This window comes from Salarias fasciatus, chromosome 22 (assembly GCF_902148845.1).
Source record: "Salarias fasciatus chromosome 22, fSalaFa1.1, whole genome shotgun sequence".
In the NCBI taxonomy this organism is placed as follows: Eukaryota; Metazoa; Chordata; class Actinopteri; order Blenniiformes; family Blenniidae; genus Salarias; species Salarias fasciatus.
In genome coordinates this window covers 8513580-8579563 of record NC_043765.1, presented here as the reverse complement: position 1 = coordinate 8579563, position 65984 = coordinate 8513580, and the positions used below count along the sequence as shown (strand labels likewise).

The 65984-nt window shown below is 41.9% G+C and overlaps 2 protein-coding genes and 1 long non-coding RNA gene across 3 annotated transcripts in view; 2 read left to right on the top strand and 1 right to left on the bottom strand.

Annotated features, from left to right (window-relative positions):
• The first annotated feature begins 8494 nt into the window (after positions 1–8494).
• LOC115409216 (voltage-dependent calcium channel gamma-7 subunit-like) lies at positions 8495–42273 on the top strand. The gene is made up of 6 exons (XM_030120279.1): positions 8495–8737; positions 25642–25837; positions 26850–26936; positions 29487–29627; positions 38484–38629; positions 41704–42273. Exons 2-6 carry the CDS (start codon positions 25642–25644, stop codon positions 42217–42219), a joined length of 1086 nt encoding a protein of 361 aa, XP_029976139.1. The 5' UTR covers positions 8495–8737; the 3' UTR covers positions 42220–42273.
• On the bottom strand, positions 19478–30159 carry LOC115409218 (uncharacterized). Its single transcript, XR_003933916.1, has 3 exons — positions 29667–30159; positions 26202–26203; positions 19478–19488 (listed from the first exon to the last, which is right to left on the bottom strand). It is a non-coding gene; the product is annotated as an uncharacterized LOC115409218 (long non-coding RNA).
• An 18193-nt stretch (positions 42274–60466) lies between the features above and the next one.
• Positions 60467–65984, top strand: part of LOC115409215 (voltage-dependent calcium channel gamma-4 subunit-like) — a 13577-nt gene continuing 8059 nt past the window's right edge. Inside the window, exon 1 of the mRNA XM_030120278.1 lies at positions 60467–61050. Coding sequence (XP_029976138.1) covers positions 61020–61050 — 31 coding nt within the window. The 5' untranslated portion in view covers positions 60467–61019. The remainder of the gene's footprint in view (positions 61051–65984) is intronic.

Genomic DNA, 65984 nt, shown 5'->3' with positions numbered 1-65984 from the left:
CCACATGCATGGACGCATGTAAATACACACAGACACAAACACACACACGCACACAGCCACACTCAAGTCATTTGACATTTACGTAGCCTGTGCAAACACGCTAATTAAATGCTGCTCCTGTCACATCTTTGTTTAGGTTGTACCAAATACAGTAAGTTTCTAAATATGGAGAAATGAAGCAAAAGTGGCCTAAAAATGTCAATGAGTGTGTGTCTGTTTTTAATGCTCACAGTTCCCATTATTTCCAGCAGGAGTGTGACCCTGTTTTGTTTTGTTCTGTTTACACTGCTTGTAACGTTTGCAAATTGCAGATCACATCGCAAGATGCAAAATTCCATAACATGCAAGACAGTGTAAAAATGTCTTTTCAGTCTTTTTCTCACAAATAAATATTTGATTTGTGTTAAAAATCAGAAATGTTGAAGAAATGTTCCATTGGGAGTGGGCTCTCAGGGAGGCAGGAGCATTTTTCCAGCCAGGGTCAGGTTCCACCCAGGTCAATAATCCGTCACAGGGCTAAAATAGAAAAACAATCAATCACACGGACAACTCAGTTTCCTGTGAAGATGGCGGTGTCAAACACCTGGCCCCCAGGCCGAAAGACGGCCGCCAGTGAGTCAATCCAGACTACAAACAAAGAGGTTACCTCCAATTTATGCCAATATATCACAACATAACCAAACACTGACAACTAAATTTAGTCTTTGGATTGTCGGAGAAAAAAACCCCGCAGATCCTTGCAGTAAGACAGCAGTGTAACTACTGCACCACTGCTGGATCAACTCATATATTCATACAAACAGTAGTGGAGCCTCTTTTACAAGATGGAAATCCCTGAAAAACATGCAGCTCCCGCTGCCACAGCGGCAGCATGCAGACGAAGGAGCTCGCTCTCCCTCATTACCACGGCGCTGGTGCCTGCAGTCCATTGATGTAGAAACCCCTCATTTCAATGCTATCACTCACAAGCGGAGATCAATGCACAGCTGGCTATATATAGCTCTGCTGGTGTATTGGATTTCCCTGGCAGGGAGCTAAAAATAGAGTGAGGGGCGAGAGAGAGGGGGCGAGAGGAACCCCAAAGGAATAAGACAAACACTGTAGGATGAAAGGAGGAGAAAGAGGATATGGACTCTGCACACTGTATGCAGCTTGTGTTTTACCTCATTTTGCAAGTTCTAGTGTTGTCAGATTCATGTTCTCATTAAGTTAATTAGGTTAAATAGTTGAGGAATCCTCTATTTTTAATCTCAACATTGCAATCTTTTTTGATGTACGGTCTTAATGGAAAAGAATGACAGTGTTGCTTTCCACTGCTGTTAATTCAGGGAAAGGGGGGCAGAATTGCTTTTGTGGATCAGTGCCCACTTCTTCCTTCAGCATCTCGGTGCCAAGGGAGTTTTACTTCAGTTACTCCACAGTGGAGCTCCTGCAGGAAGCCTCGGGCACAAATAGTAGGTTTCCGTGTCCACTGGGAGTTTTTTTTTATGAGCTGTGTTAAGCAGAAGATTGTGCTCGGTGCTGATCGAGCTGCTGCTGCTGCTGCTGCTGAAGCACCGAGACTCCAAAGCTGGCAGCCAGCACAGATCTGAATATCAGGGATTCCTGGAGTCGATGGAGCATCGCTTCACTCTGATTGTGGGTAGTTTTTTTTCAAAGGCATTCCCGCAGCAAGAGAGGTTTTAATCAGCTTTTAATTCATTTACAAAATGAATAAATTTGACTGTTTAGTAGAAAAGTGGGTGTTGAGGTTTTCATCATGTCAAACAGTGTGAAGAGGGAGAAGAAGAGGAAGGAGGAAATGGAGGGGATGGAAGATGGGTCGTTGCAGCAACCCTGAAGAGGAAAATACCTCAAGATGAAGTGAAGAAAGAAGGAATGCAAAATACTCAATGTGGCATTTTCAGATCATTCTTTTTTCCAAAACAAAATCTTCAACTGTGACATTAATCAGCAAATGTACCAGATTTTTGTATCTAAATAAAACACATGGACTGAGGCCCATTTACTGGAAGATATTTCAAATGAAAACATGTTGTTTCTTGCATTAATGTTTCAGAGATGTTTGGAAAAAGATGTCTGTTTGCATGGAAACTGTAGAAACACTGAATAACGTAGCTTGCATGTTTTTGTAATTTCTATATCAGCTGTTGTCACTAGCCCACTAAACTCTGAAAAAAAAATCTGAAAAGTCACTTTTTATATCCAAATGTGAAAAGGGGGGGAAAAAAATCAAGAAACCAAACATGGCGCAGTAGAACAGCTTGTCTGGGCCCAGGGTGGCTGGTGGGAGGCTGATGAGCAGCGGGCCCAGGTGCTCTCACTTTCAGCAGATTACCACACCTGATAATTACCTGCAAGCTACAAAACAGAAAGAGCAGAGCAAAGCTCGCGGAATCAGGCTGCACAGAAGAAGCATTGTCAGTCAATCCCTCTTCCATATCAGCTCACCAATCTACGGGTTAGCAGAAGGCGAGAGCTGGATATAATCCGGGATGGTCAGCATCCCGTCACTGACGGACAATCACAGTGACTCACATTCACATCTACAGGCAATTTTAGAGACAACTGTTTGCTTCAGAAGCATGTTTAACTGAAAAAGAGGAATAACAATATGGAACATGGTTACATGTTTTTGAAGGTACTGGGAGACTAGAAATCGTGCAATTAATATTTAAGGCTGAATAAACATTTCTTTAATGTGGACATGATGTGAAAACAGAAGGATCTGCCATAGATTTCTCCAGCTGTGGGTCATTTTATTCCCTTCACTTCATCAGGTCCTGACATGTTTTGTTACTTTTACGGTGACATGGCTGATTTTAATGGGATCGGATCAATGACCACATCGATCTGAAACAGCCATTTTTAAGATTTCCTCCGACTCAATTTAGTCGTCCTCTGATTTCTACACTTTGTATAATTGAGTTTCGCCTTTTCTTTAAAAATGAACTGGAGCCTCGCTGAAGTGATATTAGTATTGATTCTGTGATGTTTACTGTAGTTCTCAGCAGAAACCCTTTTTTATTTTACGACAGAGAGCCTGAAGGGTAATTTTACATCCCGTCGACGATCAGGTCGATTTTCTTTTTCAATGATCTGCGCCTGTGTCCCTGCTGTTTCAGCAAACGACACAAAGAGTCGTAGCGTCACTTGGATTGATGCACGATAAATGCATGCTTTCATCAATTTTGCAGCATTTTCTGACCTTCTGCAATGTGCCGGAGACGATAAGCGGAAGGACAATATGCTACCGAATGCACGCTGTGGAAAAGCACAGCTTTATTATATGAATGCGTTTCTTCACATGAATACTGGAAGCAGCTGCAAAAGTCTGAGGACTGCAGTTGCGGTTATTTTGTCCCTGATCTCTCAGCAGCAGAAGGCATTTTGACTCAGGACCAGTTGGCCTGACTCGGGAATAACCAGTTAACTAGGCCATGTGCTCCCTGGCTATTACTATGTTTGTGATTATGAGTCACATAGTAACTCCATAAATGGCACGAGGTTCCTTAACGCTGCTGTTCGGGGGTTTTTGGAAAACTTTCAGTGGCAAGTCGACATTCATTTCAATACCGACCAGGGAAAGTAAGACAGCTTGGATCGTGTCGTTGGTTTACATATGGGATGGATTTGCAGTAAAATGACTGACATGTTACATGTCTGGTTGTACTTGAATGGTTATTTATCGACTCCATATTGTCTTTGTGATTTCAGTTTCTATGCAGCGTTTTGCTGAGAGTCAGCTGGGATTTAAAGCCTGTATAGAATATGAATAATTAATACACCTGATGTTTTGCCACCACCAGAAGGACTGTATCAAAATGAGCAGCTCGTACGGAAATGGTATACTGTAACCTTTATTAGCAATTTATTGCAGTTTTATCTACATTTACAAAAATCTGTAGAATGATTTCCATTTATATGAGTGTGAAGCTCTTTCCAAAACTGACAAGCCCAGGTTTGTTAGGCACCATCATTAAGCTTGGGACTACGAACACCATTCAAAGTCTAAATGTGCCATGAGACTCACACAAGGCTCAAGGCTGTTAAACCCAATCCACTGCTGTCTCTCCACTGCACCACACCTCTCCGCCTTTCTAGGTTAGTGGACACCACTAAACCAGCTCTTTTCCAACCTATTGTCCATCTTTCAGCTGTTCTGTGAAGCTGTAAAGTTTAAATCAGGAATCAAATTGTGAGCAGAAACAGTTCATCGTATCACAAAAAGCAGCAAAGGATGTTCTTGAAAGCAGAAATTTTCAGAATGTAATGATTTTAGGTTTCTCTCAGTGTGAGGACATCCAAAAAACAACGTTGCCAAGTGAATTCAGCAAGGACAGGCTAAGTGCCGGCGTCATTACAATGACCTTTTATTGAAATGCTGCAGCATTGTGCAGAAAAATAGCAATGGCTTGAGAAAAACAATTTCAGTCCATTAAGAGATCCCTTAGAAGACTTTTATAGACTTCATCTATGTACAATAGTTGAAATTATTGGAGTTTATTTCACATTTTCGGGGATATACACATATTTAAACTTTAAGAACTAATTCACATGTAGCACAAGAAATTTCTGATTTGACTATTTCAATGCATTATTACCATTATTAACAACAATAGACCACTTTCACAACATGCAGCACTTTCCTTTTAGCCTGACCTGTGCTGATGATAGAACCATTTTCCCTCCATGTTAGATCCATTTTCATCCCTGGAAAAGAAGTTTACATTTCCCCCCCAGCGGTGGACTTCTGGGAGCAGATTACTCAGTTCTGTAAAATTGACAGATGAGAGTCCACCTGATGTAGGAACGGCCCATTTCGAGCCCGAACTCATCTTTTTCCATCCATTCTGAGGGCAGATCCTGTTGGAACGTGTTGGGAATGTAGGGCAGTGGCTGCAAAGAGCCAACATGTGGTGAAGGATGTGATTACCATTGACTCTGGACCCTATAGAGACCGTACGGCCCTTGTCACGTCTCATTAGTCTCCGGTTGCTCTTGAAAGGATTATGATGTATAGATCTGACCGCGTGGTGTTTCACTCTTCATCTGGGTTTCATCACAGGACTCTCGCTCTGCATTTGCTGGAAATATTCTCCAAGAGCTTTGAATGTCACTTGCAGAGCCAAGCTGGAAGTATTCATATTTAGGTACAGAGAGAAATGTCTGCGTCTTTTTACCTTCCGCAGTGTTTGATGGTCAGTTTTCTCATCTACTCGCATCAATATCTGATTTGCATTCAATGCCAGTCTTCCTCCAAACGTGTACGTTGTTTGTCAGTGAAGTAAAGGGTTGACAGACTGACATCGGGTCATTTTCCCATGATTGATTTCAATCACTGCCTCTCTGTGTGTCAAAATGGCCTTGGGTAAGACACTGAACCCCAAGCTGTGGCCAATGGCCGCCACCATTAGCGATGGTCGACAACATAAAGTGCACCGAAACCGATGAAGATGGGAAATTTACTCTCTAATTCAATTTGTCATTTTCCAAAGGGAGTAAATGAAAACACCCTTTGGTGACAGATCAGATGCTCCCAGTTTACAACAAATCATGTGGTTGAATTAACTGGGATTGTTTTGAGGTGAAAGTTTGGACATCATGGTAACAGCTGAGTCAACCTGGTGGACTTGGGCAGAATTTTGAAACAATACATTGCTGTTGTGACCAATAATGAAGTGAAAGTAAATGCCCTTTTCATCTCAATTTTCTTCTTCTTCTTCTTCTTCTTCTTCTTCTTCTTATTATTATTATTATTATTAATATTATTATTATTATTATTGTGATTATTATTTATTAGTGGTAGTATTATTGCTGTAATTTTCCTGCCATTTTGGGTTTGTCTTGATGATAAACCCTTAAATTCAGAAAAATCGCCAAAGAAGTAAAAAACAGTGGCCAAACAATTCATTTTTATGACTGAAACACCATGAGATTTCTTTTAAGACTTTACAGTTTGACTCAATAGTCTTTACGTTTACACAAAAACGTTTTCAAGCGGAAACCTTCTGTAGTGTCTTGAGTAACTCCCAGTCCATGTTCTCAAGAGACCTGGCAGTTGAGTCACCCCAGATAGCAATCCACAAAAACAAACAGCGCCCACTGGTGGCCTGGCATGCTAAATACATTGTCACTGTTTCTGCTGTTTCCATGTGAATGGACATCATTTTCCAAACGCTGCTTTTCTGAAACAAAAACGCACAAGCAATGTGTTTTCCTAGCATGAAATAAAGCAAAGTAAAGATAAATGTATTTGACGGGAATCCAGTCTCTTCTGAATGACTGTTTTCAGCTTCTTATTGCTGTTGTTATGCGAGAACCCAATCTGAGTCTTAGCCCAGGTTGTTGGTTTATGCTTACGTCTGTGTGTGGTTAGAGTGAGCAGGTGGGATAAACTCCCCTTGCTGCCTACCCTCGCATTCACACGCACACACACGTGCACACGCGCGCACACAGTGAGCCATGAGTCACAGGGCAACGCAGCCTACTGTATCAGTCTGCTGGTCGCCGGGGGCTGATGGGGCCACTCAACCATGAAAGAGGGTATGGAGGCATAAGAAGTGCACACACACACACACATACATGCACACACACACGCACACGCACAAGCACAGGGAGACACATGCACACAATTTCTTTTCTCACAAGCAAATATGTGACATCTTTCCTCCTATTTGCATCTTCTCTCCATAAAAAGGCAGAATTTTCTTTTAATTAACCAGTACTGCCACACTGACGTGTTATTTTCAGCTTTGTCATGAAATGTTAGTGTTATATTAAATTTTATGGCTGTTCAATCAATCCTCTGCACTTTGTTTGGAAGTTGTTTTCTTTCTCTTTGGTCAGCCAGGTTCATGTGGTGTGGCAACGCTCTCTTTCAGCTCCCTTCAACTCGATCAGTTCAATGAGAACGGAGCGATAAATTCTGATAAATGAATACTGATGAGGCTTTAAAGGTCCCCTTAATATTCTTTTTATGCTCTCACTTTGCACATTGTATTGCGAGACAAATTTGCAATTAGCTCGCTGGTAATTAATCCAGCTTGGTACCACTCCCTCCCCGCCTTTTCCTCTCATCGCTCATTTTCTGTTCCTTCCAAAGCTCAGCAGGCACTTTCTGAAACTGTTTTTGTGACACCTCCAACAGAAAAGAAAACTTTTTAACCACTATCAAGCATTTTTACTCTAGTTTGAAGGTTAATGAGTTTCACATGAATCAGTTGTGCCTCCATATAAATCTACTATAATGATGAACGTCTGCAGACTCATCTCACAGTGATACAAAACATCTTAATGATGGATTCTTCTCATTCCGCAGATGTAATTGTATCATAGTTAACATTCTGATAAAGATAATTTATCTAAATTAAGCAAACTTTAAGACAGCAATATCAAATCAGTATTCAGGTCTGGACCACGATGATGGAGGAGGAACAAGGAGACTGGGACATGATCAATGACTGCCACAAAGGGTGATGTGGAAAAATTAGCCCAATCTTTTGGCATATTTAAAAAGAAAAGCATTAAAGAAAAACACAGAGAAGGTCAGACGGATTAAAATGCAGTTGTTCAACATGGTTTGGCCTCACTCTTACTACACATCAAGATGAGCAGATTCCACTTCAAAAATGAAACATGGATGGCTGAAAACACACTACATGGATTCACATGTTATTCTTTCTTTGTGCATGAAGTCTGTACCGGTTGTCTTTGATAGCTGCACTATTCTGTGTGGTATATTGTGTTCTTTTGACCGACTGTTTTTTAAAGGTAAATTGTGGAAAGAAGATGCTGATAAGTGACAAATTGGTCAGATTGCTGGAGCCTTGTCATGTGATCCACTAGCTCCACACTGTTAATTCAAGAACACAACCAATAATTTTCTTCCACTTGTTCAAAATACCTGAGGTATAGTGAGTTAACAAAATCCTCTTAGTGATGAACATTACATTATTACCCACTTTTACATCATGTCGGCCCACTGCTGCAATATGTTGTCCACAATATGAACAAATGCTTCAGCTGGACGGGTCCACTTATCAATCATTTACTTCGTCATCGAGATGGCACGATTTAAAGATCATATTTAAACAAAACGAGCTTCAAATCAAACCGTATGAGTGAATTCCCTCCTCACAGTTGTCATTTCCATGAAGACACGCGCACACCAGCACAAATGCGTCTGGCTGTTTTCCTCATTAATGACTGACGCCACGCTAATTGTTGCTGTATGTTTGGATCAGTCACGCTGTCACTGTGCGTGATGCGTCCTCGATTCCAGCCAGCGCGCGCTCTCGTGCCACGCTGCCTCTCGTGAGTGCGCGAGCGCGCTAGTGAGTCCCCCCCCCCCCCCTCCCCCCCCCCTCCAGCCTTCATCAGTGTAACCCCGGCACCAGCATCAACAACACACACACACCCACCACCTCTCTCCTCCTCCTCTCACACATACACTCTCTCTCTCTCTCTCTCTCTCTCTCACTCACACACACACACACACACACACACACCCCAGTCCCACCTCCCTTTACCCAAAACTACAGTGAAGCAAATTCAAGCGATTCTCCGCAGTGCTGACAGAGAGCGGAGTGAAGTAAAGAAGGAGAGAGAGAGAGAGAGAGAGAGAGAGAGGGAGAGAGAGAGAAAGAGAGAGAGAGAAACTGCAAATTTGGTGGCCAGGCTTCCCAGTGCGCACTGATCTCGGCTGCACCGTCCGACCAGCTCTCCGCTCTGCAGGGTGAGTAGCGTTATTTTTCCTTCAAACTGCGGCTTCGTCTCGACGTTGCGCCTCGTCCTGACCGCTCCCCCCTTCTTTTTGCATCTGTTTCAAAGATGCTCCCACTCTTTCGGGGCTTGCTGGAGGCTGCGCGCCGCGCCGCGTCTTTTGGTTTTGCGCTCGCCTGGACTTCGGCTGCAGGGATGAGGGATGCTGCCGCACGTGCATGTGGCCGTGTGTTGGCATCAGGAGCGTGTGCTCACCTCGGGGTGATGTGGTGGGGAGATGTGGTGTTGACAGCTGCTGGTGAGCCGTGTCTGTTTGTATGTGTGTGTGTGTGTGTGCGCGCGCGGCTGCCCGCCCGCCTTGCTGTCACTGGAGAGACGCGCCGCTGCATCTGGAAGGTGGTCCGGATGGAGGCTGACTCCAGACTGGAGAGCAGCACAGTGAAGCCAGCGGCGTGTGCGCGGAAGGGAGGGAGGGAGGGGAGGAGGGGAGAGAGACCGGGCGTGTGCGTGCACATGTGTGCGTGTGAGCGTGTGTGTGCTCTAAAAAACTCTTGGCTCCTTCTTGGGGAACCCATCCTGTGATGCTGTTCCAGCAGACTGCAGCACTTCTTATTGGGTCTCTCTCTCTCTCTCTCTCTTTCCTTCCCCTCTCTCTCTTTCTCTCTCCCCATCCCCTCTCTCTCTCTTCTCTCTCTCTTCATGTGCATGTGTGTGCATTGTAAGAAAAGAAAACAGTCAACCAAGCTTCTTATTTTTCTGTTTTATTGTCCAGTAATTAAAGTTCTTGAGCGTATAGCTCATGAATAAACACTGGAAATGCACACATTCAGACAACATGCTGTTGTTACGGTTTAGCCTCTTATTATCTTTTTCTCATCTGAATGAAAAGAATTAATTTTCATTCATGTTGTGCAGAATGCAGGGAGGAAAGACCTGCAAAGAGTGAATGAAGATTGACTTTGTACATGAAATAAGTCAACAATTCCATGAGGCACAAGCGGCATTGTTAACGTTTCATAAATAAGATTTCTTGATATTTTAGGGGATCAGGTCTGAAATGGTTTATTCCTTTAGAGGGGAGGCAGCGAGATTAAGTGCAGCTCTGATTTTTTCATCGGGAAACAGTTATGGGTTGAATATGGTTGTAAACAACAGAACATTAGTCGTAATTCAGTGATCGATCTACTGAGGTTCTCAAAGTGGGACGAGAAACCCTCCTCACAGACCGAGGTTAGGGGAATACCAGATTTCCTGATCATCTTCAGCAGCCTTCATGAGGAGATATATTTGTTTCTGATGGCAAAGATGAAGTCTTCTGTTAAAGATTATTTAACAACCAATCATGCTTTGATTTTATCACTTTACTTTCAAGAGCAGTGACGGTTTCTTATTCTGTAAACATCAATCATCTGCTCAAAATATTAAATAGATGTGATTTTTATTTCAGTGTGTTGTAAATTCAACCAGCTGTGTTTTTGAAATGAGACGGCCCATCTATGTTTCCAAAGTTTGATTTTGGATCTTGAGTTTGCTGAACTCCAGTTAGAATCCGAATTGTGGCAGAAAGGTCATCTACTCAGGTCAGTCTACCGTAGTCAAGGCAAACATGCAAACCAAGGTCAGGATAGTGTTTCTTGGAGGTAATGAAATGTGAGCAACTGGTCTCCACCTCTTGAATCTTCCTCGACTTGAGATTTCCACCATGTTAAGAGATACAGAGGCTGCCTGAAATGAAACTCAGCAAAATCAACTCAGACCAGTTTTACTTTTCCAGTGAGGTGATAGTTTAAAGCCAGGAAAGGTGAGACATCGCTGGCAGCAGTTGCGCTCCGGCTCTGTAAAGCGGCTGCGTGTGACACCGGGCGTCGTCATCGTCGACCGGCGGCGGGAAATGAATCACGAGCGAAGCTCGCTTGTTTAAACGACTGATTGATGATGTGAGTCAGTCACGACGGCAGGGTCAGTGCTTCATTTCCCACCGGAGGTTTACTCAAGGTGCTGTAAAGTGTTTTAGGAATTTGTCCAGGCGGGAGAGACAGAGTTATAACGGCACATCATCACAGCGGCTGTCACTGTCCGACCTCCTGACTCCCCATTTCATGTTTTACAGGGACTCCAGCTGCTGAAACTGAGAATAGATCTACATTTTAAAAGAGGGCGAGAGAGTGTCTCATCAAGAGGAAACCAATGGTGTTACTTATTTAAACAAGATTTCCCGTTAAAAAGATGTGCTCTCCACTGATGATTTAATAGTTTGAAGGAACAAGAGTCTAAATGTGTTTTGTTAGTAATAAAACCTGAACTCTGTTAGAAACAATAACATGCATCATTGTCAACTGTGCTTTACTGGAATCTAAAACCGTGCAACAAAGACGACAAACAATGTTATGATATGTTATATAGTCAGAGAGCTGAATAATACAGTATAATCTGATGGAGGAGATCCAGCTCAGAGTTTGTGGTTCTCTTATAGCAACACGAACCATTTCAAGAGGAAATATGTGAAGTTTAGGGGGTTTTTTTTCATTATTATTTTTCATTTATTCCCCCAACAGTGGAACAGGAACAGCCCATCCATACTTCAGGTTTATTTATGTAGCTGGATTCGAGAACAAAGTGCTTTACAAGAACTGAGAAACACATTAAATTACCAACAAATGTGTCCAAAATCCATCACTAAGCCCTTCTTGCGGTTCGATTTTATTCATTTACTATAAATTTCCTATATTTTGATCACTAAAGTATATTCTTCTATCTCATCTCTGGTGCTGCTGCAGGACTCTGTTGTGGGTGTGTCACACAGGCATCAGTCACTGTTTCTTAGTTCAGAGTCGATGCTGATGGCTTTTAGTGTCCCAGACAGGATGCGTGCAGTTATCATGTTCTCCCTGTGCCTGCATGGAGCTTCGACCTTCTCCTTCATTCTTATGGTGTCCTTGTGGTTGTCAGACAAATGTCTTCTCAGAATAAATTAAGTATCATAATTTCCAACTGCATTGAATTTGCTTTGTCAGTTTATTTGAGCGAGCAGTATAAATTATCTTCACTCAAAGTGCATTTCCTACATGAAGAAAAACAACATTTTTTTAACAAATGAAGACGCAGAACAGAAATTTCGTCTAGTAAAGGAATCTAATTGGCTGTCAAAGTTAGTTTTTTTGATTTGTTATTGATGATGTGTTCAAATGTAGATCACAGAGTTTGTATAAAGTTGCATTTTTTTATATAAACACTCCAAATGTTCAAGTGCTCAAAAATAAAATTTTATTCACTGAAATGTGATCGTTTGTAACTCATCAGTTACTACCATAGCTAATCAATAATTTAAAACATCGAAACATACTCGTGCATAGGTCCTTTAGGATAATATAGGGAAAACTTTTGAAGCTTGAACAAAACAAGGTTAGGTCGACATCGCAACACATTCTGACATCAGTTAAGGTGAATAATAAATGAAGGAATCAAAGCTTGAAAGAAAAGTCAGTTTCAGCGAAAAAGCAGAACATGGACCAAACCACCACGCAACACATGAAATGACAACGTGTATTGTGAAATGTGTGTTTATGGGTTCTCTGTTTTGGAAGTTTTTGAAATGCAGCCATATCCCCGTTGAATTTGTACCTATTGTTGGATGGTGACATTCTTGTTATGAGGGGAGAAAATGAGCAGATTCAACCCAGTCATGTGCATCAAATCGTCTAATAACTCAAGGTTTGTTTGCTTGTTTTAAAGGGCAGCGGTGCAAAGCCAGCCTTTTACAGCTGGCATTTTCTGCTAATTCCACAGAAGAGGATAAAAAGACACTTCTGTGCTTCTGTGTTATCTTCCTGTGCAGAAAGTGACAGAAACATGCCTGTACATTGACAACACAGAGAGGAAAGATGAATCACATCCTAATAACTTTTTCTTCTCTCCACATTTGGTCAGCGAACGCTTTGGGATCCTTCGTTTCGGAAAGTCACAGCCGATCCAATGTTACATTTCCACTGCTTCAAATATATGAGACATATTCATGGCATTGGGTTGGATTACCATCAGCGCATTTAACCCTGTTAAAGACAGTGATCACCCAAACCTTCAAAGATCTTTTTGAAAACAACACTGTGGAGTTGCTGAAGTGTTAAACCCGTCAGCAGGGATACATTTTCAGCGTTTGAATCCGGCTCTGTTGAGGTTGATTCCCCTTCAGACCAGCGGGAGCCGAATGTCACCTCAAACACAAAATTACACAACACTGGATGTGAGTGAAGGTGAATGAAGGCGCGTGACTGAATGGTGGAGGCTGTTTCTGTGAATGTGCTGCTGTAGACGTGCAGGATGCGTCACACTTAACGCCGGCTGCCTGCCAGCTGTCATGTGTGTGCATGTGTGTGTGTGTGTGTGTGTCCAGGATTTTTGTCATTTTTTTGGGCCAAGGTCTTTCCCTGTCTCTCTGCTGGTCTGTCTCCTATTTATCTCCCTCCCCTCAGCAGCACGTTAACAGAACCACCCCTTATTTTCTCCGGTGTGTGTGTGTGTGTGTGTGTGTGTGTGTGTGTGTGTGTGTGTGTGTGTGTGTGTGTGTGTGTGTGTGTGTGTGTGTGTGTGTGTGTGTGTGTGTGTTTGTGTTTTTACCCACCGCATAAGCTAATTATCTTCCTGTCCAGCAGTGGTTCTTCAGTCTGCAGGACGAAGGTTTGTTTCCCAAAGCTTTCATGATGCTAAGTGCTGCTTTGAGGAAGGAGAGTCTTATTGTGTCTCGGGGAAACTGAACGTTCCTCGGCTCTGGTCAAGTCCGAGAAAACTATTCGAAAATGTTGTGACGCTTTTTTTTTTTTTTTTGGTACCATAACAGCAAGTCATGGCTGGTATCATTATGATTGTACCCAACATACAGGGGACACAATGGCCTGCTGTACTGGTGTGTTACTGTTTGGAGATTGCGTGTTTTCACCATGCATGTGTACATTTTTTCCAAATTGGTGTTTGAAAATGAGCGTGTGGAACCATCTCCTGTCAACAGGCGTTGAGTCCAATGACACCTAGAAGCAGTGTAGAAATTGAATAGATTTGATTAATTGTATATTTGCATGCTGCAACCTAACTGTGCAAGCTTTATCAATATTAGGTGAGACTGGGGACAGTTTGGGGCGTTTTGCTTGGACTTCTTTCAGGTGAAGCTTGCAAAATTTAATTAAAAATGTAGTTAAATGTGTCAGCAGTGCAAAACAAAATAAATGGTTTAATGTCACACAAGGACAGACATAGTGTGTGGCTCCAAGAGGGGCTGAATGCGACATTCTCAAATAGGAATTTTTACTAAGTTTTGATTCTCGAGCTCACATTTATAGACGTGGTCGTACAAGTCATCGTCAGTTCATTTGAATATGAGATTACTTTAACAATCAACAAAAATTCTGTGTGTTATTTGTGTGTGTATGTGTGTGCTTGTTTTTTTAGTTTTCCAAAAGCGTATAAGCACATAAAAATGTGTAAAACAGAAATATGTTGTTTTCAGCTGTAAAACCAGGTCTGTCCTTGGAAAACTGATGTTTTATTCGGACGACACTGAGCATGCTCAGGTGAATTTGACCCTTTTTCTCATTCTTGAATCAGTCAAGAATCCACCAAACAGAACTTTCCTGGAGTTTCAGAAAAATTAAGAGTCAGTCGTAATGCGGCAGAGCAGACAGCAGTGAAAGCCATCCAGTCTGTTTACTTTGTGTGAAACTGTGAGTGAAAGCTGAGGTCAAACTACACAATAATCACCCGCAGTGAAAGCAGAGAAAACTTTCTCTTATTAAAGTGTCACATTTCTTTCCTCAAACTGTGCGATAAGACTCCCTTTGAAAGAGTGTCGGCCGTGCAGCGCAGATAAATGAAATATAATTCTTTATTTACATGTCATTTGATGAAAGCTTCAGAGAGCTGTGGGCTGCAGACCTTTGATATACAGGAAAAGTCAACAGTAGATTATCATTTCACCTTTCCAAGATCACCTGAGTTTCTCTTTATTTATTTTTTTCACACACCTGGAAGACATCCCAGCATGCCTCTCTTCTCTCGTTCTCTGATATAAACGAGTTTCTTTTTCTCCCCTCAGTAATCCTTTCCGACCCGCTCTCACAGTCTCTCTCTGCCTTTATTCTCCTTTTCACATTAATTTGGAGTTCTTTCTTACAACACATGTTCTCATGTATTTTCTAATCCTTTTTTTTTTTTTTTTTAACTCCCCTTTCCCTCACCCCCCGTTGGGTCCTGCCTGACTCCTCCCCCCCCCCCCCCCCCATTCCCTTCCCCTCTTTCTTTATCTTGTCCTCCATTTTTTTTTCCCATCTTTAAATATCCATCTCTTCTGCTGCCAGTTGGCACGCGCCTCTCGCTGCTGACAGAGGCGACATATTGCCTTCTCAACAGAAAACACCCCGCCCGCCCACCCACCTAACCCCACCGCTAACAGACTAACCAGGGAGCGCCATCTGCGGAGCCCCGCCCGGCACCGTGGGACATGTAGTTTCGCGGTGCTCAGCAGTTGTTTCGCCCTCCTCTCCGCGCTGACCCCGTAGCCACTGCAGAGTCTTTCATCTTCCTTTAATCTGATTCCCTTTTTATTTCTCTGCCACGTCTTAACGCCGAGAGCCAACGTTGCAATCCTCTCTGGGAGTTTCTCAGAAGTCACTAGAAGTGACATTGACTCCGTGGTTTGTATCAACGCTCATTTGTTTCTTTGTACGCATTTAGCAAGTTGAGAATTTAAGAAAACAAAAAAAAAAAAAAATCATCATATTTAAATAATACTTTCAGCTATGAGCTATTTATAGTTTTTTTCCCCTCTGTCTCCTTCTGGTGTAAATAAATTCCAAACTTGTTTTAATTCCTTCAGCTTTTTAGCTCTTTTACTTTTGTTCTACTTAATGCGTGGTTTCTCTCATCGAGCGTCCTTGTGGATTAGCCTGTGTGAATAAGACATCACTCATTAAAACAGACAGAAGTGAAGCAAGAGAGTGACAAAAAAAAAAGAAATTATCCGTTAAGGACACATTGAAAGGACCTCCCAAAATTAAACCAAAACAACTGCAGCTACAGTTCTACAGAAACACATAATCAATAGAAATGATTTATGTTTGGGATGTTTTAACTGTAGAATATTCTTATTATTTTTATGCTATTTTGGAGCAAGAGCGTCATTAAACATGCTCACAGTGCATCGTGTGAGGTCTCACAACCATCTCTGGTATTTCCTTTATTTTGTTTTGTACAGTGAAAAAGTGACTTATGGAACTGAGAGAGAGTTCTCAGATACTGTTATAATTTCTAGTAAGCAGAAGCAGTATGGAGTATATTGTATTCCTATATAATCCCCAAATATCTAGTAGGTACAGTAACCCCCAAATTCCACTGCGTCCGTGTCCGCTCAGCTGCGCTCCGCTCCGCTCCGCTCCGGTCCGACTGCCGCAGCAAATACGTTGGTATGTTAATGACTGTAGCTGATTCCACAGCCTGCGTTTGGTCCGCTCCGTCAGTCCAAAATAGAGCCAAGGTCTATTTTTCTCTCCGGTCCGGTCCGTCCAGGTCTCCGTACGCATAAATTTCCACAGTTCAGATCGCACCAAACAGGAAAGAGAACTCCAACAACCTCCGGCTTTATACAAAATAAAATCATTTTGTCTTTATTAAAAACTTTAAACTGTTTAAAGACGTTTTATTTGTCCTCACATTAATTTTCAGATATATCACGAATAGACATACCATGCTGATTAAAATATACACTTTAAAAAGCGGGCAAACAAAAATTAAAACACACTATCAGGTTTTATATGACAAACTTCTGTTTTGCCTGAGATCAAGCTATAGTCCAACGTTTCTGAATGTTTACACAGCTGCATATATGGCCCATTTGCAGGCTATTGTCCATAAATTTCGTGTTTTCTACAAAATACATATTCAGGACCATGCATTTTATTCTGAATGGCCCGAATGTCAACATCCTGTCGCACGAAATTCAGCGTCTTGAAGCACAGCAACCATGGATGAAGAGACGCTGATTTTGGAAGTGGAGAATCATAAAATTTTATATGACCCCAGTCATCCTTTCTACAAGGATGTACAGAGAAAGATGCAAGTGTGGCCAAGACTGCTCAACTTTTGGAGGTCGATGCTAAGTAGCGCATGCGCTTCTCTGCTACTCCGGCGGGCGGAACAGAGACGCAGCGGAGCAAAGCGCACGCTGTGGGTTTTGACAAAACGGAGCGGAGCGCAGCACAAACGGACGCAGTGGAATTCGGGGGTTAGTCCTCCTAAAACTGCTTGACATGTCACCAGTTCATCAAACAGTCATATTTATGCCTAAAATTCATGTTTTTGGACTTTGGGAAAGAAACAAGAGTAGAACAACCATGCATAGTAGACACATGCATATCCACAGTTCCCGGTCTCAGGTGATAATGATGCTCTGAATAAATCAAGTAATAAAGAAAAGATAGCAGAAGAACAGAGGGTGAATGAACTCGGTTCAGTTTTCATATCTACATGATTGATCTTATAAACCATCATGTGCCTACTTGTGCCCTGCACATTCAGAGTACTGAATTTTTAATGTCTCAAAGACGAGTAAAAAAGACAAAAGATCAGCGAGCATTCTCATTTCAAGTGCCAGTACTTTGGAAAAGTGTACCTGTAGAAATCAGACAGGTCTCTCCTGTGGAGGCTCGTAAAGCCAAGCTGAAGACTAAACTGTTCACATGAGAGCACTTTAGAACAGATGTAATCGACAGTGATCAGGAAGATGTCGTCAGGCTGCAGGATTTTGACTTTTTGTTGAAAAATCCTAACCACAGGCTTTTTATAAAGGTCAGACATCATCATCGGAAACACGAGCTTCTGAGCCTTCCCTGAGAGATCCGACTGCCGGGTTACTTGAACATTGAATAAAGTGATCAGACTGATATGCTGGTTTTTATGCACAAAGGCTGTCATCCTTTTGAGTAAGTGGATCCATCCCACAATGCTTTGCACTGTAACATTTGGATGGATCTCTCATCCAGCTTTCTGCAGGAGCCCACTGGATGCATTGAATATGGATTTGTTAGCTCCAGACTTCAGAGAGACTTTTTCATCTTTGCCTCTGTTGAGCCTTTTCAGCTCTTCCACGGTCTTTTAATATGCTTTGTTGTGCTTTTCGCACCACCTGCTCTAATCCGATTGTGATTTCACCCAGATAAAGCTCATCTAATCAGATAAAAAGTGTTTCCATGATGAAATTATAATCAACCTGGACCTCAGTCAGATTAGCTATTAGCAGATAATATCACAGAGTTTTCATTAAAAAAGAAATAAAAGTTGGGTGTTCAAAAAGAAAATAATTATCAAATTTGAAGGTTTATAATCCCAGATTAATCCATTATCACATCAGATTACATTCAGCTCAGAGTCCAGCCTGTCTGTGAACTTCAAACCTCGCTACAGTCATAACTTCATTCATTAAATAAGCACCGTTACCACCTCAACGCACCACTATAATTACCAGTGAAGAGGGTTGTTGATAGAAGATAAAAAACCATCTCCCAGACTATACTGTACAATGGGCTCCTCATTAAGTAAATGGCCTATTTCCAGAAATTAATTCAGATGTACAAAGCTCCTGATTAAGGGAACTTATTATCACTCCTACACTGACAACCCCCACTTTAATGCCTTAATTAGTAAAGCACACTCATTCATTAAGCTGGACTTCATTGAGGATGCTTTTAAGCCTCCAATAAAATTAAATCAAATTAATAATGAATTCCAAAAAAAGTGCATTATGTGGAGCCTGTTGCTCCATGATGAATGAAAAAACCAGCAGATCTAATTAAACTTTCAGTATTACACTACAAAACTTTACCTTAATTAAGTATTCAGAAAGCGTGCTTCAAGTTTGTGATTATAGATTTAAAAAGATAAAAATCACTGCAGGAGAAAACTCAGGCGAATATTCAGACATCGATACACAAGAAGGAAACAATAGCACCAGTGAAATCTGTGCTGTTTGCAGAAATGTTTTGAAACAGGAACGTTGTCTTTTCCAGGATGCAGTGAACGCTGGCCGACCCTGACCTCTGACCTCATGCTTGAGGGAAAACCACAGCCTATGAAATATAAAGTTTGCATTGAAGCAAACAGGCGACTTATGTATTTGTGAGCTGCATTTGAGAAAATATTGTGGGGCTTGTTGGGAGACTTTGTGCTCGGAGCAGAAACAACACTCTCGACCTGCTTCTCTCGGTATTCACTGCAGGGTCGCCTCGTGTGAAGGTGAACATGGATCTCTGAGGACAACATGCCACAGGAACTGGGTCAAAAACACACTCTGAGGGAGACATTACAATAGAACTGTGTGTGTTATGACAGAAATGGAGGCCACACGTTGTAAGGATTTCAGCACCACAGTGGTGGACAGCGCCCCAGCTTGCTGATCATCAACCTAAAACATGAATTCATTCATAGCATCTTTAAAATCGAGCTTGTGATTATCTGTTACTGCAAGAAGAGTAACTCACTAACTCAAATAATGGAATACAAAGTGAAAATATTTTGACACAAAGTAAAGAATTAAGACTAAACTCATAATAAAAAGTTCCAGAAACATTCATTGAGACTCGACCTCAATGTGAAGCATAATATGGGACAAAAGTCTTTCCAGTAAGGGATTTTTTTTTCCTTTTCTACCTTTTTTTCCACCTTCCTCTCTTTTATTCATTTTCTTACCTCCATCCTGCTTCTCCTGTCACTAATCCTCCTCCCGTTCTCCTGACTCTCCTTTCTATTCCACTCCTTTTTATCACTCTTTCTCCTCTCTCTGCCATTTAACCCTCACCTTTCTTCATTTCTCTCCTTATCCTCTTCCTCGCTCCCCCTGAAGCCACATTGTGGAAATCCTCTCGCCTCTTCCCCTCCACTCCTTCCCTGCCACATCATTACCTCAGACTTTGCTCCTAAGCACATTCATCTGTAATTCATTACATCGCCTCTGCTCCAAGATTCTTCCCTGCTCGCGCCGTTAGTTAGCAGCCGGTGCAGCCTGGGAATTGTGGTTATATTCTCAAGGCTTAAACTACAAAGTGAGCCTCATCCGAGCCCATTTGTTGTCTGCTATCTCAGCAAATACAGGCCTCGCTCATTGTGCGGGGGTGTGTGCTGGTGTTGCTCATGTTGTGGGGACACAGATCTGCTTACGGTTACTTTGCTGGGTGTTGCTCAGCTTTCAGGGGCAAGAAAAATATTTGATTTAAGATTTAACTGCTGTTAGGTTTGTGGTGGATTGTCGGTAAACAGAGCGGTTTTGTTAGAAGTCATTATGTCAGAATAGAGGAAGTATATTCAGCTGCTGTCAACTCATCGCCATCTGGATTGTAAACTGAACACAGGATTCAAACCCGGGTCCCTCACCCTCAAGGTCAGAGCTGCAGCCGATGTGCCACCAGAAGGAAACATCAAATATTCAGAAAGTGACGCATCACGACGCTTCCTGTCCTCTAAACCCACATTTCTTCAGGGCGCTCGTTCTTTCTCTTTCGAGCTTTAAAGCCACAAAGTCATCCGCAGAGCTTCAGTGTTGAAGGTTTTACAGTTTAGTTGCAGAGGAATGAGGGAAGGGGTGTCAAACATGTGGCCCGGGGTCCAAAGATGGATTCCTAGAGAACTGGTGTACCGAGGATCTGTTTATCAATATAAATAGATGGACGTCTTACCAGTATAATGAAGGATTTGACATCTTTATAGGAGACGGTGATTAAGTACCAAACATTTGAAGCTCTTTAGCTAGACACATGTTTTAAGTTCTGCTGATGGTGAAGGTGAGCCAGTGTTTTCTGTTAAAATGAGTATTTGTTTTTAATGAGTTCAAAGAGCATGAATGAGATCAATGTTGCAAAGTAGAAATCAACCACAAAGCATAAGTTTCTTCGTATGTCCGAAAGAGATTTAAAAATGATCTCAGACTCTAGTCTGAGAAGTGATAGTATTTTAAATTTGAGACCGTTTGTACTGATTAACTGTAGATTTCAGACACTCGGCACATGCACTTTGACGTAAAAACGTAAAAGAGAAGCGTTGTGAGCGCTGACGAGCTGAGACGGAGGTGTGAGTCCTGCAGGTCCCCATACTGTCTCCTCCACTCAGAGCCCAGGATGGATCTGTGTGTTTTGACTCAGCAGCAGACTGAGCGTCTGACTGCTTCTCATGTTCAGCCTGACATTTCCAGCACTAAGACTGATTCTTATTTACACAAGCCAAGCACAAATCCACCTTGTTCTTTTTCAGAGGACGCCACTTTCTGGAGGCCCTGATGTCCCTTTGAGTCTTTCACTGGCGTTTTGTTTGTGGCGGGCCGTCTTTTCTCCTTCGTTCTACATTTTGGGACTTTTAGAAGACTCAGACTTTGTTTGGTTGCACATTAGATATATACCTATATTTTTTTAAATGTTTGGAGCACTGCTTCAAAATTTATGTTTTGCCTGGAAAAATAACACAAGCACACAAGACTGCAACCACGAATACACACGCACACATTTTCTAAAGTGTTAAAAATTCATGAGGAGCTGGTGTGTTTGAGACTTTTTTTTGGTTGGTCAAGGTTTCACCAGGAGGCTCCAGAATGTTTTATGATTTTCAGAAAGTTGGAGTTTACAGCTCTCATGAATTTCGTTATGAAGTAAAGCGTGACTGGAATGCCACAACTATTTTTAAAATTAGTAATGCGTTGCATTTTTAGCTTTGGCATTAGCCTAAAGTGTTGCTTCAACGGTTGCTATTTCACTAAACTCCTGTTTGGGATTGGACCCATTAATCCCTGATTAGTTTGGTCCTCTGTGGCTGTGATGCATGTTAGCACATCTCAGCAACAGGCCAACAGCATGTTCACAGATTCTTAGAAGAAACACAACAAACATCCAGATTTTTGAGCGTCTTCTGAGCGAACCGATGTAACTGGAATCAATCATCTCGACTCCGCTGAAGAGTAAAGCAGAGTAAAAGCAATGCAATTAATAAACTTGTCTATGATAGTCCTTGTAGTTTCATTGAATAGAAATTTGTAACTCAGTTTAAATGAACTCGCTGTAAGTGAATATCGTTGAGCTGCTCTGTCAGAAATGACTCACTTCAGTGATGTCTGTCGACAATGTAGCCGTGTATATACGTAAACACCCCCCCCCCCCCCCCCCCCCCCCCCCCCCCCCACCGCCATACACGCGCTCGCGAGCAGCTGCACGTGCACCCCCACATACCTGCACGTCAGCCATCCTCTCCGCAGGGGATTTCTGATTTACTATATCAAATATTGGTAGCGGGGTGACTCATGTCTGAGAGCGCGGATCCTCCCGACGCCGCTGAACGCGCTCGCAGCGTCTCACTCGAGCGATGAGGTCACGCTTCAGTCTCCTCCTGCCTGACAGCACATTTCTCTTTTCGCTTCTTATCTGTTCGGTTCTGATCTTGTCTGCCGAGTTCATTTTGTTCTCTTATCAGCTTGTGTCTTTCTCAGCCTCCACACGTAAACATTGTTCAAGAGTTCGTGGACCCGTTTTAACGTTGTGGCGCGAATTCTGCTTGTTAGTGGTAATAATTCATTCAGTTTGCTGGTTTAACCGTCCTTTTAGAGCAGGTCTGTTGCTTTATGTGTATTTTAAAATGCAACTTGCTGTGAAAATGAAGAAATCTTTAGTGTATTCATGCAATGTAAAAGTTACATTCTGCTCAAAAACAGCTTCAGGAGCTTTTTCCTTCTTTTCCTCACTCTTCTCTCCTGTCTCTCTCTCTCTCTTTTTTTAATGTGCATGATGCAAATTTGACTGGAAGCACTCGGGCTGCTGCAGTTTTCTTACGACTCCTCTCACACTGAGTTCACCTCAGCAAGTTTGATCTGTGTGCTGCAAAGGTATTTAAAATGAAAAATTAACCACCCGCTAAGAGTTTTATGTTTTAAGCTCTGATGAATACGGTCTGAAGAAATCCTAGGAAAAAAGTCTAGATTCACAGCTGAAGCTAAGAAATAGTAACAATTAAATATTTTAACAATAATATGTGCAGGTAGGAAATAACTAAAAAACTAAATTTTTTAATATACTTTTTGTCCTTTTTTTCTTTTCATAACCATACATACAGCTTACTTCTTGTGCGAAAACAGGAAAACACAAAGATGATGCATTTTCACCTGAAACGTCATGTAAACAGGCCTTAAAGTGTTATATTTTACCTTATATATTACTTTTCTTCAGAATTTAACCCTCAACTTCAAACTCAAACCTTATATTACAATTTTCACGAACAACTCAAAGCGCTTGACTAATGACTGACACTGTGATAATAAAGCAAGGAAACAGTGATTATAAGACTTAACAGAAGAGGAAGCATCAAAGGGCAAAATGAAAGCGATCATTAAAAGATTAATTTTTCTTATCAGATTACAGACTTAGGTACTTTTAAGAAGACAAATAAGCTAGATTTTACTTTAAAAATGAAGTGAAACCGCTGTTGAAAACAATCATTCAAAAGTCAACCTAGAGAGGTAGCTTTGAGCAATTTGTTGATCATGTTCCAGTGCTTTGCTATTCCTTCAGATCCTCAATGAGACCATTGAAGCATCTCATGACTTCAGAAACCTCATAAAACTTACCAGTTCTACATTTTATTGCTTGAGTTTCCATCCTTATTTCCATTTGAGTGTGAAAAAGCCAACGTATCATCTCATACGTGTTTTTACATATTGGATGCTGTATGCAACACATGTTGCATGAGCCCCCCCAAAAAAAGCAGAAAGTCACCATCACTGATGAAAACATATCTCTTATATTGATGTCTTCCATCATGTTCCATTTGCTGGCATCGCTGTGCAAATAATTTGATGTTTCATAAATGCATGTAAAGCTCCCGACATGTTTTATTGAACAGTATTAATTAAGCTGTGCGCTGCTGCAGGTTGTGTGAACTGCAGGCGGTCTGTGACTTAATGTGCAGCAGAGATGAGCAAACCATTTCTGTCAAGTCATTTACATCCAAAAGAAAACACCACATGTTCTGAATTGATACACAAACAAAGTGAGAAAATGTTTGTGTTTCAGGCAGATGCAGGGTTTTTAATTGCACTTTGTAAAATCTTGAGCGTCGATGATGCTGCTTCCTGTTAGAGTCCACAGCAGGGTGAGAGTGACCTTCATTTTGACTGGATGGATGTGGTGTGTGTGTGTGTGTGTGTGTGTGAGAGTGAGAGCAATGAGAATGTTTCTCAGTGTGTCAACAGTTGAACTGATACATGGCAGAGGCTGCGTTCCTGCCACCTAGTGAGTGTCAAACTGCACTGCAGGCTGCCTGGAAGCCTGTCAGACCGGCCCTGCCTGCGGGGTTTCCAGGAGCAGCTCACTGAACGATCACGGTGTCACACTCAGCGCTGCTATTTCAGTCAAAAGAATTGATTTTCACAAGTTCATGGCTTAAAACTTTTCACCAAAAATGTCAAGAACTTATTAGAGACTATGCTGTTTATTGCACTAACTCAATGAATCCTCTTCCCTGAATGCGTCTTTCTCTCTCCAGTAGCCCCTAATGGAGACATTTGTAAAGTTATTGTTCCCAGGGCTGCATCAAGCCAAATTAGATGCAAAGGAAATGCAAAGAAAATGAAATATGCATGGAAATCAGGCCAATATTAGAAAAGTTAAATGATCTAAATCTGCCTCCTAATGTCTCATTGATCTTCTGTACTGCTTCATTCGCCTGCGGGTCTCGAGGCCATCCCAGCCGAATGCACGATACACTCTGGACTTCTCATTACAGGGTAAACGCCCACGGGCTGTTTTAGAATCACTGATTAGCAACATGCACATGTTTTGGGGTCTGTTGGAGGAAACCACAGTGCCCGGAGAAAACATGCAAACTTCACACTGAAAGTTCTCTGAACCCAGAACTGACTCAGACTGGGGATCAGCCCCACAGAAGGTGAGATGCAAAAAAGTCAGATTTTTTTTTTTTTCCCCCTCTAATTCAGGTATATATTCTGATGTCTTTTACAACCTCAGTCTAAATTCTCATGTCACATTTCAAAGGATTTTACGTCTTTGGAGTGAGACAGGCGAAGCGATTCTCCACTAGAGGAAGCATGAAGATCGCTTTTAGAAATGGAAGAAACTCCACTTCCACACACCTCTTCTGTACAGACATGACAGCCACGGCTCGGGGAATGGCCATTTTTAAAGCGTGGGATCTCGAAGTTGATCCAAACACAGTGTGGCATTCAAATTGATGAAAGCTTGCTTTGATTATTGTGTACAAGTTAACAGAAAAACATTCGTACACTGCATTTGTGTATTAAACTGCACTTCTAGCCGCTCCAGACTGAGACGCATCAAACAGCATCACACTCACACTAAGTCTCGCTGCTTTAAGACCCTTTGGTTTTGTTCAGAAACACGTCTTCATCACTGACTTCTATTTGCACTACGAGCTCCATGCAGTCCAATCATGCAGTTTAATAAAAAATCTCTCTGAAGCTCAGGATTGACTGAGAGCCGGTTTGTTGTGTTTTTCTATTTTCTTGATGAAAATAGTTCAGACCTTCTGAGGGTTTTTCCGCCGCCGCCTCCCCGCCTCTGCTTTTTTCATCTTCTGTCCACAGATGCATGCATATTTAACAGCTGGAGTCAATGGAAGTCAAGGAAGATCAGAATCTGATTCCTCGGCCTTGGATTCATACCTCTCTGCACAGCTTATGCATTTTTTAAGATGTAGAAATCAATGAGTTGAATCAATTTTGGTTTGTCCTGCTGTCACCTTTCCTTTTTTTATGTTTCTGAATATCCGGCATCTGAGGACTGTTTCAATCAAGGAGCTATAAACTTTCCTTTACCGTCCCTCCTCGCCTTCATTGTGTTTTCACACCTCTCGCCTCTTGTTTTCTCTGCGTAGATGAGTTCGTTCAGCACGAGGGCTCTGACGTTGCTCTCGTCGGTGTTCGGGGCCTGCGGCCTGCTGCTGGTGGGCGTCGCCGTGTCCACAGACTACTGGCTGCTGATGGAGGAGGGCATCGTCCTGCAGCAGAACCAGACCACCGAGGTCAAGATGGCGCTGCACTCCGGCCTGTGGAGGGTCTGCTTCGTGGCAGGTTGGCAACTATTCAAAAATTCTTTACTGCAAAACTGCTTAAAGTAGAATCTGAAGTTATTGATGGTGCTTTTCTGTGTATGCATTTCAAAATAGGTCAATCGTGCAACACTTAGAGAAGAAAAGGGCAAGAAAAACACATATATAGATATAGGACAGACTCTGTCCCAGACAGTATAATGGACAGACAGGCCTCCGTGTGTTGCTAAAAGATAGTGTCTTCATTTACACACACACACACACGCACACTGTGGACACGGTGGATACAAATAGCCGTCCCTAATGCAGCGGCTGTCTCTGTGTTTGGGGTCAGGAGAGTGTTACTCTGGGGAGGCGGCCATGTTTGTGTTTCCCTGTCGTCTGACGCCTGGTACAAAAGGTCAGGGGAGGGAAACGCTGGTGGCATTTGGAGCAGTCAGGAGTGTGTGTGAAGAGAGACACGGACAGAGAGCAGAAAATCACACTCATCTGTACATTTCTGCATCCTTTTGGTGACATTTTCATGCATAGAGAGATATTAGTATTCATATTGTTCATATGTCTCCCCTCTCTCTCTCTCTCTCTCTCTCTCTCTCTCTCTCTCTCTCTCTCTCTACGTTGAGGTTAATCACCATGTCTGTGCTCTCTCTCTCCCTCAGCTCAGACCTCGTGTTCTCCTGAACCTCCTGACCTCCATCTGTCTCTGCCTTTAATTCCCTTTTTTCCACACTGTGCCTCCACGTTTCACTTTTTTTATTTTTAATCCCACTATCTCTTTCGAGGATTCTCACGTCTCTTTCACCTTTCTTTTCATTGGTTCTCTCCAAATCTGCGTGTTTATCTCCACGGCGGCCCGCGTCTCGCTGTCTGCCCTCTCTCTGTTTTCTTAACCTCGGTTTTGTTGTTTGTTTGTTTATCTTGGTTTTTATTTCCATATGCCAGTATTTCCATATTGTTTGTGACCTCTTCATCCGCCCACTCCTGGCTTCTCCGCCTCGCTTCATTCTCATCCTGTACTTCTGCCTCTCCCCCAGGACCGGAGAAGGGCAGATGTGTGGCCTCCGAGTATTTCACCGAGCCAGAGATCGAGATCACCACTGAAAACACAGCCAACATACTCAGTAAGTCACCTTCACACACACACACACACACACACACACACACACACACACACACACACACACACACACACACACACACACACACATACGGTCAAATGAGCTCCCAAAGTGCTTCACAGCTTTAACATATTCACACGTTCACATGTTCGCACACCAGCCGCCATGATGTTCAGAGCAACTTGGAGATCGGTGCTCATGTTAAGATGTGGACGTGAGGAATTGAACCGACGATGCTGCAGTCTGTGCAGGCATGAGCAGCGCAGTCACCTGGACCACAATTATAGTCATAATATGTCTTAATTAGCTGAAGTTTTCACCGTCACTGTGGTTCATGCAGAGATGCTGCACAATGGATTTCCAATTTGAAGCTGTCACGGCTGCACTTTTATTATATGTATGTCGCAAAAAACTGTCTCACCTGCCATAAGTTTCCACACACTGCTTTCATTATCTGCACTTGCAAAATGACAGTAACTATTTTCACACACCGATGAAAAGTTAAAAAATCTGTGATTAACAAATGCATCCATAATCCACTGCTTCCTGCCTAGTGGCCAGAGATTAGCGCGTTTTTTTTTTTTTTAAAGATCTACACTTGTATTAGTCCTCCTCTTTCTCAATGTCATTTTTTTTCAGATTCACTGTTTTAAAGAATTCTTTTTTCCTGTTTTTGACGTTGTAAATCACCACAGAAGAGGTCGTTAAAATCTCAAACATGAAAGAAAAAGTTTGAACATTCAGTCCTCAGGTTCATGACTGAACCAGCAGTTGGACGAGGCAAGAGATGACTGTAGAGGGAGACGGTGCTAAAAAATGAAAAACAGAGATGCCGTTTTTCATCTCATCATTTTAAGGGAGCTTAAAGGAGTTTCATCGGTAACATAGATTGTGATACTGCAGAAGGAAGACGGAAGTAGTTAGTAAAAATGAGATTATGGTAAATGTCGCAGTCCGATTCAATTTATTTTGCACATCATTTTATGAATGAAATGAATCATTACTATTGTTTTGCAGTATAAATCACAACCTGTTTAATGTATGTATAAAGTATCCCTAAACAAATCTATGATTTTCACTTCAAAGGAACAAGTTTTAAGAGCACAACAAGCTCTTGTTGTTACATATGGCACAACTTAAAGTGTTTCAGCTCGCCGAAGCGTTATGCAGCTCGTCAAATATTTTCATTAAACTGTTCCAGAAGATTTGTTGATGTCAAACACAAGCAAAGGCTGACAGACCTGACGAAAAACACAGGAGGAACACAGGTTCTCTCTTTCTCTCTCGCCGAGTGAAAAACAGGCGGCACAGGAGTCTTAATTGTCATTGATTGTCTCATCAAGGCGTCGTCCTCAAGTTGTTGACGCTCGCTTGTGTTTTCAGCAGCTCATTATTTCAGGAGCAGTCGGCTTGACGTGCGCTGTAAAGAAAGAAACCACGTGAATATTCAGCATCTGAATTCCCACGTCTGGTTAAGAAACCCTGTGAAAACCCGTGTTTGTTTTGAGCGCTGTGTGCGAATGGGTTTCTCGCTCGGTCGGTAAATGAATTCTCTGAGATCAACACGGTTCCCGACGGGGCGATTTTGTCTCCGAGCTGTTTTAATGATTTAAAATGTTGACACTGTGAACCGGCCTCAAAGTGCTTCGCCCCTCCGCAGTTTGCTCTGTCTGTTTGAAGTAAACCACACACGGTTGTTGGAGACACCTGGGGGGGGGTGGGGTGGGGGGGAGGGGGGAGCTGCGCGGTCCATTTAATGCTAGATAAATGTCCTCAGGTAGGCGCACAAGTCATAACACTGCAGTGGCTCGGTGGGAGAGGTTGCTGAATAAATCATGGACTTTACTCGGCGTGGGGCTGAGCGAGCTGCAGCGGGCCTCCGGCTGCACGTGTGCGCTACACGGAAAAACATTTCTCACTTAAGTCTGAACAAAACCAGGAAATACCGACTCTGATTGCTCGCTCTCTTCATCGATGTTCTTGACTGACAATGCAAGCATAATAGGAGTGAAACGAAAAGGTGTGCAGCAAAAATTAAGCAACAATGATAAAATGTTCAGTGGAAAATGGAAACAGAGCAGCAGAAAGTTTGAAGAGATTTCAAAGCTGCCATGCTCAAGTCTAAATTTAAACTGGAAAACGCAAGTAGGCTAACTCATGAATATAACTGAGCGCTAAATTTAACTGGTACAAAGTAGGAACAAATCCCATATTTTAATATCTAAATGTATTTAAACTCACATTAAATCTGTCAGACGAGTGAAACATCCTTGTGAAAACGGCTTGTAAATCCCATCAAGTGTCAAACATCTCCTGTGTGTGTAACAAGATGTTGGTCCAATAGAGGTGATCGTTGGGGTTGAGTGACTATCTGTGTGAATCTGTGGTTTAAAAAGGAAAACACTTTTAGCAAACGGATTTCATGGAAGGTCAATTAACTGTAGTTTGCTTTGAACTGTCGCAGTGCAGTAAGAGCGGCTGGAGAGGGACTTTCATCCAGGTTTCACAGCTTTGTCCGACTGCTGCGTCTCTATTTCTTCTTCCCCTCTGCAGAAATGGTCCGCACTGCCACCCCGTTCCCCATGGTGTCCCTGCTCTTCGTCTTCACCGCCTTCGTCATCAGTAACATCGGGCACATCCGGCCGCAGCGCACCATCCTCGCCTTCGTCTCGGGGATATTCTTCATACTGTCAGGTAACACTCACACTCCAACCTGTTGGAGTGAGAACAGACAGAGAAACAACATATGCAAAACCATCAAAACCTCACAGAACGCTAATTTTACACACTTGTGGAACAACTACACACCCCAGGATTTTCTTGTCACAGTTTGTTTCCCGATTTTCCAATTATTCTGCGACATGGTCTCGTCATTGCGAAGCAGCCCGGGAGCCAAACGCAGCGTGCAGCTGTCAGAAAGTCTGTGGATGGAGGGTCCGCGGAGAGTAAACACATTTAGCGGCTCTGCGGAGAGCAGCCTGCTCAGTATGCATGCCAGAAGTAAAGGTGAACTCCATCCAGCTAATGAGAGAAATGCTCGAGCTTCAAGAAATGTTTAAAGGTGTGTGATCAAAGGATAAAGCCAGACTGTGACCTCGGGTCAGTCTCATTTAGTTTCTCTTTAAAATGCAGACTTCACGGTACCTGATGGTGAAGATTTAATGCTCATCTACGATAAATAAAAAGGCTTTTGAACCAATATCACAGAGTACAGAGGAACTGGAGCTGCAGGTTTTTAATTACGTTTTCACCCTTTGTGTTGCAACAGTTTTTTTAATATATTTTTTTTTTGTTAAGAGTTTTTGTGCATCGTGATCAGCAGCTGAATGCATAGCATGAGGACATTCTGCATCCTACAAGTGAAAAGATATTTGCTTAAAAAAGTAATCATAATTTATTGATCCCCCATGGAGAAATTCATTTTTCTGCATTTACTCCTTTTTCTCGGATGCCTTGGTGCTTACAGTTCAGTGAAATAGTAACAGAGCTGGAAAGAGCAGCTTCGGATAAAGCTAATCCTGAAACTGTCTTAACTGTTGCACCCAGGGTGTGTGTGTGTGTGTGTGTGTGATCCATTTCATCACTGTAACAGGATCATAGGACGTTCCTGCTAAATGCAATGAAGCTACAGAGACGTGTTACAGTCTCGATATGTGAATAAAATGTTTCTTGAACAAATCTAAAGCAGTTCACTTAGGAATCCCTGAGAAGACGAAGAGTTGCTTCATGCCTGTTTGAATCGGGGTGTTGTCTGACCGAGCAGCAGAGCAGCAGAGCAGGGCCCATGTTTTCTGACGAGGCTGAGATTAGGAGTCAGGGAGCCCCTCTGTTGTCTCATCAGCGTGAAGACCTCCGCTTCACTGAGACTGAAAGCAGGCAAATCAGCCAAACTCCTCCCTCACCTGCCAACAGGAATGAGATGTTAAATAGATAAATCGCAGCCGAGCAGAAGAAGAGAAGAGAGCTTCCCAGGAGTGAACGCTCTCACAGGTTAACGGTAAGAAGACAGCTGGGTAGATGGGAGATTCACTCCACGGCTCCTCTCTGCGTTTCCCAGCTGACAGCTTGTCAGACCGTACCTTGTTCTTGCTGCTGGCTGAACAGTGAACGGGATTTAATTCCAAATAATTGCTCTCTGCCGAGAAAGCTGCGGGGCAGTGGTGATTTGATGTTTTCGCTTCAGGCTTTTCGGGTGAAAAAAAAAGAAAAAAAAACTCCCAACTCAAAGCAAACAGTGTGGAAAGTGACTTTGTTGTAGTTTGATGGTTTAATGGGAGCGTCGGTAATGAGGCCGGTTGTCTTTGTCGCAGCCTGAACCGTCATCCCTCTGCAAACTGGACAGAAACCTGGAGGCGAGGCAAAATCCCTCCTACTGCAGGAGACTTTATCATACTCATGGTGCTCCATAGGACTTAAACACTAACATTCAAATCTGTTACAGTCTTTTATCTAAATGGGAACAAATCCCTGGAGTGCAGATCCAAATCCATGTGGAACGCATTCCCGAAAGGGAAGAGCTAATATAGCAGCAGAACAACGTGCACCGCTTTGAGTTGACTGGCTCTTTAAAGCATATGAAGAGAAAGAGAAACTTCAGGTCTTGTGTTGTAAAAAATATTTAATTTAACAAACATGCTGACCTCTTTGTGACGTTTGCTGGAAAGCCGGAGGTGTGAAACCTGTTTCTGAGCCGCGTGTCTCGTGTGTGTCAGCGTCCTGCTGAGACTGCGAGCGGCCGCGGCCAGCGAGGTGAGATCACCTCCTCGCACGGCTGCCAGACCGCAGGTCACCTCCGGCTCACGCTCAGCCGCCATCAGCTGACCGACTGTTTGTTGGAGATAGTCTTTCCTCCTCTGGGATGAAGTCATCTTCCTGTTTTAGTCACAGGAGTTTCACCTCACAGATGCCAGCTTAGCATGGAGGACTGCTGACTGGACGTGCGGTCATCAAAACGAATCAAGCCGAGCGCAGTCATGCATATCTGCAGCCCTCTGATACAGGAGCCCAGGAACGTGGGAGCCTGTGTGAAAAATGACGACTCAAATGCAGAATCCAAACCATAATCCAAAGATCTGATGTGTGTTTTTCAGTTGTTCTGGAAGACTTTGTTCGATAACATTAAAAATATCTACTCGGAAAAATCCAAAGTTAAAGAAGAAGCAGAGAAATGCGGCTCTGCCCCCACTGAGCGGCTGTGACAGCGGGCCGCAGGAGTCCTGCAGTACAGACGGCAATATTGAAGAGCTGTCAGCTGAAATGACCTTGAGGAAGGATTAAACTCACTCATTTAAATTTTTCCTGTACAATTCTACTGTCGTACAATCAAAATAAGGTATTTTAAAACGGTTCCCATCACGGCTTTATCTGCAGAGTTTCAAGCAATTGAGAATACAGTTGCATAAATTCACCATGTCATGAAACATGCTGATAACATCACCAACAATAATACGTTTAATCAAATTGAATCCTGTGGAAAAGGAAGGACAAAAAAAACGTGCAATTCAAAATTACAAATGTGAATTAGAAGAAAAAGTAAAAATGTTGCAGATAGAATTCAGATCGAAGTTTAAATGTTTCAAAATGTGCAAATGTGTGCGAAACAAAAACATAATGTAGAGGGAAATTAAAACTGTATTTTGCTTTTGGATTGTTTGGAATAATTTTACTCTACATTATGTTATCGTTTCCCACATTTTTGCACATTTTAAAAAACTTATAAATTAATAAATAAAGAAACTACAGAATGTTGAATGTTTTTGAAACATTGTTGAATGTTGACATATCAAATGACAAAATTTAATGAAATTTTCCATTTTTCTACTCAAAAATTTAAAATCCCAACATTTCCACCTGTTGACAGCTCGGTTAATCGTGTGGTACATTCAGTGTTTGAATATAATTTGGAACTTGTTAAGATAAAAAGTCATTGTCCTCCAGCTCCTGTGGCTCTGACTTCCATAAAGTGGATTCTGAAGTTGACTCTTATATTTCCAAAACTGAGTGCAGCTTCAGATTTCAGCAGTGTTTCCGTGCTGTATTTGGTGGCAGTGTTGAGTCTATATAGTGACGTTTCGCCGGTGTTTCTTTTTGGTTGTTGGTTTAGTGGGTGAATGAAAAAAAAAGCTGCTCATAAGAGACTGCTACGCTCTGCTGTGTCAAACAGATTCAGACACTTTTCTGTTAATTTCCCTCCTTCTGCCTCTTTGAGTGACTCAGTACAGCAGAGAGACTGTCGTCTGATTAGCGAGCCACTTCAGTGTTCCAGGTTCACAAAAAAATGCGCGTTTAAATCTGATAATCTCTCAGTTTGTTTCAAATATTGTGTGGTAATAACTTTAGACTGCAGACCTTTTCTTTCTTCTTAAATATCTAAATGATGCTTATTATTGATCTAACAAATTGAGCCTGTCTTCTGAACAGACACAGTTTGCAGGATATAGAAGGTACAAAGATGGGTAAAGGTCGTATAAGTAAAAATTCAATCCACATCTGTTTGTCAAAATTAAATAAAATGAACACAAAGAATGAAAAAAGGTAAGAAAGGTGCTTTCAAATGTTTGACGGGAAAGCAAGACTGAACCTGAACAGATTTATTCACATTCGCGCCGTCTTTTTATCTTTCAGAAGTCATTACTGTTTGTTACCTCTTGAGAACAATAAAAACCTGTTTCCCTCCAGCGATTTCTGCCTCAGAAATAAAGACTAAAGTCAGTAATCAATGTTCCACGGCTGCTAATTCCACCTCTGAAAAAAGCAAAATGGAAAATCTGACAATAAATGTTTTTTTTTACACTTTTTCTTCTTGTGGTTTGCCATAAAAGAACGCTTTGTTCTCAGAAGGCAGAGATGAATATGTCACACACAGCTCGAGGGTCCAGAGAAATCCCAGAAATCTGTGGTATTTGACATTAACGTCACTAACTGCAGCATAATATGCAAGGTTTGTCTCCATCAGCATGTTGTCATTATGGTGCGTGTTTTTGTATTATCATTGTGGTGCCTATGACCCAGGTTACAGCAGGGCGGCTGTGGACCAGCTGTTCCCTCCTCTCTGGTGTTTTCCTCCTCATAATGCATCCTGATTTTATTTAAAGCCTCTAAAGGGTTTGACTTAATTTTACAAGCACATCTCAGACTAAATAAGCAAAAAGCTGTGTTAACTTCACAACGATGGAGGAGTGGAGCCAGCCTCACCTGATCATGGGTGAAAGCAGGCCTTCACAGAACAAAGACATTTCAAACGCACCAATTAATTTATGACGCATGATCGACTGTGGAAGAAAACCAGAGAACCCACAGAAAACTCAAGCGTGCTCAGCAAGAACGAGCAAGGTTCTCTGTCCTCCTCATCGTCGTTTTAGGAGACATTCAGATAGTATCTATTAGACCTTGAGAACATAATTTCAAGTAAATACAAATACATTCTTGTTTCAGAAAAGTTCCACATTTAAATGGTTGCTGTTGTTTGTTTTTGCAATGTGTGCAGATAATGATCCGTCCCAGAGTTTATCCAGCAGACTCAGATGGAGTGAATGGAAACTGCTTGGATCGCACTCTGTCTTTGTTTTTCGGAGGAGTTTGGACGGCAGCTCCTTCACAGAAATGAACACGGCGTATTTGTACCCTAGATTTTCCATTTCCTCTGCAGATGAGGCTGCAGGAGGTCTCAGGGCCGCTGAGATGCCGTTAATGACTCCGATGTGAAACCGGCAGGTAAAACCATGGTGCGCGGTTCTCCTTCCATATCGGTTTAATGCTGTCAAATGAACCAGTGTTCCATGACGTCACTCATGTGGCCCCACCTCTAACAACCATTGCTGAGCAGTAGCAGAATTTTAATTTGTCCTCCTTTTTGTCCGTTCAAAAAGTGGTTCACAAACCTTTCAAGCATTGAAATCCATGAATAAATGCATTATTATTCCTGTAGATATGGTAATATATATTTTAAAACATAATTCCATCATCCATCAGCTCTCATGCAGGTTTAAAATGTAACATTGTCAGGGCTGCAGTCAACTCCACCTTTACTGAGTCCAAGAGAAATACAGATCAAGACAGAAAAAGTTATTTTTGAAACTAATAATTCCAAATAAGTATTTTTTGTGATAAATTGTATGCTGGTAAACTTCACAGGATTCCAAATGCCAAGCATTTATTCACACATGAGTGAGCCCCAGAGTGCTGGCATTTTTAAAGATTTACACCGGTTTTTAAGACCCACAAAATAGTGTGTTCTATGCGTAGGCAAACATGGAATCTAATAAAAGGAAGAGAAGACTCTCAGACTTTCATAAGAGAAAAAGTTTTTTACCTTTTTCCATTTTTTTAGTAATCAGCAGTAGAACATAGGTTGGTTTCCCCAAAATCACCTCTCTCTGATTAAAAAGATACATCATGTCCATTAGACTGTGGTGAGTGTGGTGAGCATTCAGCAGTAGCAACACTGCCATCTGATGGCCAGAATTACGAATTACAACATTTTTCCCTTTCACTTCCTGTGAAAACGACCAGTTTAACAAACTTTTCCTCAACCTGTGATGGATTTGATTGAAATTCAGCTGCGACACAGCCAAAGTCAGGAAGCATTTTCAACTGCAATATGTCTGTGAATCAAATATAGATACTGAAAATGTATTTAAATTTCTTGTTATTTCATGTTCTGCTTTGCTCCAGTCATATCAGGACCTGGAGCTGTCCCCAGCAGGTTCATCATTGCATCACATTGCAGTAACACGGTGAATATTGTTGGATATAAAAAAAATTCACAATATTTAAATTTTTAACTATTTTTGGCCATACGAATAAATTAGACTCGAAACGGAAAGAAACTGAAATTTGAGTAAGTCTCTGTTTGTGTGGCTATGGCTTAGTTTGTGAATGTTAAGCCTAAAAGCGTCTACACAGGCCTGCTTCGCCGTTTATGTCCAACTGCTGCTCGTCTCTTTAAAGACTCTCCTGCTTTCATTAGAGCCTCTTTGTTCCGACAGCTGCTGCACCAAACAGCAGGTATCTTCAATCAAAACCAGATGGTAGTCTTCTACCAGTGTCTTTTCTTTTTGCTGTGCACCTAACGATGGATAAATACCAAGCCGATACCGGAGGAGGCTGCCGTTGCTATTTTCACAGCCAAGAAACAGTTTACATGTAAAGACGTGTCACTGTGTGTTGTGAGTCGTGTGTTTTGTGGCCAGCATCCAAAGCAGAAAAAGCGATGATGTTTGAGTTTGTTGGGTTATTTCACGCCTGTTTGGTCTGTAAGGAACATGCGTTGATGGGATGAGCTGCAGAGAAACTTTTTTATTATTATAAGCAGATCTGCAAAGTGCAGGACCTCTGCAGAACTCTGGCTGTTGGTGCCCGTTTTTCTGTGTGTGTGTGTGTGTGTGTGTGTGTGTGTGTGTGTGTGTGTGTGTGTGTGTGTGTGTGTGTGTGTGTGTGTGTGTGTGTGTGTGTGTGTGTGTGTGTGTGTGTGTGTGTGTGTGCGTTCTCGTATTTCTATCCTTGTTGGGGCCAAATGTCCCCACAAGGATAGCAAAACGTGGAACGACGTGCCTTGTGGGGACCTTTTTCCGGTCCTAAGTAGGAGAAACAGTGTTTTCTTGACCATGTTGTTGTTACTGAAAAAAGTAAAAGTGCAAAAACATTTCTTTAGGGTTAGGCTTTGTTGTGGTGCGGGTTAGGGTTAGGGTAAGGGTCAGGGTTAGGGGCTAGACATGAATGGGAGTCAATGGAAGGTCCCCACAAGGATAGAAATACAAGACTGGGCGCACTCGCGCTGTGTAGCTAGAAGAGCTAATGATCAACATTTCCTGGTTGTACTGTAAAATTGGCCCAGAAAAGCCCCAAAAACAGGCTGTGCTGTGGTGGAGAGATAAATACACACACACACACACACACACACACAAACACACACACACACACACACACACAGAGGGAGATAGAAACTAAATGACCAATAACCCATTCATATGAGGTTAGTTTTACAAGGTAACAAGGGAATTGCAACATTAGCCTCACACCTCTTGACTCTCTTAGTTTATTTATTTACGAGGGACAGAGAAAAGCTAAATTCAGTGATTTGCAAGTTGTTTTGTTTTTTTCACTCAACTGAGTGACCTACAGCAATAATCTGACATTTTTTTTGGCTGAAAACTTTTAGTTTTGTCTTAACTGCCGACATGCAGTATTCAGCGTGTAAATTCTGGACGTTCCCAGCCTTTAGCTCAGGGTGTTGCTTGTATTATGTAGTTGTCTCATATCTTGTCATTTCATTCATCTTTGACATTCTGTTTTATGTTTCCATTCAGTCTGTCTGATCGCCTGTTTTGTTTTGTTCAAATCTCGTTCTGCCGGTGTTGTTTTCCCCCTCCCTCTGCCCTGGTGTGTGTCTGTGGACTGCAGCTCCTTCCTCATGTTCACCCCTGGCTGCTCCAGCTGTGTCTCCTTCTGATCGGCTCCTGTATAAAATCTATCTCACCTCATCTCAATGAGTCTTGCTTTTCCCGCCACCATGCTTCTGTGTTCATCTGCTTTTTGATCTCTGTCTTCGTCGAAAGCCTCGCTATCTGATACCGACTGCCTGTCAGTGGCAAAAAGACGTGATATGCCAAATGATTGAAAATGATATCAGATAAGAATAATATATTTCTATTTTTCCTGCTAGCTCGTTGCTTAAAAAAAAATGGAGAGATACAAAGTCTCAATGTCACAACCCTTTGGGTAGGTCCCCCATCCTCTCCTGTGTCCTTGTCCTTCCCCGTCCTTCCATCCCACCTGTTGTCTGTGTCCACCTCTCCTCATGTTCTCCTCGCCATTGGACGTCTCCGTGCGCTCGTCACCCTCATGTGTCACACCTGTGTCTTCCCCATTTAAGTCCTGCTCTCCTCCTGTCTGTTTGTTGGAGCTTTGTGATTCAGTGATCGTGTGTGAACCCGGTTCCTGTTTCTCCTTGTGTGTCTGCTTATAAAAGTTTCTTCACTACTCTGGACTTGTTGGAGTAACTGACTCTGAATGGCTCAGTAAAATACTACACCACACGACTTCGGTTATCTTCAGCCTGACCTGTATGAAGCGCACATCGTACGAGAGAATGGGGGTTTCAGTTGGTCTTCCTCTCCTGAGATTGATGGTCCAATCGTCCGTCTTTCCCAAATTGCTTCCTTCTGCATGGCAGCTGTCAACACCGGTGTGTGTGAGTGAAATCAGAGTGTGATGTCCTGGGAATGCTGATTTGGTGGAGATGAATTAACAGGATTGGCTTTGAACAGTATTGTTCTCAGTTTTAGTGGGATCTGGTTTTCACCTGGCATGAAAACAAGTGAGAATCCATTAGATCCCAGAGACATGTACACTGCAGGGCTTTCAGAAAGATGAGTCCACGGTTTGCCCCTTGAATCACCCTTTTAATTCTCCCACGCACTTTTGCAAGAGGATGTTTACGATGCAGAAAGAAGAGGAAAAAAAACCATGAGAATGAATATGCGGCGCCACGAGAACCCTTGTATTTGTCGCAACAAGCATATGATTAAAATCCAGTGTGTTTCTGTGCAGGTCTCAGCCTGGTGGTGGGTCTGGTTTTATACATCTCCAGTATTAATGACGAGGTGATGAACCGGCCCAGGGAGCCCGAGCAGTTCTTCCACTACCACTACGGCTGGTCCTTCGCCTTCGCCGCCTCCTCCTTCCTGCTCAAAGAGGTGATCAAAGTGCAGCACACACACACACACACACACACACACACACGCACAGTCTTGTATTTCTATCCTTGTGGGGACCGTCCATTGACTCCCATTCATGTCTAGCCCCTAACCCTGACCCTTACCCTAACCCTAACCCACACCACAACAAAGCCTAACCCTAAAGAAATGTTTTTGCACTTTTACTTTTTTCAGTAACAACAACATGGTCAAGAAAACACTGTTTCTCCTACTTAGGACCGGAAAAAGGTCCCCACAAGGCACGTCGTTCCACGTTTTGCTATCCTTGTGGGGACATTTGGCCCCGACAAGGATAGAAATACGAGAACGCACGCTCACACACACACACACAAGCAGATGCTTTCAAGTAAACACGCATGCACACAGAAGCTCACAGTGATACAAACACATTGTGATGTTTAACATTTAGAAAGACCTGATGTGCAAAGACACTCAAACACACATTGTTTGAAATGTGGAGTGTGGATGTCTACACACACACACACACACACACACACACACACACACACACACACACAGAATGCAGGCTTATTCAGCTGAACACACACACATTTAAAAAGTGCCTGCGTAGGAGCCGTCATCTTGCCTGCATCAATATTCATAAATGTTAATAGCTTGAATACTTGGGGGCAGCAGCTCTGTCGCAGCAAAGCTTCATATGCATCCGATTATTCCTCGCTTGGAGGAGGAGGAGGAGGAGGAGGAGGAGGAGGAGGGCGCTGCGCTGCTCCTCCTTCATCCTTCATTCCTCATATTTCATCTCTTTTCTCCTCTGTACCCTCCTCATGTCTCTTCCTTTCTGCTTCACTCATCTTTTTGTGTGTCCTCTACTTTTATCTTGTCTCTTCTGCCGTCTTTTATCTGCTCCTCTTTAATCCCCTGTTGTCCCTTCCCCTTTTTCTTCTTCACTTATCTCCTTCTGCTCTCCTCAGCGCTCCTCTCGCCTCCTTGTGCGTCCATTTTTATCTCCTCTTGGTCTCTCCTCTCCTTTCTGTTTTGTTGTGCTTATCCCTCCCCCCATTCCTCCTCCATCATTTCTCCCCTTCTATCTCCCCCATATTTACAACTATATAAAGGACAGTTATATTGATAAGATTGTATATAAAACTTGAGTGAAATACTGTAAAGGAGTATATACATTATGATTTAATAACTTTGTTCTCTGGTTGGGAATCACAGCAATTTTTATTCCCATAAATATTAACAGTAAAATCTGTCGGTGAGATTTGTACGACTGTATACGACTGTGACAAATCACCATATTTATGGAGCTGCAGGAAAATCACAGTAAAGAAAACGATATTTTAGGACATCTCATCAAACATCACAGCACTGTGAAAAATCCATGTTATCTTTATGAGACTATAAGATCACTGTTCTGTGGAAACTCTCAGTAAACATCGCACTTCAAGGAAATCACAGACAGTACTTTTTATACTTCTTAAAAGAAAGCACAGTTATTATTGCGATAAAGCAGTAAAATCTCAGTGAACATCATTCATTTTGGAAATCACAGTGATATTTGTCTGATTATAGAACTATCACTGGATATAAATAATATTTGAATTTCTGTTATTCTTCTGTTTTGTTTCTTTTCCTCTAATTGTAGATTTTTGTTACTAATGTACCATTTTCACATCTTTTTCCTTGATTCATAGTCTCTGCAGTCTTTTTTAATCAAAATGTTTATTTGTTGTTTTCTTCATTGTTTTATTCTTTCAAGTTTTTTCATTTTTTCCCGCCTTCTGATTCCTTGTCCGTCTTCCTATCTCCAGCACTTGATCTGTCTCCTTCCTTCGTCTCCTTCCCTCCTTTCCCTGCTCTTCCTCCTCCTCTAATCTGCGCTGGAGTTGTGAATTGCATTCAAGTCAACCCTCTTCCTCATGTTCATCAGCGTTGGATTTCAGGGTTGCTGTAGTGATGATGTTGTGGATGAATAGTGAATGAGCTGCGGATGCTCGGCGGATGCCCGGGTGAAAACATGAATACATCTCTGATAATGGGCTCATTCCACAGGAGAGCTCCCAGCCTTTTTTTGTCAGCTCTTTGTGAAAATGATTATGGATTTGTTGAATTTTTGTTTTCCCCCCTCGTCGTCATGACAGTGTGTTGCAGTTTAGACAGAAGGACGTTGCTGATTCTGGTGTTTTGTCAATCTGTTTTGCATTTCTGAATCCGCTGAAAAACTCAGCAGTGCTCATTTTGATTCCCTGTGGCAATGCAGATGTTGTGCTTTCATGCACATGTTGTGCAATAGACAGCACGCTCGTCTCTCTTCATCTCAGTTTCTGCTGTTCAGCAGACATTTTCAGCGTTTTTTGATGTTTTTTAGTGTTCTCAAATCCACTTAGCTTACATGTTTATGCAAAAATGCATTACCAGAGCTGTTTACAAAATATCCAATTATGAAGAAATCATAGCTGGTAGGGATTCAATCTCTTCATTTCAGTCTGAATACACACACACACACACACGTTGTGATCAAATGACTTTGCAGTATCAAGAGGGAGCATGTCCTCAGCTCACATATATGATGAAAATAGAATGCATTACATTGTAGAGATTGTTAATCATCCATCCATGTTGAGGTTTCATCTGGAGGCGGAGTCTGTGGAGAACGGGGAGCCGGTGGAGTTTGTGTAGGACCAGGCTGATGTGGTCATGGCTGCCAGAATCTGTGAGAAGTTGAATGGGTTCTGGCTGCTTTGGGAGCAATAGAGAGTTTTGGATGAGGAGCCATCGGGGAGAGTGTTGCTGTGGTCCAGGAGTTTATCTTCAGGTAGTTTGAAGTCAGGATTTTACTTCAGTGATGCTGAGTGGAGATGAAGAGCTGAATATCATCAGCGAAGCAGTGAATCTTTAAATGCTCTTGCATCGTCATGGCAAAAGTGGCGATTCCCCCTCAAACCAGTTCAGTAATGCAGTCTGACTTTCCTGGTAACAAGAATATAAACTGTTTTAGCCAAAGCTGTGACTTCTAAAGTGAAACAGGCTTCATTTTCCGCAGCTGCACTCTTTCATATTTGTTAAAGTTGCCTTGTCTCCGTCTTCAGGGTGCGGGGGTCATGTCCGTCTACCTCTTCATGAAGCGCTACGCTGAGGAGGAGCTCTACCGGCCCCACCCTGCTCTCTACCGCCCCCGCATGTCTGACTGCAGCGACTACAGCGGCCAGTTCCTCCATCCGGACTCCTGGCCCCCTCCCCAGCGAGGCCGCAGTCCCTCCGACGTCTCCTCCGACATCTCCATCCAGCTCAACCAGACTCCGCCCCCGCAGCCGCCCCCGAAGGGGGGCAGCAGCTCCCAGGCGACGCCCTCCTCCTCTGGGCCGTCGTCGGCCGCCAGCTACCAGCTGCAGCCGGCCTCCTCCTCCTCCACCTCCTCCTCCTACCCGCATCCCCTTCACCCAGGTGCCACCTCCACCTTACCCAGGGTCTCCCACGCCCACCCTCAGCCCCACCCCCACCCGAGCGGGCCCCCGCCCCAGTCCCTGCCCATGGCGGCGCCCCCCACCGCCGTGCCTCCACCTCGCTACCACACACACATGCGAATGAGTGCCTCGCCATGCTAGGCTCGTGGAAGCAGGGGAAAGGGAGGGCAAACACAACTGGGGTTGGTGACGGAGGGGAGGGGGGGGGGGTCTGGGGGTGGGGATTGGCTCTGTTACACATGTTCAACATCACATGACAAAACACACACAAACAAATCTTGAGCCCTCAAAGTGTGTTTGAGGAGGGAGCTGAAGGACGGAGATCAGGGGAGAGGAGGAAAAGAAAAGAAAAGAGGGGCGGAGGGAGGCGAGGAGGAGGAGGCGGGGGGGGCGGAGGAATGACTCACCGGTGATGCCGATATGAAGACAGACACTTTGCAAAACTTTGAACACGCTGTGGGAGGGAACATGGGAGGGGGAGGAGTGACGGACGCCGCGATTAGACGTTAGCGGCGTTTCTGACGGGTACATTCATCATCGGGGCCGTGATACTCAGGCAGGAGTGTGGAGCAGCGACTGCAACAGGCAGCCGATTCATCTGTACAAGGCTGTCCATTCACAAAAACACAACAACAGACAGGCAGAGGATCTCTCACAGTATGTTACCCTTTCACCACCTCCTCAAAACACCGGTTTTCATATTCACTCAAAGGACAAAGTGAAAAAGTTATTTTATTATTCTCTGACTATCATGATGATTAATACAAGGAAACCCCTTTAGAACACATTGTTCTTCTTAATACAGTGAGAATTTAGGCCAATAAGATAACAGATGGGATACAGTATAATGCTGTCAGTGTAATCTCTGATTCAATGGAGTGCAACATTGTGCAGGAAAACTTTCTGTGGCACTCAAAATGCAGCAGGGAAAAGCTTATAAAACTGCTAAAATCAGATGAAATGAAAGCAGGCTTGATAAGTTACACTACAAACATTAATTTGGCACTTTGCCACAAACTCGATCTTCCATATTTGATTAAATATTTGACCTCTGAAAAGAAATCTGAACTAATTATTCAAAATTTCATAAGTTTTACAGGATCAAATGTAAAATCCTAACTGTTGTGGTTTTAAAACTTTTCAAATAGGAATTGTGCCATCAGTGTGAGGCATTTACAGAGTCTCGTGAATATCACATTTCATTTCACACGTTTGAAAATTCACAGGAAATAGAAGCAGCGTCACACAGAATGTCCCTGTTTCAGCCTGCCGACCCCTCCTGCCCCTGTATCACGACCTCCAGCTCTCAGCCACACACCCGCAGGTAACGTATGTATGTGAAGAGATTTATACTGTACAGATAGTCCTCTTGCCCGCCCTCATCATGGAACAAATGTTATGAAAATTTAATCCAGTATGTTTTAGAGATTTTAGCCAATGAATTTTCTAGGTTGTTTGTATTTTAAGAGGGAAGCGATGGGAATGAATGTTTAATATCATGTTGAATGAAACTGAGCGACTGTTTAAAGAGTCGAGCACAGTCGGAGCTTCGCAGGGTTTCTGTAAAATCGCCGGACAGGGACGAACTGTCTTCTCCAGCGGAGATCAATCAATGTAGATGCTTCCAAGTTTTGACATGATTTCAGAACTGATGCTGCATTCCAGTTGTCTCGGAGTTCTGAATCCCTAATTCAGAATAAACATTCCAGGTAATCATATTCATCAAAACAGAAAGCAACCCAGTATAGATCCAAGCATTTTATCTATAAACCTGCAATGCTTAGTGGTCAGAAAACTTCAAAATTGTACAAAAACAACACAAAAACTCAGATTGCACGTGGCCTTGAGTTACAATCTCAACTCAAAGCCTTTGAAAAAGTTTAAATGTGTCGCTCTGATCTCAGGATGGCGGAGGTGTTGCCACTTCCGCTTCTCAACTCCCAAAACCAGTGGGAATTCCGAGTTCATCAGACAACTGGAACGCAGTGTAAATGTGAAAAGTGTGTACATAATGGACATAGATGCAAGAATGAGAGAGCAAACTTTACTCCAGGGTCAGAAAGCCTTCCATTGAAAGTTGGAAAGTTTAAATTTCCATTCAAAAAAAAAAAAAGACATATTTAAACACAGTTAAAGTGGAAAGTTCCCATTGGGTAAGTGGAGGATCTCTCGGTCATCTCAGTCTTTAAGGAAACTTCTTAAGTTGCTCTTTAAGTGTAGAAGTGAGACTTTCTATAGATTCACTTAACTGATTCCACCAACTGTGAGAGACGTCCTGCTTGACTGGCAGTGATTCACCACCCGGAGTTTCACACTGCCCCCTGGTTTCCAAATCCTCCAACACACTGAGCCAAACCGTCTCATGCAGAATCAAGTGTTTAATAAGAAATACCTCATCATGTAACACTGATTTCTTCCAGGTGTCACAAGGTTCTCCAAAATGTGACAATAATTATGGAAGAAATGTTCATTTCAAGCACACTGATGAATAATTTCACACTGATTTCCATTCAGTGGAGGGTTTATGCAGAATGATTCACCCTCAGTTCCCACAGGAGACGTTTACATTTGTGTATTCCAGTAGTAGCACGCTTCCTGCACTGACAGGTTTGAAATGGAAGCTCACTCTTCCTGGTTTCATGTGAAGAAAGTCTGGTTTATATGAAGAATAGATAGAAGTTACACCCTTGGATGAATATGAGCTCAGATGGGAAGCAAACTGTGTTGCTTTAATTTAAGAAACAGTTTCACCACATTTCAGTATGTATACAGTTATATGTATAAATTATTATATATAATTTCCAACAAACAGGAGCAGCACCACATCATATCTGGCTGTAAAATGCTAGAGTGCTGCTTTCTTATTGAGAACTTTAATTATAGATTTTGTTTTAGCAAAAGAACTACCTAACTTTATGAAACTACTGCATCAAAATTTCCAATATTTCACTGAGTAAACAGTAAGAGATATTTTATTAAAAAGCTGGATAGTCTAAAACAGAACTGCTATTCAAAACGTCATTCCATTATTATTATTATTATTACATTCATTATCTGAATTTCTGTCTGGTTATGTAAAGCTGTGATTTTTATACAGACAAGGTCAGTGGCCATCGACCTGGGAAACTGCACACAGCCTTTATTTAAAGTTCCTGCTTCTGCAGCGTGTTGAGAGTTTGCATGTGCGACAGGACTTGTCTTCCCCGGTGCTTCCATGCACGTCTGAACGCAATGAGCAGTTTATCAGACAGTTAGGTATGTTTTTACAGAAGGACTCCTCAAACTTCAGCAGCATGACTTCATGCTGAGATCACACAACTGAGATCCGTGTTTTCGCCATTTGAGCTATGTATGTCTTTTTTCACTGTCAAAGAATTACTACCAGTAATAACTACCAGTTATCAGTTAGAAACAGTTTTAAAACAGTATATTATGATAAGACAGCAGGATTTTTAATTTCTATCCTTTTTTTTGGAATTATTGATTTGTTTCAAATCTTCAGTCAGCTTTTTATTGCATATAAGTAAATATTTAGGGGTTTTTTTTTAAAGACTCCAAAAAGGCACAGATGTGAGTGTATCTTGAAACAGCCTTTATTAGGTCAGGAAAATTAATTTCTGTAGCACGATTCAGACGATTCACAGTGCTTTACAGGGAAACAAAGGAAATACATGAAAACAATGTGATTAAAAAGCTTAATCTTTGGCGGTCAAGATTATGAAAAATATTACAGCAAAGCAATTTAGAAAAATAAAAACTTTATTAAAGTAAATATCACAAAATAATTCAAATCTATTGTTTGATTTAAGACCTGAGCAGATAAAAGTGTTTTAATTCCTGACTTGAAAGAAATGAGTGTGCAACCGGAGGTTCCTTCCACAGGCGAGGAGTGGGGGGGGGGGAACTAAAAGCTGCTTCACTTTGTTTCTTCTGACTCTGGGACACTGATGGAAGACGACCTCTGGGGTCTGGATAATAAGATCCCACTGTCACCAAGCATTTCAGTCAATTCCTTCAAGGATTTATGTAGCACACAGCATGTTTGATAACAATCTTTATGCCTTAGAAGTCAGTGCAGATTTAAAGATTGACTTCACTGTAATAAAAATGTAAACAAGAGACGAGCGCCGATGGACACGCTCCCTCTACAACTGATATATGAAAGCAGGAGTCTTTAAAATGAAAGCAATGCACCGTTTCCCAGATCTGTTCTTGTTCTATTTGGATCTGCAAATCACATTATAGCAAACGCAGACCCCTTCGGTTTGAAAATGGTTGTATAAACACACACTCACACACACACACACACAGTTTGCCTCCAGTCTGAGCTCTCCTGTTCCACAGTGTCTGGAAAGATTTGCTTGTTTTTTGTAGCATATTATCAATCATGCCCGGCGTCGGGCATCGTTTGTAGCCATTTTTAGACTCATGAAGGACTTTTAAAAAAATGTTATGCTTACAACCTGTGGTACTGTTAAATAAAGACATTGTAGCAAATTAATTGCAGTGTTATTAGCATATTTTATGGATATTTGCTATATGGGAACATAAGAAATCATTTAGCAGCTGATTAATCGAGCTTTTTGCTGATGTTTTGAGATGTTTTTGTTTGAACTGCCAAAGCTGAACATTCATGCTGTTTTCACGTGCGCGCGCGCACACACGCACACACACACATACACACACACACACACACACACACGCAGATATCTTTATGTAGCTGACTTCAGAAGATTATTTTCCGTGTTGCAGATCGATCTGAACCAACAGTTTGGGTTGCTTGAGGACTTCACAGGAGAGAAGCTGAGATCTGATGCAGTCAATCACTTTTTTAAACCATTGTTGTTCAAACTGTGATGGGTGTGTAAATATTCATCCTGTATATCCTGTATGCGGACTACCTAAGACGTGCTTTTACATGATACAAAGGTAGAATAAATAGTACAGTTTACAGAATCATCAATGTTTGCAGTCAGAGATACTGAAGACTGACTTGTCAAAAACCAACATGATTCCTGTTTTATTTATTTTTATATTTATTTATTTATAAAATGTATGTTTGTTTCATTTTCACCATTCCTGATGATATAGGATTTTTATCTGCAGCGATGTTTTGTTAAGTTTAAAACCAATAAAGCTTGCCTGGATTCAGCCTGTGTTTGCTGCTCTGTTACCGATATGCATTCCTTTACTTTTTTTTTTTTTTTTTTTTTTTTTTTTTTAATGAATTTGGGTTAAATTTTTTATTATTGGAAAAAAAGGTAAGAGGCAAAAACATGATATGACAGAACTAGTAAAAATTTTAATTTCACAGCTGTATGCTAAAGTATTGTTTTATTACTTCATTTTATTCACTGTGCAACAGTTTCCATTTCACAAATGCCACATAAAGATGTCAAGTTGTAAAGTTATAGTTGTAACAGTGATTTTAAAATTCTGCTGTTCGTGGCTACAGGATAGAGCAGAGGTTTGCGCCCTCATCTCACACCAAACACATCCTGTGTAGTTTATCATTTTCAAACTACAAAAACTCTGGCTTTTCTCCTGCAGCGACAGCAGGCACACTTTTCATATAAAGATTTTGAAATTCAAAACTTCTATCAAAAAATCTGGAGCCTTTCTGTGTACAGTTTGCATGTTCTCCCTCTGTGTGCCTGGATTTCCTTGTGAACGTGTGTGTGGTTATCTGTTTGTCCTGGGAAGGATGGATAGATGGATGGATGCAAAAGAAAAAAAACTCCAGATTAAAACAATATTCTGGCAATATGACATAGCATTGTATATATTTCATTTAATTAAAAAAGATAGTGTTACAGTTTTGCAGTGACTCATGGAGAGCGTCTCATGTTCAGTTACATATCACATTACATGAATTCTGCACAGTGGAAGCCACTGACAATAAACCATTGATTTGTTACCATGGTAACGCTATGAGAACGATACAGGCTGTTCCAGGTGTGTCGTTTGCGGCGTGAAGTTCTCTACATGAACCAGCAGTGTGCAGAGTGAGAGCTGTTCACGTTCTCTGTGGATCAGAACCAGGCCTGGTTGCTGCAGGAGGAATGATGTGAATCCACATGAGAGGGTGTATGAGGGACATGTCTGATTTGTTTTGTTTTAGATTTGGAGACAACCAGATTAATTTAGAGAATTTACCGATCTCTAACCAGCTCACACTCCAGGTCAGAAGGGGGCAGCGATGCATGCTAACAGCAGCAGGAGGAGGAGGTTTCTGCAGAGCTTCAGGGTGAAGAACCTTTCATTTGAATCAGGTGTGTTTGATGGAATCCAGTTTGGCATGCTGCTTTAAATAACGGTATCTTTTCAGTTTCAAACAGAGGAATTTCTACACTCCAGAAATCTGAAACGGGTCATGAAGTGAGTCAAACATTGATTAGTAAGAAAACATATTTGCATGTGTTGGTACCAGCTGTTATGTAACAGTTGCAAATGCATTGTTGAAGAATGACACATCGCTTTGCATAACAGGCTGGCTTGGGGGAACATGTTAATGTTGTATCACATCATGCCTGGATTACTGCAATATTTTAACACTGAACCATCACAGTGCTGGAGGACTGAGCGCTATCATATCGAGCTGCGTCATTATTAAAGGCAAACAGAGGTCTTAGAGTTGAGATGGAGAAATTTCAGGTTGTGGCCAGGATTGTAACTACAGCATCGGAAGTATTAAAGTTACTTGTGTGCTGTGGTAACCTGCCACATTTAAACTAGCACTTCTCTTAAAATGACTTAAATGTCAAGCAACATTGGCTTTTTATCCCTTTGTTGTTGTTGTTGTTGTTGTCGTTGTTGTTTGTTTTGGTGGATTTTTTTTCTTATAGTCCACAGTTTTATAGGTCTTGTGTTGGGGACTGTTATGATGAGGTGAAAAAAATGGTTCTATTGTTGAACTTTTTGTTTTCTTTTTTCCCCCCAGTATTGTTCATTTTCAACAAAATAAAAACCCTTGAAAAACATATTATTACAAAAAACTTTGAAATACCCTGAATTTTGGCTATTTGTAAATATGACCACAGTAAATTACCCTCTAGTATAATGAAACAAATATATCACAAAAATTAGTTTGAATTGAAAGAACTTGCCTTTAAATGAAGTTCCGAGAAACATAACTTGAAATGTGATTCAATGCTAATTATAAAGCCTTTTTCTGCAGTTTGTACTAAACAGAGTCAATAAACTGCTTCTTCGCTGACTTCAAACACCTTCTACTTTAATTCAAGCCAGATGGGATCAGAGCAGATTTATGTCTCATTAACACTACTGTGTTTTTCCTTCTGTGCTGTTATTTTAAAACTGACAGAAAGTGTATTACTGAAACAAAGTTCTACATGTAGTTTTCATGAGTTACTTTGTGGCAAAAATAACACATGAAATCGTTATGCTCGGGGTTAAAGCAGCAAGAAGAAATATATTGAAATTCATATTGTTCACATCATTTTTACTGCACTATAAAAGCAACTGTTCACATATTATCAAGGTCTTCAAGCTTTAAATGCTATTTTTAAGGAGTATTATTCAATGTGTTTCTTACCTGAAGGAAAACGCTTCTTTGAGGGAAATGTGTTTACGGAGTGGATCCTTTAAGGAAAGAGGTGTTTAGCCTTTAGCTAATTAGATCCGGGTTCAGTCTGAACCTGTGTGGAGCTTTTCGCTGCAGATAAGCCGAGGTCAGAACAATCATTTGTCCTCCCTGACGTGAGGAGGCGCAGCAAATCTGAGGAGAGATTTAAAGAAATGTCACTCAAGTTGGGATCTTTTTTTTTTCCTTTACACATAGAAAGAGTCTAATCAGGAGGGTCAAGAGCAAACACGGATGCTGCTAAAACTCCTCGGTCCAATTTCATTTTGGACAAGCTTATTATCCCGGAGGTGATTTTAGATAACTGGCCTGACACTAATTATAAAGTTTGTAAGTTCCTCTCAATCCGGCGGAGGAGTGAGGCTGGTGTAATGATGTGTGCAGCAGCTGCACTTTTCATTCAGAAACACACTCCTCTGATCTGAGGAGGAAGTTTTGTTTGATGACAAATCGCTTTTTAGGCAGCTGGTCCGTCTCAATTTAGGCTTCTTATCTGCAGAGCATGGCTCAATCACCAAGGAAACAAACAGCTGATAAATTAAAGTCAGAATGAGCCGATACACATCAGCAGAGCTGGCATGAAAGAAGATTTCTTCATTGAAATGTGATGAAGGGGAAGAACCGGCCTCACAGGAAAATAAATTATGGACACACATGAGTTGTGTAGCAGGAAAAACCTGCCAATAATGCCTTAATTATGTTTATTTTAACTGTAGTAATACCAGTAATGTAGAAACTTGCCAGTAGGATAGTTAAGGATTTGAGCCAAAATTGAAATGCCAGAACATTATGCAAGGTTTTTTTTTTTTTTTGGAGTAGTGAAGTCTATTATTTTGAAATCATGAGTTCATGTCCCTCTAAATCCTTTTCTGTATGTGTTCTGGGGTTTTTCAGTAGTGTCCACAGTTCCTGAGTCCAGTGTGATCCGACTGGACTCTACATGTCAGAGGAAGTTCAGAGCGACTGGACTTCACTGTCGCTACAAATGAGAACTGTGCTTCAGTTCCAAGTGTTTGTCTTTCTGGCCTGGGCATTGATTTCCCCTCCGTCCATCTTTATTACTTTAGCCTTCTTCTGACACACACACACACACACACACACACACACACACACACACTGTGATCCATATTGACGATCCGTCTCAGTTTAGCAGCCTCTCTGTTCCTTATTAAACCTGAGAGGGCGGTCTTGTTCCACCCGTCCGTTCTGCTTTCCACACTCATGCTTCTCCCTTTTATTTTAACTCTTTTTTGGATTTGTTTCTTCTTCCTCTTTTCCCTTTGCTTACTTTAACAGAATCCTTAAACTGCACTAAACGCCTTTTAGTATACATCTTTGTAAAGTCTCTCGATGCTGCTCTGGACTGGACTTCAGCTGACGACCTCTGCTTCAATGGCCAAACTCAGCCCGTGGCTCTGGAGCCACATGTGGCTCTTTAGCTCTTCTGTAGTGATTGTTGTTGCACAAAAGCTGAATTTGTCAGAGGGTTCGATAGTTTGTTAAGTAAACAGACTTCCCCTTCCTCTCGCTGTGTTTCACTGCAGGTGATGTTGACTTTCATTCCCCCTGAACTCACTGATAGTGATGCGGGGTAGAGAGAAACCTCTCAACTATGAAGCTATAATATGACTGCTAAAACTCCTAAAAAGAAAAGAAGGATTAAACAGAAATGAACAAATGAAGCAGCTGCATTAACTTTGATAAAAGTGGATTCTGCCTTTTCTTTTGTGAGTTATAGAAGCTCTTGTTGATTTTGCTTCTTTCACCACTTGAATGAAAATGATGTATACCGGTGTTTATACGTCACAAAATCACTGTAATGTTCTGTCATTTAATGTTCGTGTGACCCCCAAATCACGCTGTTAGAGAAAAAACACTGAAATCTGTGACCATCAACCCCCTACAGGCAACACACACACACCCACACACACACACTTCCAACAAGACTCTTGTTACAAGAGACACTCCTCCATGTTTTAGCCTTCCTCTCCACTGTGCTCAATCCCATCCTTGATTGTCAAGAGGACTTGAGGGAAACTGTAACTCAGCCACTTGTCCTCATTATTTCCTGTTCTTAACAAAAAGGGGACAAGAGAAAAGTTTCACCCTGAGCTGTGAGAAAAGGTTTTCTTGACGACAAAGGATTTCTTCTGCAAAGAACAAGTCTACATGGCTACTGCCGTTCATCATGTTATCAAATTAAACACAATGGGAGAAAACTCAGGTCTAGACCGCGGTACAAAGTCCAGCTCACATGTCTTAAAAGAAAAAAACACGTTTTGCTTGTTGCAGGTGGAGGAAAACTTATATCACTTGAGAGAAAGAGATTGCCTGTTTTTCCATAAAGAATTCATAACAATTAGCACAAATTCAGAAAACAGCTCATTTCTTTGTAATATCTGGAAGCAATTGTTTTCATATAACGCTCAGTTCAACTAGAATCAAATTTAAATATCAACTTTAAAATTTGAACTCCATCCAAAAAACAATAACAACAAAGATTAAACTGACTCAGCTCGTTTGAACACATAAAAACAGTTTGAGCTCTGCAATGTAGTGCATAAATCTAATAACATAGTATTAAATGAAAAGAGGCACAGTTATAGAATTACTTTACCAAAATAGATTTTAAAGTTCCAAGAGTTGTAATTTCAAAGTGAATTCTGATTACTTTCTAATGCAATCAATGCATTTTTTTTGCAAGTTTTTCAGAGTTGCCTGGAGTTGCTCCCTCTTCTCATTTCACTTCATCTTGCAGACACTTTAGAATCAAATGATGCTTACTGATGACACACGTGAAGCAAATTGTGGACAAATGTCCAGATCAGGCACCTCCCGTGACTGTTGAGTGAAATGGGTTTTGTTTCAGACTGTTTGATTGAATCGGTCAGTATTTATTATTATTAAGAGACTTTACTGATGCGGACAGACAGTCCGGCTGTGCGCGCGGTGCGCTCTGGCTGTGCGCATGCCTGTGGCGGCGGAGGAGCGCGCCACATGGACACGCTGTACTCTGATCAGCCACCTGAGAGCCGCGCCGGCGTTTCATTCCTACCAGAAACACTTGAAAGCAGCTTTTCCTGCAGGAAGCTCCACGTCGCTGGCAGATGGGAAGAAGATCTGTGTTTGAAGACTGACGCGAGGTAAGACCGCGTTTTTTGGAGGAAAAAAAAACATAAAACTGTTGCCTGCACGGTTGATGGGGAATCATCAGGGGGCATAAACAAAGGACTGCGAGGACACTGAAACTTCTGATCACACACAGGCTCTGATTCGTTTCGATCCTACATGTTTCATTTCACTTTCATCAGTCCTTCCAGAACAGACTGTCTCATAGTGCAGGCGAGGTGAACACAGTGTGGCTCCAACAAAGAAAGGGATCACATTTCTGCACAGTGATGTGGAAGTGTGCACCCTCGCCTCCTGGTTTTATCCATTTTAGGATCTGTGTGAAGTTTGCATGTTGTCTCTGTGCATGCATAGACTTTATGATGTTACTGGAAAAATCATGCATTTGAGGTTTTTGAAATCATCTGTCTGTCCTACATTAAACCGGGATGGGTGGATGAATATTACATTTTCATCAAACTGGTCCCACTTTTTTCATGTTCTTCATGTGCACAATATTAGTGCTTCACCTCAGAAGTTTGGGGAATTTTCTATTTTTGTAAAATATAACCACATATGTTCAAACTTTGGCTGTGGATTCAGTGAGAGACAAAAATATAACTGTGACAGTCCTGCAAAAATGTGTATTTATTTATTTAGTCATGCAAAAATGTTATTACTTTTGTTTAATATCATGTTGCAATGGCTTTTATTTCATTCAAATGCACATTTAAGCATAATAGTTGGGTCAAAATGTGGCTGAAAAAGGCCATTCCTTCACTTCTCTCATAGTTATGTTTTTCTTCTTGTGTGTGTGTGTGTGTGAGTGTGAGTGTGTGTGTGTGTTATTCAGGAATATTCAATATTTTTCCAAACATATTCATAATGTCAATCAAATGCTTCCAGTACTTCCATGTGATTCTTCATTCCTGGCTCAGTTTGTTGGTTCAAATTGAGATTTGACATATTTCCTCCTCTGCTAAATTGTTAGTCTCTCTCTCTCTCTCTCTCTCTCTCTCTCTCTCTCTCTCTCTCTCTCTCTCTCTCTCTCTCTCTCTCTCTCTCTGTTAAGAAACATGAGTTGCCTGTGAATTGCCACCCTGCTGAAATGAAATCCCGCTGGATGTGAGCGTCGATCCATTTTCATAGAGGATGCAGGACATGTTCATCCTCCGATCACTACCTGGTGTTTGATGGTGGCTCCTGGTGATGTCGCTGTCATATTAATGCCTAACAAGCTGCTACAGTTTGTCCACGAACTGTTGCTGCTCTGTATTCACAGCAGGGGTTCATACCATCGCTGCATTCGTGATGCGGAGCGTGGCCAGATTGTCCTTGAACTTTCATCCTCAGTGTGTGTTTTTTTCTGCCTCCAGCAAACCTTTCCAGCATGTGGGAGCCTCCCTGGTAATGCACACTGTCAGTCTGGGGGAAAAAAAAAAACAACAACAAAAAAGAAATGCAGGTTTATTTTCAGCTCTCAGCACAAATTAGCAATGTCTCTGCTGCTGTTTTTGTGTTTGCCGGTACTGATTGCAGGCCTCCCTGGAGGGTCCTGCAGGGCCTTCAGTGGGTCTCAAAAAGGAGCAATCAAGATGAATACTGAGCACTGAGACGTCCAGCTGCAGTTCTGGTAATGACCACTAGATGGGGTGTGTGAAGGCTGAGATTGTCTTGCAGTCAGGATTAGGCAAGGCTTGTTTGAGAGCTCTCCCAGTTTCAGCGCACCTGATTGCAATAAGATGCCTCGTTACTGGGCTTTTTTACAAGCTTGATGAAGACGTGTAGAATCAAGAAGAGACCTCAATACATGCTGGACGTCGGCCCTCGATTCCCGGAGTTGCCCGCCCTGCTACAGAAGTACATCTTGAGAAATGTAATTCCCTAAAGAAAACACATTAAGCTGATTTACTGTCGTCATACATATGGCTACAACATAAATGCTGAAAATGAAGGAAATACACAAAGTTACAAGAGTATGTGTTTAGAATGTATCCATCTGCTTAATGCTAAGTTTAAATTGCAGCTGCAACATTATAAAGGCTTTCGATGAAAGAAAAAACTGATGGAAAAAAACAATAAGCCCTGCAAAAAAGGGCAAGTCAAATCAACTATTTTTCTAAGAGTACTCAAAGATATCATACAGTATTTATTAAATAATGAAACTAATCAAAAGTCCTGATGTTCTCTCAAAGGTGATTTTTTTTTCAACGAGTTACCCAACAGTCAGCAGACTTTTTAACCTTGTAATACTATTTTGCACCACAAGATGGTGCTCTAATAATAGCTAATATAGGGTATTTCCCCCTGAAGCGTTGTCATGTAAATGGGGTTTTAGTTGACAAAATAATGGCTGAAACATGTTTGTGATTTGTAGACGTCATGGACTCACTGGCTCCTCGCTGTGGTTGGTCGTCGTAGCGGTTTCAGGTTGAAAGACGGACAGATTGTAGAGTCTTTCAACACCGGCGCCAACTAATGTATGTTACAAACTTTCGAAGAAAGTAGAAATTGTCAGTGTTGAAGCTGAATACGAACTCATTTCTACTATTGAAATACTGAAATGCTGTTGTGCAGTTAGTTTAAGTTACGAAAAGCTTTAGAAAAACAAGAATTTTACAAAGTTAGAAAAGCTTAGCAATGGCAAAAAAAAAGCTAATTTAGAACCAATATTTGAATGACTCCTCACACAGCGAAAGCATATTGGCATTGTAATTTATTCAAAGAAAATAACCTTGTTCAAGGTGAGCAGACTCGGGCATAAGACACAAAAATATTTTTAAGATAATCATTCGTTTCTTCCTTCAAAAAAAAAAAAGCTTTTGTTTCCATTAGATTTCTCTTCACTAATCAATGTGAAATTTAATCAAAACCTTGCTGATTCTGCAGGGACACATCAGCGCTGCGGCAGCTCTCTGAGCACATGGAAGCATTATACATTTAAAAGGCCTTTAGGTGGTCGTCGTTAGGTCTGCCTGACAGGAGATTCAGCACAATCTGTTCCCATTAAAAGCTCCTAAACCTCTCTGGCATGATTTAGAAGAAGGCCATCAACCTATCAGCGTTCAGCATCAGTCCAGCCGGGCCAGCGCTTCTGCATCTGCACATCAATGGTTATGAATAGATCTTCAACCACTGTGTAAATGTGGGAGGAATTGGCCATCAGGGAGTGCTGTAGATATACGGGGAGAAAAAAAAGTCTTCATTTTACCGCCTCATTTTTTTTGTGATATTTCAGGGTTGGGACGGATCTGAGATGCATTTCAAATTCTTCATCTGATTGTGGAGTCAGAAACATCCATATTCATGCTTTCTGTGCAACAATAGAAAGCACTTTTCACTAGAAAATCCAGCCCGCAGTTAGAAGGGAAAAGGGGAAAAAAGAGGAATGAGTTGCAGTTTTTCCGTCAGTCTGCATTTTGCTTCACTGAATCTCGACGAACCGATCCCACTAATTAACCCCAAACGCGTCTTTTTGAGCTGTTGGAGGAAACTGGAGCACCCAAAAAAGCCCACGACTTTCTTGCTGTGAAGCGACGGTTAAAACCACAAGGTACGTCTGATGAGTTCAGAATTTAGAAAGGCTGGATGGCAACAAAAAATAGACTTTGGGGGAACAGACAGCATGAAGAAATGACAAAATGTAACTGCATGTCTTCACAGTGTTAAAGGAAGATGCTCTATAATCAGAACGTTAGCATTGATTCATAAACGGCAGCACCAGAGCAGCTGGAATCAACCCCAAATGTGCTGACAACCTCTGTGAAGGTTTGCTCATGGGTGTTAATGACATTCTGAGTTCATTTAGGATTAACGAGGTTCACTTCCTTCAGCAAACAGGAGTTTAGTGGAAGAGTAACTGTCAAGACATCAAAATAAGCTTACTGTATACTGTAGTGAGTTACTGCTCAAAAAAGAACAAAAGAAAGCAACAAGACACACATACTGTATATTATTCTTTAATATGTTGGCTAAAATGCAAAGGAAATATTTAAATCCTAGATCTTGACCAAAATCCACACTTTTGGCTTTGAGTTAAACTCCCTGAAAGTTTCATAATTCCAAATATAATCAGCAAAAGCAGCTCTAATTTTTGCCTCTCGCTCTCTGTTGTGGGGGTGGAGGTGTTTAAGAGTTTCAGCCAGCGTCAGTGTGTGTGCAATCCTCTGTGGACGCTGATTTCTGCCAGTCATTTTGATTCATTACCAACTGTTAACTGGACTCTGCAGCTGCACAGTCCTGTGAGAGAGCCACAAACACTCGCGCTTGTGTTTAGACGACGAAACTTTCATGTTCGAGCTCTTTTCCTAAACAGGTGAATTGTAAATCTTGCCATCAAAGCTTTAATGAATTAATAAAAAATAGATACCGGAGGCGAATCACAGCAGAGGAAATGTCTCCAGATGGACACTTTGCCTGGAGCACCAGAGAACAAAACTGTCCTGCTTTAGTGACAATATATATTCAAATTAGAACCTCATTTAGGAGTTTAATGGTTCTTAGATTGCCTTTATAGATGTTTTTTTCCAGCCTGTATTTAAATTTTAATTGAATGCATCGCTGCCATTAAATTACCAGAAACTCTTGAAGACTTGGGAAACACTGACGTATAGAGGAGACGAGGACTGAAGGAGTTCGATTCCACCTGATCCCCTCTGAGCACGCTCAGTACAGTCCTGATTCCTCATGTCAGGAGCGAGCACCTTCACTTCTTATTGAGATAAACTCTTAAAATCATATCTTCTGTATCTCAGTGAAGATATTTCCTGCCAATTATCTATTTTGACATTGTGTGTATTGGACGAGTCTGTGTTAAGATTAACTGGTACATCATGTGGAAATGGAATATTTGTTATTAATTGGTGAAATCCAAGAAGCAAACTCTCATTTATCTGGCTGTATAGTGAAAAAAAATAGACAAACATACAATAAAAATGCTGATGCAATTGGAGCTGAATTTGATCTCACATGTAACGTTTAACTACTACTGTGAGATTAAATCATGCATTTTCATTCTGTGCTGCATTATCAGACACATGTAGCTGGCCTGTCAGCACAAAATTCTATTCAGTGTGATTTTATTTATTCAGCACCGTATTTCAGCTTTACGTAGGAATATGAAGACACAGGCGACCCAGGCTGAGATCCTGCAGCCATTTTTGGAAAGGCCGACCGCGTCATACGGAGCTCTGATGCAGATAACAAATCTGCTTCGTTTTGTGAGGCTAGCAGGCAAAAGTATGCTGATGTGTCCGACCACAATCGGCCAGTATCGGCCCCCAAACTGTGAAATATCCTTTTCTGTGTTTTTCTTATCTCATCTCACAGGGTTGGGTGTCACTCTATAATAACCCCACAACCACAGCAGAGCCATATCAGGAACTGTAGTCATTTTGATGATATGAATATCATGTCTGTGTCTCCACGCATTCATTCAGTTATCTAATAGTCTCTTATCACATGTTCTGGTGATCTTTTTGAAAAGGTTACATCATGTGTGAAGACCTCGATCAAGCTATTCCTCCAGCAGCAGGGCATAAAGTCTGTTCCGTAGCTGACGGGAATCCCGTGTAAAGAATTCAGAATGAGGATAATATACTCTGTTCTTTTGCCACTAATGGAAAGGTTTGACTAAAGATCTGGCATAAATTCCACTCGACTTGGAAGGAATATCTATCAACATTTACCAAGCTTGGGTGAATTTTCTGGTTATCAATGTGATGAACCTAATAAAAAAAACAATTATGTATTTCCTGAATGATGCAGTTCAGTAAAATCTTGATATTCATTAGTTTTGCCTCCTAATGGGAAATAAAAAATGTCAAAGTGAAACAAAAACCTGCAGTGTTCAGGCATTCAAACACAGGACAGATATTTTTGTGTTTTACAGGAGTTTCCACACAGATATTTGCGGTCAGAAATGCCTGAGGATGTGCTGTTGATGTGAAACAACTTGGGATCTCCTGCTGTGCGGCGGCAGATTCCTCTCATGTGGGTTTTCTGTGCCTTGCAGACTTGGAAATGGTTTGCAGAGGAAAAAAAGAAAAAAGATTTAAAACCAGCAAAAACTTGACACTGTGTCAGTGCTGATGGGGATTTACTCTGCTTGTAGAAATGTAGGACGTGGGTTCAAGCAGGAAAGCAGCTGCTGTGCTGGAACGCCTCTGAGCAAGGCACTAAATCCCAACGTGCCCCGGAGCTGTGGTTATAAAAAAAAAGAAAAAAAGAAAAAAGAAAAAAAATCTGTATTGTGCATTTCGGATCATGCAAACTGTGTTAAGTGCTTGTGATTAAGCCGTCGCACCAAGAGGAAGAAAGTTGGACAGATGAAACATGCAGAGACGCTGTGACCGCAGCACGGATGACTCACGAGTCTGTCATCTCCCCGCGAATGTTCATTCCTCGTGCACTCTGCGCAGTCAGTATGAGAACCACGTAAACATTTCTGTTTTTGACGTGGAGGAACACAGACGCGTTTGTGAGCACATATGTATGTTCGTGTGTGTTTGTGCGCGCGCTTCTGTAATTGTGCTTGTGTAATACATTTCATGGGTTCTCTTTGCCCTCAGCGTGGGCTCGCAGGCTCGGCCAGGTTGCGCGTGCTTCAGGTGGTCCTCGGTGATATAAAGTGAAAGAGACATGTTGACTGGTGCTGCTCCACAGAGCCACTTGGTCATAACGAAGGTTGTTTAGTGAAGCTGCACGCCCGGCATCAGGTCAACATGCTGGATGCGATGTCCGTGTTCTGTGGAGGAAATACAACCAGTCTGTGCTCAGGAATCTTGCCCCGTATTTACAATATATGTGACTGCGTGCTTTTGTCTTCGTTTTCCCACTAGTATCATTTCATAATTGTTATTTTTGGTCAGTTTTTCTTGATTTATTGTGATCTTGATTTGTTCTTTCAAATTTCTATTAAACCAATTACACACACAAATGTGATTATACGAACACATTTTGGTACGCACATCCGGATGTTCGTACACATAGATCTAAGTATTCACATTTATTCACTACAGATGAACAAATTGATGTACTAACACATTTCAACAAAGACAAACACATATCATGCACATGTTTGGATTAATCTGAGTAAGCATGTATAAACTGTGCTATTGACACACAAATCAATGGACGCATGCAGAATCCTCAGTCCTCAAATGTCATCACACACTCACTGATCAGTGAATGCACAGATATAAGTGTGCGTATACAAATTACATTGCACACACACACACACACACACACACACACACACACACACACACCTGATTAGACACAAATCTCGCTAACACGTGTGCAGCTCTCCACACGTAGAATCTTTTTGCTGCCGTATTAGTCCTGTGATTGTTTTTTTTAATCAGTAAAATCCTCTCAGCTGTTACATCCATCCCTCTACTCCCCTCAACACACACACACACACACACACACACACACACCAGCTTCACCATAGACTTTGGAATTCACTGTTGCCATGGCAATGAAATAGAGCACGCTCTCTCGCATCGCCTTTTTTTTTTGTATTGCTTGATATCTCCACCTCTCTCTGTCTCTCTCTCTGTTCATGCCAGCGATACCGCTGCAGTTTGTTTGTTTTTGGACGGCATGGTGTCACCTTCCTATAGAAAACATGCCTGTTCGAGAGACGCTTCCCGTCCAGGAGCTTCTCCTGGTTTGAAGACTCGTGTCACGTTCGTTAATCGATTCCCCGCCCACCCCATCTCATCTTCTCATCTCCTTCTTTCACGCTTCCCTCGCTCATCTTCTGCCTCTGTCCCTCTCTTTTCCGTCTTTCTCCTCACTCTCTCCCTCTCTCTCGTCTGCACTTTACCACCACCACCAACCCCCCCTCCGCCGCCCTCACTGCCACCTCTCTCTTGCTTCTCTCTGTAGCTAAGATGACTGCCGTGACAATTCAATGAGAGGAGAGGACGCCAAGTGAAGTACCCCCCCCCCCCCCCCCCCCACCTCGCTTGACTCGCTGGAAAGGAGCGAAGGAGTGCTCAAGGTAAAAAAGAGAAGAAGCTAGAAGCTGAGGGGGAGAGAAGAGTAGGAGAAGGGCAAAAAAGAAGGAAGCAAAAGTGACTGAGGAACGACAGAGAGAAGGGGAAGGGGCGAGAAAAGCGAAGGATAAACGGTGGATGGAGGCGGCTCGGACCGGGGCTACGGAGCGCTCTTCACTGACGGAGAAGCAGAAGAAGAAGAACAGCATCAGCAGGGGGGAGAGGAGATGGAGGCGAAAGGGAGAAACATGCCCTCAGGTAATACACACACACACACACACACACAGATGTGCATGTGTTCTCACACACAACCAGACACATGTGGATTCCTGTTTGCATGTTTACTTAAATGACACATACATACATGGACATCCAGCCACAAACAAACACATGAATGTGATCACATAGAGAATCATCTTTATATACATACACACACACGTACACACAACAACTGATGTGCACAAATAAGAAACACACACACGTGGATTCTTGTAAGCATGAATAATCACACTTGACACAAATATACCAGAACATTCAAACATGAACCATCACAATTGAGCACACACACACACACACACACACACACACACACGGGTCCAGCTGTGTACAGCTGTCTGTATCCAGAAGTGACTAACATTAATCTGTGCTGGCATGGGTGTAACCAGGATAAGTGTTTGTTCAGATCAGAGACGGCTTTATCAATAAAAATGCGATTTAAAAAATAATAATTGAAACACTCATTGCAATGTGGAAATAATCCACCTGACACTTGATGTGTCATTCCTTCTTAAATGAATTGTTTTCACATTCACTGGAAGCTGTTCTGAACAATATTTATCTGTTCTTTTTAATTATTGATGAAACGAGCCAATCAGGACGGAGCGCAGTGAGAACACGCTCGGCAGTGTCACCTCTGGTTGTCCACACTGGATGCAACAGAATTTAATGCACAGTGGCCTTGTTTTACAAAACACAGTAAATCAAATTGGCTTCATTTCGAGCTTTAAACCCTCCAGACTCGACTGTACGTTTGTACGTGACTTAACAGTTTGAAGAGAGCAGAGAAAACCTGTTGCTGCCACACCAGCGTGATCAGTAATCTGCTTTTCCTGTTGTGTCTTTCACGTGATGTCTTGGCGAAAGTCACATCTTTTAGTTGGATGTTGAGTGAAGTTTGTCTGAAAATCCCATCAATTATTTAAAGAGGTGCCAGAAACACTTGGAAACACATCGAAATGCGCAAGATTTTAAATATTACGCATTTTTAATTGTTTAAATGACTTCAGAAATGTTTTGTGGTTGTGGTAATGTCATATGCACTCACGTTATTGTTTGAGTAATACTTTTTTTTGTTAGTCATGAAATCATTGGGAATGGTACAGACCCTGAGCTTGTATCAAAAGTTTGCATTGGAAACAAAGTTACTGAAATAAAACTAGAAATTACATATAAACCTTATTTTCGAGGGATCATTCTCGATGTTGAAACAAATAATAAAGTACTTTAACTCATGTAAGGATTCAGAACGTCCAGATATTTGTTGTCGAATGGATGATGAACAAATAAATCTTGAAAAATCTACAACGGAAAATCTGTGTAAGTATCTTTACTTATGTCAGTTACAAATATTGGATTAATCTAAAAAAGATTTAATTCCGGCAACAGTGTTAATGATAGAGTGCAGCTTTCTTTGGGATGAAGGGATCTCTCCTCCTCCTGCTCCTCTTATCCCCTCCTCTGCTGAACTGCCTCCTTCTCAGGGGGAAGAAAATAACAATCATCCCACTTTTTCAGTGCTTAAAGCTTCTTTACCTGCAGACCAGAATAAAACAGATAAAATAATTGTTAATTATTGTGAAGCTAATTTGAGCAAACATTTAGGATCACACCGTGGAAAGCATTGTCTCATTTACATTTCCAGTGGCGCGTTTTAGTCGATGTCAGGATTTGACGTCAGTTGTTATCCATCTTCTGTCGCCGGCCGTGCAGTGTTGGAGCGGATCCCAGCAGACTCCGAGTTAAAGACAGATGACAGTCTGGACAGATCAACAGTCCATCACTGAGACAGACACACACACACATACACGCGCGCATGATTCTCAGTCTCCAGTTAACCTTTTATGCATGTTTTTAAACTGCTCAAGGAATCAGAGTAGCCAAATACAAGCATATTATTACAAGGAGATAAGTTTTCTGCATGCGTCCTCCAAATTTGCAACTGGGACATTTACAGTTGATCAATTTATCATGATTTAGAATTTTAATTCCTCTTCAGCTCAGGAAATGTCCTATTTATCATTTCTGCATGTGCTTTTCATCTTTATTTCTTGAGGGAAAGACTGCAGGATTAGATAACATAATGGCTCTCACATGTGTCTTTGTTCAGATGTAGTCTTTTTTTTACCTGGATGAGAGAAACTTCTCAGATGTGACACTTTGCAAGAGGTGAAAAACCACCAAGAATCCTCCATCCACCTTCTGTACAGCTCTATATTGAACTCAGGTTGCCGGTGGGGGTGGAACTGATTCAAGCTGGACGGATCACTAGAATATCACAGCAAGAATCTTATTGGAGGGAAACAGAGTACTTCAATAAAAAAAAATCCACAGATCCTCAGGGAAAACATGCAAACTCTACACAGAAAACCCCCCAAAGAATGCACTGAACTGGGGTTTCCCCACTGCGAGATAAAAACACTGTGGAGTGACACAACTAGAATAAGGAAAAGTACATTGATAATGTGATGTGCAACCAGATTTAAATCTAATTTGATGCAGTTTAACCGATCAAACACCAGTTGCAGCGAAGTCTTCTAACTATCAAAGCACATGAGGTAAATACACTGCCTGGTACAACTCCACAATCACTACTGTTTTCAGTCTGTCCACCTTATGCATGCTCCAGCAGACAGGTGGCTGTCGGGGTCAAGCCAGCAGAGTGGTCTCCTGTTATTTCTGGATTTCGGTTGCCATTGAAATGCCCTGCAGGACGGCTGAATTTGCCAAACAGTTTAACAGCCCTCGCGGGGGGAATTCATATTTTTCAAGCCATCGATTTGTTTAAATTAACCTTCCTTCAGCCGCCGTGTGAATACAAATTGCAGCTTTGAGTGAGTTTCTCAGAACAGATCAGCGTTCGTGGTTTTCAATAAACCTAGCAGAATCTGTTCCATGGGAATCTGCAATAACTTGAGCATAATTTACCTCAGATTAACTCTAAACTTTGTCCGTCCATCCATCTTTCCTGCCTCATCCACTACAGAGCTGCAGGGAGTCGGATCAGGAGGATACACCAGTCCATCCCGCAAACTCACATTCACACACAACCGCCGGCCTCTAACGCTTGGTTTTAAACTGTCACAGAAAGTAAAGTTTTTCATCGCAATTTGAAACTGAAGAGCATGAAACGTTATCATCGTCACCTCGGGGATTTACTCTTACTTACAGTTCTTTAATCCTCCTCATTCCCATAATTACTGAAGAGACTAAAGCTCTGATTTTGGAGGAACTCTACTCCGATCCAATCTGTTTTGAGAACGTAAACGTCGGAGGATAAAAGAAACCATCGCCGTGCGGCGGTAATAGTCTTTAATACAGTAAACTGTCAGTTGAGGAACATCCGCCTGCCTTTACACCGTAGGCTGTATGATTTAATGTTCTCTTTGCTTTTACATATTTTCAGTCTTCCATCACTGCTCATGACATGACTCTAGTTTTCTCCCGGTTCCTCGTGTCCTCTGCTCTCTCTCTGCTCCCCTGATTTCCCCTTATTGTTGTCAGCTGTGCCTTGTCACTCCCAGTGTGTATAAGAGCCGTCTCCAGGCTGCTGCCGCTCATTTGGCCGTCTTCTCTCGCTGCCTGATGTTTTCACTCCTGTTTTACCTCCTTTTGTAAACTTTTCTGCTTCCTGCCTCGGGCTCAGGCTTCTGAACTCTTTGTTCTCTCTCTGGATTAGTTTGAGTTTTTCCTCCTTCTGAGAAGTTTTCTCTTTTGAATTTGTTAAACAGACTCGGTGGCTTTCAGGATGTTCAGCAGTAACTGGTTTTGTACCATCTTTATTCAGCGCTTCCAGCTTGATTAAACATCAGCAAAGCCCATGTATGAAAACCCAACCCTATCCTCTTTCAAATCACTTTTGAAAACACCATAATTTTTAATCTTACTATTTTCTTCTTCACTGTCGTGCATTTTGTTGCTTTAATTACGATTATTATCATGCTTCCCGTTTCTCCCCTCCAACTGTAGATACTGAGAATTAACGCCCCGGGCCGGCTTGACGTTAGCTAACTGGTTAATTGAAAACTTTCCTGGTGTAGCTTTTCCTGCTACGTCCCCAAAAGCGACACTTTGTTTAACCCTTTACAGGCCACTCATTGTCTAATTTTCACATGGTTTAAACTCTGGTGTTGTTGAAGGATATTTCATGTCTGTATGATCAAATACATTTCAGGTCATTTAAAGTACTCTCTACATGTCTTTAAAACGCTTTCAAAATCATGTTTTCTCATCACTTCTCACTGGTTATCTGGTAGCCTTCTGCATTTTTTTTTTTCTTAAATTGTGAAGCTAATCATTGGTTGATGCATTTATCTGGAAAATAAAATGAAGATGACGTGAGAATTGTACATATAAAAAAAGATTCTCAAACACATGTCAAAGTCTTTGAGGAAGTCATATTGAAGGTTCTTATAAGGCAGATATATAGGAGGGCAGTGGTTCTCAAAAACAGCAACCTTTGAGGGAATCCAGTGAGTTATGAATCCAGACTTCATGACTATAAAAGCTAGAAGAGGTTAAAAATGTGTGACTGTGGCACATATATGTGTTTCTCCTGACTTTAGTGTTGAAATATCCTCACACAGCTCACTGAAAGAGATAGACCTCATGGAGGAGCTAAATGGTGAAGTGAGACAGACCCCCAGCACACACACACACACACACACACACACACACACACACACACACACACACACACACACACACACACACCTCCTTCCTCTTGTCCTTGCACTTCCATTTATGTTTCCTGAAGCACAACAGACGTGTTGTATCTCAATTTTCCTCTTGTCGCCCCTCTCCGTTCACCTCTGAGCTCAGATTTATGTCTCTTCTCTCCTCTTTCTCTCTCCACTCTTCGGCACTTGTCTCCTCGTCCTCCTGCTTTAGCCGACGCCTGCAGGAACCTTGCAGTT

What these genes read in the sequence shown, in the direction of transcription:
- LOC115409216 (XM_030120279.1), top strand. Translation starts at nt 25,642, where the DNA reads ATGAGTTCGTTCAGCACGAGGGCTCTGACGTTGCTCTCGTCGGTGTTC. An exon ending in AAACACAGCCAACATACTCA is followed by an intron (nt 26,937 to 29,486) that starts GTAAGTCACCTT and finishes TCCCCTCTGCAG; the next exon opens with AAATGGTCCGCACTGCCACC. An exon ending in GATATTCTTCATACTGTCAG is followed by an intron (nt 29,628 to 38,483) that starts GTAACACTCACA and finishes GTTTCTGTGCAG; the next exon opens with GTCTCAGCCTGGTGGTGGGT.